This window comes from Uranotaenia lowii, chromosome 2 (assembly GCF_029784155.1).
Source record: "Uranotaenia lowii strain MFRU-FL chromosome 2, ASM2978415v1, whole genome shotgun sequence".
In the NCBI taxonomy this organism is placed as follows: domain Eukaryota; kingdom Metazoa; phylum Arthropoda; class Insecta; order Diptera; family Culicidae; genus Uranotaenia; species Uranotaenia lowii.
The window spans coordinates 429,591,298-429,654,169 of NC_073692.1; the positions used below are offsets into that span (position 1 = coordinate 429,591,298).

The 62,872-nt window shown below is 35.0% G+C and overlaps 1 protein-coding gene and 1 long non-coding RNA gene across 2 annotated transcripts; both read left to right on the forward strand.

The window, feature by feature from the left end:
- The first annotated feature begins 27,099 nt into the window (after positions 1-27,099).
- Positions 27,100-28,020, forward strand: LOC129744039 (uncharacterized). The gene is made up of 4 exons (XR_008736787.1): positions 27,100-27,272; positions 27,366-27,573; positions 27,631-27,797; positions 27,864-28,020. It is a non-coding gene; the product is annotated as an uncharacterized LOC129744039 (long non-coding RNA).
- A 9,957-nt stretch (positions 28,021-37,977) lies between these two features.
- LOC129747139 (uncharacterized) lies at positions 37,978-56,120 on the forward strand. Its single transcript, XM_055741180.1, has 3 exons — positions 37,978-38,984; positions 43,911-44,416; positions 53,813-56,120. The coding sequence occupies exons 1-3, from the start codon at positions 38,830-38,832 to the stop codon at positions 53,947-53,949; spliced, it is 798 nt and encodes a 265-aa protein (XP_055597155.1). The 5' UTR covers positions 37,978-38,829; the 3' UTR covers positions 53,950-56,120.
- The last annotated feature ends 6,752 nt before the right edge of the window (positions 56,121-62,872 follow it).

Sequence of the window (62,872 nt, forward strand, 5' to 3'; positions counted from 1 at the left end):
AAAAAATCTGTAATTTTTTTTTTAAAGTGCTCAGAAAATTTCGATCTGGACGAATAAATAAAAAAAAGTGCAACACAATTGTTTTTTTGTTTGAATTGGCAAATAAAGTGTATAAATCCGGGCTATTTTTAGTAAAATCCGGGCAACCGGGCCGGACCGGACTTTTCCCAAATTTTGTTTTAAATATCCGGGCAAACCCGGATTATACCGAGCCTAATCCGGTCAGGTCCGGCTTTTCTGGAATGATATCTGAAGGATGACGTGGAATACACCTCGAAGCTGGGCCGATCTTAAACAAAAGCAAAGTATTATGACGAGAACCGGCACAACTAAATGATATCTAAGAAAACATTTACCATTCTGTTCCTATTTTCTCATATTGGGTACGAAACAAAACTTCCCTTCTGAACGACAAAACAACTTAACCTCAATAAACGGATTCGGCAAATAGTTCCTTTTTTCGAGATGAATTGTGCCGTTTTGTTTAGCTCAATCCAGGTCAACTTCACCTCGCTACGAGGTAAGTTTTACCTTATTTGGATTTACCTTTTTTGTAGGTGAATTATACTTTTTATTGAGCTCAATTCAGGTGAACTTCACCTCGTTACGAGGTAAGATTTACCTTTTTTGGATTCACCTTTTTTCTCGGTGAATTGTACCTGTTTTTCAACCTCGATTCAGATAAATTTTACCTCGCTGTGAGGTGAGTTTCACCTCGAAGAGGGAGAAGTTATCTTTTTGGCTTTTGTGTCAATTTGACATTCCTTAATAAAACCGCTGTAGCTATCTCGTTTCATAACCGATTTTTACACTGTTTGTAATTTTAAAAATTTCATACCATAACTCAAATATAATTTTTTCAGACAACACTCAGCTAAAATCATTCATTTTTATGTACCAGGTCTAAGAAAAAAGAATCGAAAAAATATGCCTCGAATAAAAGGCAGCTCAAAAAAATCACTTAGTGGCTTAGAAAGCTCAAGTTTTATACTTAAGGGTGATACGGTCAAAATTTGGTCAAGGGAAAAAGCGTGTAAATCGGTGAAATTGTTTATTTAAAAAATCAAATTAAATTTCTTTAATTACATTTGTTACGGTTGATTTGGCAACTTTTAGCGATTTTGCCTGCTTTGCGTGCGAGTAACTTGGATTTTCGCGATACGCTGCTCTTCTTCCTTGGACGGCATTTTGACAACTGAAGAATGAATTCCAAAATCAAAATAGGAGCAACATTCTACACACACACACCTTCAAAATGAGGGGTGCTCAGGAGTTTTAAATGCAAAATTGAAAGAAGTACGTCAAGTTGATATTGACCAAATTTTGACCGTATCACCCTTTATATGGATGTTTTTTTTTTACCTTATTTTAAGATCTCGACCACAATAACATTGAAAAAGATTTGTGAAGTCGTACTTGTCAATCGATCAATCGCCGAAAATATTTCAGTCAAACTTGAAAAATTTTGAACTCTGGATTGGAAAGATGTTGTTTTTGACACATTTTGGCATCATTAGATTCTTAAAGAACGAAAAAAATGTTTTTGACGATTTTTTTGGTATCACATCTTCTTTGAGCAACAAGTTAGGTTTGTGCTTCATTCTTCTTTTTCTTTTATCAACATAGCCAAAACATGTAAGCATTCTGGAAAATGCAATACTTGCGTCCTTCATTTTTTTTTTTAAACTTAACCTCTGTTACATTGAAATATGCATTGCAGAGATTAAAATCTTAAAAAAAGTTGTATCCTACCAAATAGATTATCGTCGCATCGGCTGTATACATTCATCGCTGGTTCGGAACCATTCATCTAAAATTGCTGTTTTGATTTCGGATTCGACTGCAACCGAAGTTTCTACAGTTGATTTGTTTCTTCCCACATCCAGTAGAATTATGTTGCTACAACACCACACTTCAAAATTTAGAACACCTTTGTGGTTATGTTCAACGGAATTTTATACTGATTCTTTCTTATTCAAACGTTTTTCTTCCTCAGTTAGTCTGCAGACCTGTCCGGAGCTCCGAAGCCCGGAAGTAGCACTGGTGGCCCACCGAATCACTAATAGCCGCGGGAACCGCATGCACTACTCGGCTGGCTCGCTTGCTCGCCGACTGACTGACTGATCCGCGTGCACGCTCGTTTCGAATGACGAAGTGTCGGTTTTATCCATTCACACATCCCCCTTCTATCCCAAATAAAATATGATAGAAAATATAAAAAAATACTATTTCATACATTTTACATGGTTTCTTCCAAATTTAATTTAAGACTGCAAACTCAAGAAATTGAAAGTTTATGTAAGCAAGGTATTTGAATGTTGAGCGGCATTTAGAGTGATTATGCACTATAGCTTAACTTAAAAGGTTATCCCAACACTCTCGCAATTTCTATAGAGAACCTTCTCAAACTTTAAACAGATTCACATTCATAAATCTTTATGAGAGGTAAAAAAAAAACAACAAAAGACTTTGACATCATTTGTTTCTATATTGACAGACTTTTAAATGCTATTTAGGTTGCAATACGATAGTTTATGGAAATTTCTTACCAAATTTGAATGATACTCATAGGTGAAATTTCTTACACCATTTGGTTTTTTCTCAAGGCGTATCGTCGATCAATTCAAATATCTGTAAAGGATCAGTGTATCCCCTCTACTGTATTCCACCAAATAGTTAGCTTGACTCCTTTTTTTCAAGAGACCTTCTAACCTCGTCTTTCAACCAGTCCAATAAATATGTTCTCACTTTTTTCTATTCAATTTTATTGCAAATCTTATTCATATTTCAAGCTTTAAGCCGTGACCTTGCTGTTATTTCAGTTAAAGAATGCTTAACGTATTTACTCGATCCGTTATCTTGACTCGCTAAGTATTATATACTCCTATTTCAAGCTGAACTTTAAATCGGCTTTAGCACTAATTTGTTCATTCAAATCAAATGAAATTTTAAAGAAATATTTTAGTATAAAGCCCTATAAACTATTGATACATTTTAAAATTCGTTCTTATCTCAAGCTGTCCTTCCAACTCGCTTAGTTTCCAAAAAGATGCAATACTTAAATTGGCTTTTCAATATGCCTTTCAATTTCAAGCTATCCTCTAGACACGCTTGAATTGGGTTCTATGAATACGTTCTGGCTGGCCTCTCAACTCGCCTTTTAATTTCTAGCTATACTTGTAACCCGCTTGAAATTTCTTTCAATACTTTAAGACTGTCCTCTCAAATCGCGTTTCAAATCCCAAGCTGTTCTCTACATTTCAATCGATTTTTTTCAGGCTGTCCTCTCAACTCACCTTTCAATTTTAAGCTGTCCTCTCAACTCGCTTAAAATTTTTATCGATTTGTTCAGGCTGTCCTCTCAACTCGCTATTCAATTTAAAGCTTTTTCACGGAGCGAAAAAAATTTTCAAGTTAGGTTCATGCCATATGTAGAGCCAAGGAATATTCATCATCCAGAGTTTTATTTATTTAAGTTCTCCTATGATTTTTGAATTAATATTTTTGTTTTACCATAAAAAAATAAAAGTCGTTGCGCTAAATAAGGACTGAATAAATCGCTTTAAAAGTTTAAAAAGAATTTTTGTCTATCAAATATATTATAATAAAAAAAGTAATTTCTTTCTTCGGGGATTCACAAGATGATTTCAAACATTCCTAGTTAACAACATATTCTGTAAGTTATAATTTCCACTTCAAAATTTTCAAGAGTTTTTCTCTATTTTTTCACTTTAAATGTGTTAGAAATCGTTAGTTTATATATAGTTGATTTATTGCTCCATTTTTAGGTTGTTGGGGATGTATAATGTGAATCAAAGTTTTAGGGATGTATAATGTTAATCAAAGCAATCGAAAGATTCTTTTAATTCAACCACAGTATACGAAAAGTTCAGGTACCGGTATTTCGATAGCAACTAACTATCTTCTTCAAGGAGCGTTTATAGGATAATATAAGGGACGGAAACTACTCACATTCATCAATCGAAGACGCTCACTGAAGAAAATAGTAAGTTGTTCGAAACAAGGATGCGGATCTTCGTTCAGAATGATTTTTTCTCCCCATCCTAGTCACCAATGATTTTACTCCTCAACATAGAAACGCTGTATTCTTTACAAACGACACTTTTCAGCATCGAAAGACGCATACCTAGTTTGTTTTTCTTCCGCACTCTAGTGATCAGTTATTTTCTGAGTTACTATCGGTAACCATCAAACAATCATTATTCGCTCTTGATGAAAACTTTGCGCGAAGACGGCGTCGTATCATTCGGCACCTTCTCGACTCATTGACGATCATGCTTCGCAACGAATGCTTCATGAAGCAAAATGATTCAATCCTAGGAACACAAGAGGTGCCCAAAAACTAAATCTAGGCCAATATTGGCCTATTTTCCTCTCAAGTTGTGTCAATTGTATGGGTCTTAGTCGTTATCCCGGGAATTGTCCTCCAAGTAGCATTCTTCCTTAAGGGTCTGAGTCTGGGCATGAATCAACAATATCGTCATCAACTCGCGCCGAATTAAATCGCTAACGAATTGATTCTGTTGCGAAGTGAATGATTGCTGGAGTAAGCAATGACTGAAAAACTGGAGGAGAAAATCAACAAGGAACCCTAGGCAACAGAAACAGAACGAAAAATCATTGTACATAGTTCACTAAGACGGCGTTCTTCTGTTGCATGTTTTAATACGTTCGCGAGTAAATCCTTAACAGCAGCGTTACTGTGGTTGCATCGGTAACGATTTGAAATTTTGAAGTAAACGAAGCGATTATTAGTAACCCTGGTTCGAAATACGGTATCTGTATTTTTTTATATCGTTGTTGAATTAAAGGGAAGTCTTCGATTGCTTTGATTCAGTAGAATTATTCAACCAAGTAGGCTCACAACCCATAATAGAGGGATGTTTAATCCAAACTTAGGATAATAACGATGCTCTGCATAAGGTGGAGCTCGGAAAGGGACAATCTTCCCGATAATCATCCCTTTTTCTTACCAAACCAAGAAATTACACCATCAGGCCACACCCATCTGATGCTGACTAATAACGACGTGAGTAATGTGTCCTTTTGGTCGCTCGGAGCCGTTGATTGTGGAATGGAACAAGAATGGACCCGTAAGGGTGAAAGAAGGCAATAAAATTTCTCCCATGGACATCATCTTGAGCACGTTGCGTCCTACCTATGACTAATATGTAGGCACTTATCTCAGTCTGGGGTAGGTATGTATGTCCGTTGGAACTTTTTTTTCTGGGCCTATCTCTAAGAAGATGAACCGGACGAGTGTGGCCACTCGTATTTCGGTTGGGCTTTTAATGCTACTACATATCAACCGGCATCGTTGAGAAGACAAATGTCCTAGAGAAAATTGAATCCATTTACTGTTTTCTCATCAGCTTTCGAGATTTGGTTTTAGTTATGCTGAAATTTGTCCCTTGCTGCGTATTCGGATATGAGGGTTAACCCTTTTTCCTTAGATGCAGTTTCGGAAAGTGAACGTTATTAAAATTGATGTAATGATTCGATACGCTTATCAGTTGTTTCGTGACACCATTCATGTTGAGCAGTTTTTGGGTATCGTTTTGTAGCACTTGATAGACAACCATGACTAGTTCGATGCATAATCTAATCATTAATAACACATAAAAGTACTCGTACAGGACCGACCGAAAATGCAAAAGAGAAAGTTCTAACCCGATCGTTTCTGGATTTCGGACACAATAGGCACCGAATAGGAACGTTTCCAATCTGTTGTATTATTTTTTTTGGTTTTGGAACAGAGCGAAACACTCGATAGGAATCTTTCAGGGGCACTTCCAGCTGGCGTTCGACCGACCCGATTGTAGCAGCGTGTGACAGTTATCCCTCATAACAACGGATATTCGCCCTTTAACTAAATAGGGAAGCACTTTATTCCGCTTGGCACTTTTCCGCCATCCTTCCTTCGGGTTGTACCGACCGACTGAGCACCTTTCCATCATCAATCTCTGATCGAGCGCCAGCTCGGAATAGGTAAGACGGACGAATTCATCATCAAAAAGACATCAACACAATGCCCAAAACTGTCCCGTTTGCGCAGCGAAGAAAGTAGTTCAACAAAATGACGTGATTGAAATACGGTTTTGATTTATCTCTTCTAAACGCCTTGCAGAACATGTCACTATTAGAACAGTTAAAGCAAAGGAAAAAAACTGATTGTGATGTTAGATTATTCTCAATAAAACGAAAGAAGTTAACAAAAAGGTGTGCGATATGTGCCATTCGAAATCACCGTAAATTGTGTAAATCTAGTTTTTATGAAGTGACTTTAGGGCGTCCGTTGATGGTACGGGGTTCCCGTTTTGCCGGAATCGGACAATGTTGCTTGTTGGGGAAACAAATGCTCATCCGACAGGGCGGGCTATAATCAATCTTTAAACTGCAATCGATCATTCCGGCGCTGTGGTGGAAATGAGGATGTCATAAAATCCTTCCTACTAGAATCGCAAGAAGTCTGAAGGAAAAAAATTATAAAGAAATGATCTTCATGCTGAACCTGAAATAATCTGGAATGTCCCCTAAGGCAAGTACAGTAATCTAATAACTGTCGTACGAAAATTGTTAGATTTGTAGCTTAGGGAAAAACCTTGATAATCAAAATTATCATTGATTATGAGCGCTGGATCTGAATTCTAAAATTGAATTTTTGATCTGAATTCTGAGATCTGTCTCAACCTGAATTTTGAATCTGAATCTGAATACTGAATCTGGTTTCCGGATTATGAATCTGAATTCTGGTAATTTTTTGCCTTTCTTACAGAAAAGTATAGTTATCGGTTGATTGGGGAGATCATTATTTATGGGTCTTAGGCATACCTTTATAGGTACCGATCGAGTTCTGGCGATGTCTGTGTATTAGTGTGATTTTCTGTAACCTTTGTTCTCGACGTTTTTTTTTCCGAAACTGGGCTGCTCAATCAAAATGATTTTTATCTTAAAAAATGCATTTATTCCTCTACTTATAGATTGAAGAACGAAAAAAAAAACAAAATAGTTTGTTTTTCAAAGTACATATCATGAAATTGATCTCTCCAAAAAAAAAAATCCATTTCGCTTGCTACCAATATTCTGCAATCACTAATCACGATGATCAAAACTATGACGTCATAGACACGATAGGCGCACCTATCATGGTATACAATTTCCCAAGAGTAAAAGTGGATCACCTTCGACAAAATGACAAACAAAAATGACAAAAATGACAAAAAATACAAAAATGAAAAAAAAATGACAACAATGACAAATATGACAAAAATGATAAAAATGACAAAAATGACAAAAATGAAAAAAAAGACAAAAATGACAAAAATGACAAAAATGACAAAAATGACAAAAATGACAAAAATGACAAAAATGACAAAAATGACAAAAATGACAAAAATGACAAAAATGACAAAAATGACAAAAATGACAAAAATGACAAAAATGACAAAAATGACAAAAATGACAAAAATGACAAAAATGACAAAAATGACAAAAATGACAAAAATGACAAAAATGACAAAAATGACAAAAATGACAAAAATGACAAAAATGACAAAAATAACAAAAATGACAAAAATGACAAAAATGACAAAAATGACAAAAATGACAAAAATGACAAAAATGACAAAAATAACAAAAATGACAAAAATGACAAAAATGACAAAATTGACAAAAAATGACAAAAAAAGACAAAAAATACAAAAATGGCATAAAAGACAAAAAAGACAAAAATGTCAAAAAATGACAAAAATGACAAAAATGACAAAAATGACAAAAATGACAAAAATGAAAAAAATGACAAAAGGGACAAAAATGACAAAAATGTCATTTGGTCACTTTTGTCACTTCTGTCATTTTTGTCATTTTTGACATTTTTTGTTATTTTTGTCATTTTTGTCATTTTTGTCATTTTTGTCTTTTTTTTCATTTTTGTATTTTCTGTCATTTTTTGTCAAATTTGTCATTTTTGTTATGATTGTCATTTTTGTCATTTTTATTATTTTTGTCATTTTTGTTATTTTGGTCACTTTTATCATTTTTGTTATTTTTGACATTTTTTGTTATTATCTTTTTTATAATTTTTGTCATTTTTGACATTTCTGTCATGCTTGTAATTTTTGTCTTTTTTGTCATTTTTGTTGTTTTTGTCATTAATGTCATTATTGTCATTTTGCCATTTTTGTCATTTTTGTCATATTTGTCATTTTTGGCATTTTTGTCATCTTTGACAATTTCGTTTACTTGGTCAATTTGGACAAAAATTAAAAAAATTCAAGAATGACAAATATGTTATAAAAGACAATCCACAAAATTGACCTTATCAACGAAATTGCCAAAGTTGACAAAGTCTTATATGGCAAAAAAGACAAAAAATATATAAATGACAATACAGTAGTTTCTCGATTTTATCACTATTCGATTTTATCAATACTCGCTATATACACGCTCGATTTTATCACGGTTATTGTTTCGATTTTATCACGATTTTTAAGAAATCATTCAGAAACCATTACCAGGTCCTTAATTTTCATTCAAAAGCATAGAGCGTCTTTGTTTATGATATTTTTATGGTTTATGTTATAGTATATAGGTATCCAATAATATGAAAATGCCATTGAACTGCTTATTTTATCTCATCGTCATTTGGATTTTAAAAACGCTTGTAATAATCGACACAAGTATTTTAACGTCACGCTGATGCTAGTGTTGTTACTTGGGTTGGTTAGTCGCTTTAAAAAATTTAACTTTTTTGGTTATGCGAATCATCTAAAAATGTGGGTGAATTTAAGCGTTTTGAAAAGAGAAAGTGTCACTGATTTCTTTGTTGAACTTGTTTATTTTAAAGGGTGGCGTGCGTAATCCTTATTTTGGATAGCCTTTAGTATTGTCTGAATGGATAATTTTGGAAGAATAAAATGAAATTCTGCTAGCTTTGTCTGAAAATATGACTAAGATTTCTGTTTGTCTACAAATAAAGACAAAAGATTATCTGCCCATAAAGCAAATTTCGAGAAACACACTGAAAAAGTCAAAGTTGAGCAAATTTTAAAACATTTTTCGAATAAATATTCTTTTTAGTTCATCAAAGGTGTTAAGTTTAAAATATTGAAATTTGAAATAAGCAGAAACAAATTTTTTGATGCTAATTTTTTTGAACTTTTTTTCAAAATCGAAATAAGAGATAACGTCTGTTAAATTTCCATCAAAACAAAATAATTCACTTTAATTAGATGTAGACTATCAAATGGATATACAACATGGTTTTATTTAAAAAAAAGGCCTAAAAATTTGCTTTAGAGAAGAATAATTTGAACTGAAAACGATCCTTTTTGTTTGGTAATCTTTGATAATTACGCCTTATGATCGAAATTTATTGATACAAAACGTTTCCACTACTGAAAATATTATAAATTATTGATTAAAGACAGTAAAAATACTTTTTTCTTTTACTTACTTTTACTTCAATTTTTAGTTTCGCCAAATTCACGGTTTCGCCATATTCACGGTGAAATTTTTTTTGACCGTGATAAAATCGAAAAACTACTGTATCGGCAAAACTATTTTTTGTCATTTATGTTTATTTTGTCAGTTTTATCATTTTTATTAATATGTATATTTATTTCCGGCAAATCAGTCCTATTATGTTTGACAAACGAAATTTATTTTTAAACCGACGTTTCGATGTCGTATGACATCATCTTCAGGGGTTCTACAATTAATAATGTGTAATTATAAAATTTGTGTGTGATGTTAGCTTATTTTTAACTCTACTTACAAAAATTGTCGTTGTTATTGCTTTTGGAAAAAGCGTACTGTTTGAATCTGTCAGTCACTAGTTTCACTAAGTAAACTAAGTAAAGGCGTCTAGAATTTGAATTTGAATTTGAAATCTCACCGGTTATTTATATAAAAAAGTTGGGTGAATTTATTGTCATTTTTGTCCCTTTTGTCATTTTTGTCATTTTTGTCATTTTTTTCTTTTTTGTCATTTTTGTCATTTTTACCATTTTTGTCATTTTTGTCATTTTTGTCATTTTTGACATTTTTGTCTTTTTTGTCTTTTTTGCCATTCTTGTATTTTTTGTCAATTTTGTCTTTTGTGTTATTATTGTCATTTTTGTCATTTTGTCATTTTGTCATTTTTGTCATTTTTGTCATTTTTGTCATTTTTTTCATTTTTGTCATTTTTGTCATTTTTGTCATTTTTTTTTCATTTTTGTCATCTTTGTCATTTTTTTCATTTTGTCATTTTGTCATTTTTGTCTTTTTTTCGTTTTTGTTATTTTTGTCATTTTTGTCATTTTTGTCATTTTTGTCATTTTTGTCATTTTTGTCATCTTTGTCATCTTTGTCATTTTTGTCATTTTTGTCATTTCTGTCATTTTTGTCATTTTTGTCATTTTTGTCATTTTTTCATTTTTGTCATTTTTGTCATTTTTGTCATTTTTGTCATTTTTGTCATTTTTGTCATTTTTGTCATTTTTGTCATTTTTGTCTGTTTGTCATTTTCGTCATTTTTGTCATTTATGTTAATTTTGTCATTTTCATGATTTTTGTCATTGTTGTCATTTTTGCTATTTTTTATTATTTTTAGTCTTTTTTTGTCATTTCTGTCACTTATATGATTATTGACATTTTTGTCATTTTTGTCATTTTTGTCATTTTTGTAATTTTGTCATCTTTGTCATTTTTATCATTTTTGTCATTTTGTTATTTTTGTCATTTTCGTCATTTTCGTCATTTTTGTCATTTTTGGCATTTTTGTCATTTTTGTCATTTTTGTCATTTTTGTCATTTTTGTCATTTTTGTCATTTTTGTCATTTTTGTCATTTTTGTCATTTTTGTCATTTTTGTCATCTTTGTCATTTTTGTCATTTTTTCATTTTTGTCATTTTTTCATTTTTGTCATTTTTGTCACTTTTGTTATTTTTTGTCATTGTTTTCATTTTTTCATTTTTGTCATTTTTGTCATCTTTGTCATTTTTGTCATCTTTGTCATTTTTGTCATCTTTGTCATTTTTGTCATTATTTTCATTTTGTCATTTTTGTCTTTTTTTCATTTTTGTTATTTTTGTCATTTTTGTCATTTTTGTCATTTTTGTCATTTTTGTCATTTTTGTCATTTTTGTCATTTTTGTCATTTTTGTCATTTTTGTCATTTTTGTCATTTTTGTCATTTTTGTCATTTTTGTCATTTTTGTCATTTTTGTCATTTTTGTCATTTTTGTCATTTTTGTCATTTTTGTCATTTTTGTCATTTTTGTCATTTTTGTCATTTTTGTCATTTTTGTCATTTTTGTCATTTTTGTCATTTTTGTCATTTTTGTCATTTTTGTCATTTTTGTCATTTTTGTCATTTTTGTCAGTTTTGTCATTTTTGTCATTTTTGTCATTTTTATCATTTTTATCATTTTTATCATTTTTATCATTTTTGTCATTTTTGTCATTTTTGTCATTTTTGTCATTTTTGTCATTTTTGTCATTTTTGTCATTTTTGTCATTTTTGTCATTTTTGTCATTTTTGTCATTTTTGTCATTTTTGTCATTTTTGTCATTTTTGTCATTTTTGTCATTTTTGTCATTTTTGTCATTTTTGTCATTTTTGTCATTTTTGTCATTTTTGTCATTTTTGTCATTTTTGTCATTTTTGTCATTTTTGTCATTTTTGTCATTTTTGTCATTTTTGTCATTTTTGTCATTTTGGTCATTTTTGTCATTTTGGTCATTTTTGTCATTTTTGTCATTTTTGTCATTTTTGTCATTTTTGTCATTTTTGTCATTTTTGTCATTTTTGTCATTTTTGCCATTTTTGCCATTTTTGTCATTTTTGTCATTTTTGTCATTTTTGTCATTTTTGTCATTTTTGTCATTTTTGTGATTTTTGTCATTTTTGTCATTTTTGTCATTTTTGTTATTTTTGTCATTTTTGTCATTTTTGTCATTTTTGTCATTTTTGTCATTTTTGTCATTTTTGTCATTTTTGTCATTTTTGTCATTTTTGTCATTTTTGTCATTTTTGTCATTTTTGCCATTTTTGTCATTTTTGTCATTTTTGTCATTTTTGTCATTTTTGTCATTTTTGTCATTTTTGTCATTTTTGTCATTTTTGTCATTTTTGTCATTTTTGTCATTTTTGTCATTTTTGTCATTTTTGTCATTTTTGTCATTTTTGTCATTTTTGTCATTTTTGTCATTTTTGTCATTTTTGTCATTTTTGTCATTTTTGTCATTTTTGTCATTTTTGTCATTTTTGTCATTTTTGTCATTTTTGTCATTCTTGTCAGTTTTATCATTTTTGTCATTTTTATCTATTTTGTGATTTTTGTCATTTTTGTCATTTTGTCATTTTTGTCATTTTTGTCATTTTTGTCATTTTTGTCATTTTTGTCATTTGTGTCATTCTTGTCATTTTTGTCATTTTTGTCATTTTTGTCATTTTTGTCATTTTTGTCATTTTTGTCATTTTTGTCATTTTTGTCATTTTTGTCATTTTTGTCATTTTTGTCATTTTTGTCATTTTTGTCATTTTTGTCATTTTTGTCATTTTTGTCATTTTTGTCATTTATATTATTTTTTTCATTTCTGTCATTTCTGTCAACTTTGACGATTTCTTTAATTCATTCAATTATGTGAATTGTTTCATTTTTGTCATTTTTGTCACTTTCATCATTTTTGTCTTTCTGTCATTTGTGCCATTTTTATCAACTTTGACGATTTCTTTTATTTACTCAATTATGTTACTTGTTTCATTTTTGTCATTTTAGATTTTTGTCGTTTTTACCATTTCAATCAATTTTTTAAAAATATTTGTCATTTTTGTCTTTATTGTAAGTTTTGTCAATTTTTTAAATTTTTGACAAATTTTTTTATTAATTTTGTTTTTTTTTCAAATTTACCCACTTGACCCAATTGACAAAAATGACAAAAAAAGACAAAAATTTGGAAAATGACAAAACTTACAAAAATTTCAAAAATGTCAAAAAAGACAAAAAAAAGTAAAAATGAGCAAAAGACCAAGGCAAAAATGAAAAAAAAGTGCTCAAATGACAAAAAAGACAAAAATTACAAACATCACATAAATGACAATATCGACAAAACTCATTTTTGTCATTTAAGTTTATTTCGTTAGTTCTATCTTATTTATAAATTTTGGCAATTTTTTTAGTTTTGTCAATTTTGTAGTTATTTTTTTCAATTTTGTCAAATCTGTCAATTTTGATAATTTCGTTTATTTGGTGAATTTGGATAATTTTTCAATTATGTTGATTGTCTCAAATTAGTTAATTTTATCTACTTTATTACTTTTGTCTGTTTTATCGCTTTTGTCAATTTTTTTCTTTAATCAATTTGGTAATTTTCAACAAAATTTTACACTTTGTTCATTTTTTCACTTTTGTCATTCTTTTCAATTTTATCAAGTTTTTTAGCTTTGGCCAACTCGGTAAATGTCGTCTTATTTGGTCGGGATTCGACCAGAACGAACTGAACGCCATCCATCAGCATTTTTTCGAGGTACTCAAATTTTATGTGCAAATATTTTTGTTGCCGCGGTGGAATGAAACGCCACTTCTGGATAGCTGAACAATTTTATTGTTGCTTTTAAGCTGTAGATTTTAGGGAATTCAATTAGAATTTGGTAACTTTAAGAAAGTGAAATATTGTTAACTTACAATTTTAGTGGCGTTATCCTATTTTTAGCGCACAACGTAGAATTTAAGATTGGTTACCACACTTCTAACCTATAAGTTTAGGTTATAAAATTTTATCAATAAATGTTTCGCAAATTAAGTTTGAAATACTCACGATATATTCCTGCTTCCTAAGCAAATATCGTAGAACAACCGAGGAAAATACTTTACGGTATTGCGTAGGAAACTATCCCGACTTAATCGGTATCAAGTTTAGCTAACCTATACATTTTAATATAGTAAGTTTTAACAAAGTGTTTTTCAAAAAACAGTTCAAAGTACTTACGACTTATTCAGAAAGTCCGGAAATGGTCACTTGAACACTAGCGTTTACAAAGGGATATTACCACAACTTTGACTTTTTAGCAAATTATGATTTAATGCTTCCTACTATCAAACTCACGTTTTCCTCAATTTCAATCCTCTTCCTGTCTCTCTTAACCTTAATCAATAGTCCTACAATCAATCGAATTTATTTCAGTCATACATATTTGTTTTTTCGATCTAAAATAGGGATTGACGAGATTCAATTTTGGTTGTTTTTAAATTTCCTCATGCGCCTTGTTCGGTCTGATCGAAGCCCGACCATTTGTCTATTTTGTCATTGATGTAAATTTTGTCAATTTTGTCAATTTCATCATTTATGGTAATTTTGTATTTTTTTTCATTTTTTGTCAATTTTGTGTTTTTTTTCAAATTTTTGTCGGTTTGCTAATTATTTTTGTTTGTTTTATATAAAACTTTCTCAAATGTGTCAATGTTAACAAAAAATCATGCAATTCACAGAAGTGATAAAATTGAAATAAAAATATTAAAAAACAAAATTGTCAATAATAACAAAATTGGCAAAAAATCTTTGCTTCGGAGGTCAGTCCGGTCAAACGTGGAATTATTTAAAACACACTGTTGGTTTTTTTTTAAATTATATTCTCGATTCTTATTTTTAAAGTACCATATGCTGTGACTCCAAAATCAATAGGTAGGTACTACAAATATGAGATTATATTTATCTCAAACAATTTCATTGAAACAGGATCATAGAGGATATTCTACGATCCAGTAATTTAAAAATAATTAATAAGATGCAAAAAAAGTTATTTATATGAAAATTATGATAATTTTCAAATGCTTTTACCCTATACATAATTTTGAATATTTATTTTTTCCAAATAATTTTTGATTTACTGTGTTAGATTTTTTTTTAGTCATAATTTGATGATTCAAAATTAATAAAACTATTTGTTTATGATTTTAAATAATATGTATCCATATAATCAACAGACCGTAAGAAAGTCTAAAATCTACTGTCAAGCGTATTAAATCGGTTTTTTTTTATGATTAGATCGTCTTAGAACTGAGCTCAAGTTTATGTAAGCCTTTCTCAATTTTACTTTCCTCTTTTAGAAGGAAGTTACTCGTCTCGATTGAGCTTAAATAATTCCCGTTTTCTATCTTTTCCTCCATTTCATTATTGATCCCCCCTTTGACTTGAAAAGCTAATCCACCATGAGATTACACACAGGGAGTTCCCATGATGCAAGATCAAAGCGCACAGGAAAAGAGCTTCACAGGCTTTTTTTGGTTTCACGCAACTCTTTTCCGGTTTCGAGGTCGAAGCCTACTGAAAGTCCCGGCTCGATTCAGGTGATTTTATCGGCAAGCATAGAAGGTGGAATGCATGGATACATAAACCCGCATCCAGGCGAGTCTTCGTGCGGTTGCTAATGAATATTCCCAACGGCTACTATGTTGGCGGCGGCAGGATGCATTATTTCGATCTTACCCATTCTTCTTGTATAAGTACCTACCTACAAATGTTTTGGTTTGCTTATTCGGTTTATGTTGAGGGATGTGTAGCGAGGTAGCAGTGTTAATTTTTTATGCATTTTATTCTTTCAAGTTCGTTTTCGTCGATGCTCGAGCGAGCATATCATGGAGGTTCTAATTCAGCAATTGTTTTCGAAGGTGAATATTATAGCTATCTTTCAGGATGTGATCGTAATATCCGGGGATACAAATGTGGGTGGTGCTGGTACTTATTCGAAAGTTAGGCATTGTGCTTTGATTCATTTTGCATTTCAAAATGCACGCTTTGAATTCCTGTTTTGGTTTGGTTGAAATATCACCTCCGTCATTGAGCCGGTAACATCGTAAATAAATATTCAAAGGATTAGTTCCCAAACAAATGTTTAGCGGTAGAACTTTTTCGGTTCCCATACGTTGCTCAACTAATTAGCTGCTGTTGAGCATACATTATAGCCCAATACGATCGGTTTTGTATGAATCGTTTAGAAAAAGGAGACCCAGAGAATTAATTTCGATTTCATTCCTTAAATCATGTTCAGAAAAAAAAAACAGAAAAACGAACTAGGAACACACAGCGGGCTACCACCAACCGGGGAATCCTTTGCTCGCTGGCCAACAAGAGATTTTTTCCTCACGGTTGTTTAATCGAAAATCCTGTCAGGATTCGAGTCATGGAATAAACGCAGCAACGACGGTGATGCGCTTCGTCCTTCCACACGCCCTGTATGGCTGACGAGGACAAGCTATAGGGAGCTCGTCTAGGAGTTCGTCATAAAACCCAACATTTTATGGACCGTGGCAAATGGCCAAAAAGCGCTGCGTTGATTGTTCGTTCATCGGTTTCTGATTTGGCTAAATAATTTTTGTTACCCGGAAGGTATCGATGATGGTTTGCTACCGTTTAGCTCAGGCTGCGATAGGCCTTATTTTTTCCATATCGACTCTTTCGTTGTGATGTATGAATCCTTTAACAATTGAATGTATCATATTTTTATAACCGCTATTAATGTTTTATCAAGCCTCCCCAGGGAGGGATATCATTCAACGGTTTAACGGTGTAATTTGTAGCCTTGGAGAATGGGATTGTATAGGCTTCCTTCCGTTGGCCCTCGCTCTCGGTTTCACTTCAATCTTCTTCAATCAGGTAGAGGTAACCCTTTCGTAGTGACTGAAAAACTGCAACTTGCAAATAATAAACTTAATCCAATCAAAGGATTATTTCACGTTCGGAACGAAAATGATTAGCCGGCAACACAATCGAGTATCCCAAGTGTATTTAAAACTTAAAAAAAACTTATGTAGGTATGTATTATGATTTATGCAAGAATGGGAATTTTTATGTTCCATGACATAGTCACGTAGACGTTGTAGGCAAACCGCGAAAAGCTTTAAAATTTGTTTTCTGCACCGGGGAAAACTGTAATGATCTTGAAAATTTTGAATTTTGGAAGTGTATTTTGAAACTTTTGAATAACAATTTTCAGCTTCATTTAAAATGTGCAACATAGGAATAGGAACAGAAAGGTAAATTTAGCATTGAATTCCATTTTGTTGAGCTATTTCTCATATTACAGATTGGCCTACTGAGCTACGAAGTATATTCCTCATCATTCCGGAATAGCTAACATTATACCCCAGCTGGCCGGATGAGTCGAATGGTGAAGGAACGGAATGTGCTAATTGAAGGAGGATTCAGCAGCCATGGTGGTGCGGAAGGACACGGCTGTTTTGTCATTCAGGAACAAGTTTTGCTTCGTGCCCAATATGTATTTTGGAAAATGGAAGAGTAAGCATTGAAGTGGTCTGAAATTCAATTCGGATTAATGCAGAGAAAAGCAGATTCATGAACAAAAAAAACATCTGGGTATGGATCGGGTCCAGTGGACAAAACTTTGTACTCAAAAATCATGCGTGCCAACGCCAGTAATGAGACTGCCTCAACTCGGGATGTGGCCAAAAAAGTGGAATGCCCTCCTAGCACCGTCCATCGTGCCAAGGCAAGTTTGGGTCTAAACACATTTAATAGGCAGAAGAAGTTGAATCAGACTGAAAAAAAGGCTGCTTCCGTCAACCCAATTATATGATCAATTGCTGTAAGGAAAATCGATGCGCGTTATCATCGACGACGGAACATATTGTAAGTTTGATTACGCTTCCGGGTGACCAGTACTACACTGTGGATGGAAGTATTGCCGTGACAAAGACATCAGTTTTTACCGAAAAATTACCGAAAAAGGCAATAATGATTTGGCAAGCCATATGTTAGTGTGGCATGCGCCTTCCTAGCCATTCGTAATTAATGACAAAATAAAAACAGCTGTTTACGTCTCAGAGTGTCTGAACCGTCGCCTGCTCTCCATGATCCGCAAGCATGATATCCAAGCATGATCAGTATTGTCGGATTTGGCATCAGTCCCCTACTCAAACGACACGATATGGCTTGGTACCAATCCAATAAAGTCCAGATCGTCTATCGAAGCAGATGAATCCGTCAAATTGTTCTCAAGCGACATTTTTGGGCTCTTACCAAATCGAATTTGAGAAAACATGTGAAGCCTGTAGATTCAATCGAAAACTTCGCAGAAGACTGGCCAAAATCATCGCAAGTCAGTCTGTGCTGAAGCTAATCAGCAGTCTTCGTTTAAAAACTTGATCACTTAATAGTCTGCGATTGACTGGAACCTATTTTTTTTTCATTGATTCACTGTAAAAGAAGACGATAGAGAACATAAAAGTGAAAAAATTTCCTCCTAAATTGTGTTAATACTGTTCATTTAAATCGTTACACTGTCTTTTTTTTATTTTGTGATTTTGCCATTTTTTTTCTTTTTTGTCTTTCGTCATATTTGTCGTATTTTTCATTTCGTCATTTTTATCATGTTTCTCGTTTTGTATTTTTTTTAAATTTTTTTGTCATTTTGCCATTTTTATCTTTTCTTAAGTTTTATTATTTTTAACAATTTTGTTATATTTTTAACATTGTTAGTATTTTGTTTTTTTTGTGTCATTTTTTCTATTTCTGCCTTTTAGTTTTTGGTCAATTTTGTTGGTTTGGATTTTATTTGATTTTAATCAAAATGGTCATTTTTGTACTGATGTCATTTATGGCTTCTCATTCTGTCTTTTTAACGCTTTACCATTTTTTTATGTTTTCCATTTTATATTTTTTTTCACTTTTGTCAGGGGTGATCGTTTAGCCTAATGGCAAACGTGTCTGGCTTATAAGCCAGCCAGCCATAATTCATGTATAAGCCAGAGATGCAGGGATCGATTCCCGCCATCCTAAAATCTAGGTTAAGGGAATTTTGTAAGTCTCCGGACGTAAAACGAAATCAAATATCACGAAATAAAACAATGCAACAAAGAAAACAGAAATTTAAACTCTACGGAGTATAAACGGATAACCCTGGCCATATAGTCTCTGTAACTGGGGCTCTAATGAGCTTTTTGGTGGGGGGGAGTGTGGTTGGCCGCTACATTTACTATTAAACTTTTAAAAACTGGACCATCACAGGAACTAATCGATAAGGCAGTTCCGAGTAGTGCTAAAAAAAACATCGAAAGAGAAGAAGTTATTTAATCATTTTTGTCTTGTCATAATTATAGTCATGTCGTATTTTAACTTTTTTCTTTTTGCATTCCCTTAAATTTTCTGTCTTTTTTTATACGGTTATGTCGTTTGTTCTCATTTTTTTGTCATTTCTTTTATTTTTGTTGTTACATTTTGTAAAAAATTACAAACATGAGAGAAATGGCAAAAATGACCAGAATGGCAAAAATTAAAAACATTTTTTTTTGTTTTTGTCATTCTGCTATTTTATGCCATTTTCCGCATTTCTGTAATTTTTCAACATATGTATGTTTGTTCATCGCATCAGTTTCCTTTAAGTTATTTTTGTTACTTTTATCACTATTGTTATTTTTAACATTTGTGTTATATTTGGCATTCTTCCGTTTTCGTCATATTTTTTATTTATGCCATTTTTGCCATTCCATGATTTTGTCATTTTTGTCATTTTTGTAATTTTGAACAGATTTTTCCTTTTTGTCATTTTTGTCAAAATTTGTTTTTTTTTAATTTTCTTATGTTATGGTTATTTCTTCGTTGTTATTCTTTAAATTTTTGTTATTTTTTCTCATTTCTGTTATTTTTGTCTGTTAATTTATTCATCATTTCCGTTAAATATTTAGTAACATTGATTATTTTTGTCATTTTTGTAGGTCATATGGTCAAATATTTTAAGATTAATCAAGTTTTGACTGCAATTTTGTAACTTTTGATTTCTATTCGAGGTTTAATTGAGCTTAAAATATTTGAGGATTTTAATTTTTTTTTTTTTTTTGATCGGGTAATGTTGGTTATATTTTAGTCACTTTTGCCCTTCTATTTTTAATTATGTAATTTTCATCATTTTTGCTATTCTCATCACTTTTGTTATTTTAGTCTTTTGTTTTTTCTCCCATTTCAATTGTTTTGGTAGTTTTTGAACCAATTTTTGTTTTTGGCTGCCACCAGATGTCTCCACACACCCCAGAGAAAACTGTCAAAACCAAACTGAAAAATCACTAATCATTAATCACTAATCGTACTTCCACAGCCAGAACTTATGTCTGAGTCCCAAAGAATAATAACAGTATTTATCATTCTTCTTGTCTTTGTTCATGTATTTAATTATTTTAACATATGAACATTAAAATGATCAAAAACATGAATTGGTTGGGCCTACCATGGAGCAGAGAACGCAGAGACATCCGGAACACAGGAACAGGAAGAAACGTGGACCACCAGTACCATACGTTTCAAATGGGGAATATCGTTGGAAGCATGCTAAGAAAAATGCTCCTTGATGAAGAAACCATGCGTAATGTAAAGGAACTTCGCCAATCGCTAAGGTCATTCTGAGGGGTTGGAAATGATTTATTTTGTACACAGAAATCCCAAAATCTCAGCACATATGTTCAAAAATTTGACAAAATAAGTAAAGCAACTTTAAAATTTGAAGCTTAATTTTTTATTACTTGAACTGTTTCGGATTTCAGTGTACAATCATTTCTGATCACCGACCAAGGTTAAAGCGCCTTTACTCGCTCTTGAAAATAAAAAAGAGAAACGAAAAACATTAGTAGTACATAAAACCCTCCGAGTTCTGTTTAGAGCTCGAAAAGTTTTTCCAAAAAATTTAACCGTATTGAAAATAATATATCAAATTACCTTTCAAAGTTCTCATAAAATCAAAAATTAACCTAAAAAGTAGATCGAAAACATTCAAAGATGAATCTAGTTATCGAATAAAATACTAATAATTTATTAATACAAAATTGGACATTTGTAAATAAGCAATGTTATGCGATTCATATCATTGAATCAATTTCCAAGTGATTATTACTGTTAATAAAAATTGTAAAAGTTTAAACAATGTTCCAAAGAATTCAAAAATGTTTGTAGAAGTTCCATTATAAATATGCTTTCAGATCTGTTGTGCTAATCTTACATATTGATTTATTGAAAATGTTATGTAAAAGTTTTTAACAAACTCTTTAAAAATATTAACACAGCATTACCCAAATATTAGAAAAATTAATATAGGGGAGAATGAGGATACTTGATCCCTGGGGATACTTGATTCCTTAGCTATATCTCGAAACTGGAATGTCTTACAAAGATCAAATGTTCTAGAAAAATGTGCCAAAATTAGCAAAATAACAATGCTTGTAATTTAAAAAAATTTAACAAAACAATTGTTTGAGTAATTGAACTTTGTTTGAAAAATTTCACGCAATGTAACTTGAAGATCTTTTTGCATCACTTTAAAATGTTCCTTACATGGGAAAATTAAGAAAAAAAATATTTGATTCAATGCATCAATCGTGCGAGCATAAAATGAACTTCTTAATGCCATATTTTCAAAGCAATGGAAAATTCTCAACTTTTTTCAGAAAAAGTTTTCTAAAATGTTGATTATGGGTACAATTGATCCCCTAGAGTTGGGTACAATTGATCCCCCTTCCAAACGGCATATTCTTCTTCTGAATTGATCGTTATGATTGCTGATTACGAAATTACTAATATTTATCCAAAAACTAATATTTATCAAACAATTGTCTGAAGAAAAGAGCAAAAATAATTAATTTTCTCTTAATTATAAAAAATAGCGCCTTTAAGTATGCAATGATTTAGCGTTGAGACAAAGTTATAGAATTTTCTTCTTATGTCTGCTATAAATTGTGAAATGAGAACAAACATGACCAAAATAGTCAATTAACATTCTATCTTGGGGTTTTGTTTGAATTTTATACAAGGATTAGGGCTTCCTGAATAAAAGATCAAGTCTCCTTCAATAGGGGATCAAGTCTCCCCTAACTTCAGAAAAATCGCTATTTTTTACTCCCACGAAAATGCTTCTAGTTCATCAACGGGTTCAAGTATCGTTCTAATTTTATGAGCATAGAAACTTGAAGTTACAAGCTGTCAGAAAATGTCAAAGACGCCGAGTTGCTAAATTTTTTCAAAAAGATATGGTGAAAATAAGAAAAGGGGATCAAGTATCCCCACTCTCCCCTACATATTCTATTATGTAAAGTAAAAACAATTCAATTCGTACAGTAAGATTCGCAAGTGATAAAATTAAGAAACCACCTACCCCTAGCAAATGAATCCACCCACAAACAGCTCGAACTAAGTGTTAAATCAAGCCAGCCGTTGGCTAATTTTGAAAAGTCAGTGAGTGCTGCGATTAAACGCAAACTGTAGGTACGTTTGTAATCGAAAATATATAAATTAAATCTTTCATTCGAGATAAAAGTCGATACTTCTTTACGTTTTTATTCTCAACTTTATACATGCCAGTTCATTTAGAAATCCAACAAAAGATAGCTGAAACGAAAGAAAAAATAATAAGGAACGTCCTCACCCGTTTTCTGCTAGTTTCCGCACTTGCTGCTGACTTTATTCGGTATCAAAAATTTTGTCACTTTTATGCGCACATTTCTCAATAGCTTTATTAACTTAATCATTCCCAATGTAGCACAAAAAAGACCACTTCCACACGTTTTGAAAAAAAAAGCTATCCCACCAAACTGTTTTTCCATTTTCAACATTTCTGCACCATCAAAATTAAACTTTCCTCGCCAATCAAACTGCGCGAAAAAAAAAACTTCCCGGAGGAACCGCACTGAGCACTATTAAAACAACAACAACGATATCAAGTGAAAAAGGATTTCTGATTTGGCACTTGGTTTTTTTCTGTTATCAACAGTGATTTCAGTGTTGTATCCTTTGAAACATTTATAAATTGATGATTTGGTTTGTAAAATCGAAACTTTCCCTCGAAAAGGACAGAAAAACGAAAAATTGAACGCAAAGAAAATAAACGCGACCGCCATGAAAAATAGAATAAGTGACATTCCTGTCCAAACCAAACTAAAAAAAAAACAAAATTTTAATCAGATTTGAACATGTCGTATGAACTGTTTGGCAAGTTTTAAGAAAATTGCTGTTGAAATTTCGTTACACTTTCGCTATTTTTTCAAGCTAGAAGTGCTAAATTTTGGACAATAGGATGCAATAGTGGTACTTGAATATAACCTGCTTTGAGACGTCTATAGCATCAGTTCTGATGGGTAAAATTGATCGACAAGAATGTTCCTATTTGACTGGATATCCATTAACGATAACCGTTCAAGAAGTGCAAAAACTTATTTTAAAACTGTTGGTTATTTCGACTGCCTCAGTAGTGAAAAAAATGGAATGAATAAATCGCCGGTATTTTTTATACGGTTTTTACTTATTGACCTTTTTTGGTGAGTGAAACCTTTTTTTTTATTTTTAAATTTACGTAACATTTCGGGTTACTCTGGGAGACTAAAAACCGTATAGAATTAGGGAAGTGAAATTCTGCCCAGTCAAAAGTAACTCTTATTGCATTTATCCAGCAATAAATTGAACCCGTATTTTTAAGGCCGCATTTGTTTAATTATTAATGAGTTCATATACGATTACGCCTCTTCGAATACTTGGCAGTTTAAAATTCGGTTAGTAACTTTCGAACGGCGCAATAGATGGCACTAATTCAAGTCAGTTTTCAACGTATTTTTTGGATGTCAGCATTTGAAATTTGACACACTTTTTTGAATTTTTTTGTTCGACTTTGTACGTCTGTTCTCTGTGCTTTTACGTACACTTTTATCTGATTCTATTTGATAAGAAAAGGTAAGATCTAGCTAAAGACTTCATCTATAGAACCACGTCAAATATTTCGTGCCCTATCCACTTGTTCCGATATCAAGCTGAGTGTGACAAGATTAAACGACTGATTGTAAAGAAAAATTTAAAAAACCAAAACAGGGGAATGACTTTCAACTTTCTTTCAACAAACTGTGACAAACAAGAGAATTTGAGCTGTCATACGGCAGCAGTGACGTTAGCATTTTCGGTCGTTGATTGTTATGTAAAATTCTAAAGAACCTAGCTAAGGGTTTGATCTCCAGCTCGATGAAGTCCAAACCTGGGAATATTAAACTCACCTCGCAAATAATCATTATTAATAAAAAAAAATCGATATTGTTTTAAATGTATTAAACACGCACCAAATTATAATAACGTCTATAAAACTATTGCTAAATACACCTCTATTATTTCGCAGCTCTAATTCGATTGAAACCTTCCTCCTATCCAATAAAATCGGCGGGATATCTGACAAAGCGCATGGAAGGTTGAGCATTGCTCACTTCACAACACCACTTAAGTTCTAAACCCTCATTGTCTCAACCCGGAGAAGATTGACGAAAAACACCTTGCGGTTTAGGAGGGGAAGTGTTGATTCGTTGTAATGAGTCTTCCGTCCGTCCTCGAAGTACAAAAAGCAAAACACAGAAAATATCTCCATTGAAGGATTTTTCCCATTCACACAGAGTCCAGCTGAGCGTGACTGCCCTGGGGAAGAAACTCTGCTGCCAAACACTCACTCACTTGATTGCTGCTGGTTCTATTCCCTGCTTCGGTCTTGATCTTCGGTTCGGAGAAGGAAGGAGATTTTGTATGTTTGGGAACATTCTCAGCGCCGATCCGAGTCAGTGCACCCAAAATAGTTACACACATCATATTTATTTAATGAGATCAAGATACGAAATCTTGATTTTGCGATTCCCCGATGAACACAGGATGAAAAAAGCGGCCGTTGGAAAAAGTTCGTTACAAATTGAATGCACCGGCGAATCCGGTTGACATCATCACATCACATCACAAAATAACACAACCACCATGATGACGGTGTGAGAATTATGTGGGTCCATTGTTAGTGGGACCACTTACTTGGCAGAAGCGCACTGACCCTGACCGACCCATTGCCGGGGACCTTCGGTGATTTGCAACTATCTACCTGGTCGACAAATGCACTTCCGGTGTGTTTCGATTCTCCCGCACACTTGCGCCAGAGCAGAACCAACGCACGGATCTTCCCACAGGTGACCGTTAAAGAAATTCCCACACAATTTCCGCGAAACCTGGACTACATAAGTAGGGGTCCCATTCCGATTTCCCACAAGCCACCGTCCACGATGGACGTTTAGGTACCGCATGGATGGAAATTTCATGCTTCAAAGGATTTTCGAGACAGTTGGAAATGTGGAGTGAGACCAGAAAAAAAAATCCAATTGGCCGGGGCACGAATCGATAATTCACACAATTATCGAACCGACTTTCGGCTGTTAGTTGTTCTGTAGCAGTTGGATTTTTTTTTCAGTCTGTTTCTGCACAAACCGTAATATGTATGGGAACACTTCATTGAACCTTGGTAGCGGAAGTTGTTCTCAAGCGGAAAATATTGTTTGATTTTGCCCTTCCCAACTATCTGTTCAGTACGGGTGAAATTGGATAAAAATTAAGTTGTTTTTCCGTTGGTGAACTTCACACCATTTGGTGTCATTCGGAATATCGATTAAACGGGTTAAATTAATAAAAAGCGCTTTGAGACATATTTAAAAAAAAATGCAATAGCATGTGGAGGAATACGTTTAATACCGCATGACCTTCTTCAATAGCTCAGAAAAAGGTGGAAAAGCCAGAACTTAGGTACCGCTTAACCGAATTTTACAAACGTTTTTTCACTTTTTTATATATTACGAAACAACTCAGAATCACTGAATGAAATTGAAGAACTATGAAAACCAATTATATCCCAATTTGACGCAAAAATATCTTTATCTAAGTTCGCAAAGTTGTAAAGCAAATTTTTGCCTCTATTGGTCTCAAAAACTGACCAGCTCTTGTGCGATAGTCTTAGAAGACTGAAAAATTGTCGGTGCCAACAAGCGAACAGCTGAGTTTCGACCGATCAGTAATGTGTAAACTGTTCAAAACAGTTTGTTTTGAAGATTTTTAAGTTTTTTTGGATCCCAAAAGTATGAAGGGAAAATTAATATATCTCAATATTCCTGCTACTAATTTTTAAAAACCACATTGGCATTTATCCCCCCAATTTTTGCATTTATTTGTCGTTTAGCCCCTGCATTATTTTAAAACCTTTTTTTATGATCATAATGATTAATTTTCTCAAGAATCGATAAAAGCAGAACAGAAGCGCAAACGAGACTTAAAGCTTTCTATGGAGGAAATGAAGGTGTTAATATGATATATTTAATGTAAAAATTAAAAAAAAAAATTATGGTGATTAAACCTTTGAAAAATTATGATATTTTACACAAATTCACCTGGAAAAACCAATTGGAATCTGGTTCGAACCTTTTCATGAGTTGGTATCTCGAAGAATTTGACCTCTTAGATTCGGTTTTAACATAAATTTCTTTGTCCATCAGAACACGTTTGTCACATTGCGTAAAAATTGGTTACACAGATTACGATCCAAGAAACTGCTCATTTTTAGTTGTTTGCTGGATGTCTACTAGACATCCTAGTTGAGGGGTCTGCATTCAGTTATCCCCAATAACCATAGACTTTTTATCATAGTTGAGATCAAGGGTTCCACTCCGATGCTTGATTTGAACTTCGTGAGCATCCTAGAGTGGCTTCTTATACTTCTTAACCACTTGGACCAACAAAAAAGTTCAGAAATAATCAACGGGTCACGAGTTTTCAAATCGACAATGAAGAATTTCCAAGGCGATTGTGCAACATTATTTTTATCATGTTTTTTTTTTGCATCTTAAATATCTCTAACACACTTAAATTTAAAAATCTGAAAAAAAAAAAAGGCAAGATAGTCCTTTTTATAACCAACACAACGCTGCTATTTTTTGCATATCTGAGCTCTATTAAATAACGTAGCTATCACCGAAATAAAGTGTCCGGATACAAAATGATCATAGCCTTAGTAGGCTGTGGGCGAAGAAAGCGGACGAGTTTTGTTTTTGAATATTCGTGTGGAATATTCGAAGATGGAACACGCAGAAAAAGGATGGGGGGTCGATTCAACAAAACCGTTTTTTATTTTATTTAGTCTTTTCTATGCATATTTTGCAATTGTTTTTATGAAAAAATCGATTGAAAATAATTACAAAATTTTATTATTTTTGCACTCTCATTTTTTATCACTGGAAATCAAAATTTGGTTTTTTTTCAAACAGAAAATGAGCTTATTCCAACAATCGTGTATCTTGTTTAGACATGAAAAACAAACAAAAAAAAAAAACATTAAAAAATTGACTATTGAAAAAAAGAACATGTTTGATCCGCGAGCGCGAAAATATCCTGGGATGGACAGAGTGGAGCCGGATTGTCCTTCGATCAGCATACCTTTATGGTAAGTTACATATGTTTACCCAAGCGTATTGCTTAGGTATTTTATTTTGGTTTCAACAGTTCCAACATCTTTTTTCTCTCCCCTCTATTACAGCTGCCGCTTCCCAACAGACGGCCCAGTCAAATTCTGGTTCCAATCATTTGGGGGTGTCAGGAATATCAGAACAACGCACGCACAAATTCCAGAGCGATTGTCCTGGTGCACATGATGACGGACAACACCGAAAGCAGCCAGGGATCGATGAGGGACGATAACTTTGCCATCAACAAGCGGGTGAAAAGCAGATCAATTGTCACGGAAGGTAACATATAATAGCTATTTGAGGGTATTTGATTTTTATGAAATATTTTGTTTTCAGGAAGATGAACATCCGGTGGACCCCAAAAATTTGGTTCTGCCTTTTCCACCGATACTGGAAGTGCCTACAAAGTCCCACAGGTTTTTACGGTTACTGTAAACCGTTGTGACTGCAAAGATGACTTTTCTCAGCAGGAAAAACCTAACTAAATGGAATCCAAATTCCAGGTAAATGATTTGTAGTTTTTAGTAGTTCGTGTTCTTATTTTAAAAAACGATTTTCTTTTGCCCCAGGTTTGTCATTGCCGCCGAACCTCACTGGCAGAAAAAAAAAGTGCGGAAGCGTACCGTTCCTGGCCGCAGGAGTTCCTGCTTCCGGAGGAGATGCTCTGGACAACACAGACTAGCCATTTACGACGCAGAACGGTTTGTATGCAGTAACCAGCAGTGCCAGAAGGAATTAGTGAAAAATAAATGAATAAATTAAGTTACAAAGTGTTCTATTTAATGTATTTTATAAATTCTGAAAATCCTTAGAACAATTTAAAATGCATTTGAAACCAAAATAATCTGCTTTGAATTAAAATTTAAAAAATAAGCTATTTCAAACCTTAAAACTGTTATTTCTTTGAATCGGGGTTTCATTCTCTTGATCCCAGGAATTTTTATTCGTTTTACCCAAACAAAATTTTGTTTCGATAGAAATTTTGATTCATATTTAAAAAGGGTGTATTTTATTTTCAATCAAACGATAAGTTTAAACCAAATCGATATTTTTAATCAGAGTGACCAGAAATATATTTGTGCTTTTTCCCAACCAAAATTTTTATCATTTTTGACCGAAATCTTATTATTTTTAAAATATATTTTTCTGCGTGAAGCTTTTATGGTGGTCAAAGTTCGAGAGATGGAACTGACCAGACTACTAGTTAGCCTCGGTTGCTGCGAAGAAGTAAAATTTACAGTTTCCCCAACATCACTTGATTAAAGGAATCTACCGTTATCATAATTTCCCTTTGAACTGGTAAGCCCGTTATGTATTATTTTGAGTGTTTTTTTTTTCTTTACATTATATTTTAAGTTTTTAACCAAAATTCTATATAAACATATGAAGCAGATGGCAGGGAACTCTACACAGTCAATTTTTTTATTGCTGGAAACCAAATTTGGCTGGTTTGTGTCCCGCTGGTTTTCCAGCAAAATGAATTGCTGGAAACGATCAGCAAACTTAATTGCTGGAAAACCAACAATCTGAAAAATGTGCTTTTCTGGAAACCTACAAATGTTGATTTGTTTTTATTGCTTTATTTTCCCCCAAAATAAGGAATATCTGCATTGTTTTGTTTCATTTATTCATTTTATTTATTCCAAACTATAGTTAACGCACACATTTTTTTTCTAATTTACATGTTTTTCAGAGGCTGCAAATTCTATCTCTGATTTTGCCCTAGCTCACCAGCACACTATGGGGTTTGAGGCGGCTAAAAGTCAATAACTGAACTTTATCGGATCGCTTTTTTATTTTTACTAGTTAATAACTTAATATTTGACTAAGATATTTCCAGTTTTTCAACTCATTATCTTGAATACTGAACGCACCACAGACATCAGACTTTAAAAAATTGAAAAATTTATATGATGAAGAAAAATATTTAAATCACATATAATTCTATGGAAAACATTTTTTTCTTAAATTTAAAGTTCATCATATGAAAGCTTATATTAAAAGCTATCATTTGAACCATTCAAAGTTTTTACACACTAAACTGATCTGTGATGCAAATGAGTAAATAATTATTTTTTCAAAAGTCAAAAACTTTAAAGCCTTGCCAAAAAAAATCCCCGCATTTCCCCATACTCTTTTCACTAGCAAGATCTATTATAAAGTCCTAAAAATACAATGAAAGAGATTCCAGGCACCTTAAAGCACCGTTTTTTGAGTTATAGTCAAATAAAGCTGAAAATATCATGAAAATGGGTAATTTTTACCCATTAATGAGTATAAATTCAACAAAATTGATGTTGGTTTGTCAAAAAAATGTTTCTCATGATTGATCAATCATTTCACATATTTTTCTCTTGGGTTTCAAGAAATGTCTTAACGATATTTATCATTTAATGATCAATTAGTCCAAAGCCCGGTTTTCAAAAGATATCAAAAGTGGGGTAAAAAATAACACCAAGCATCCTACTTTCAAAGTTGTTTGTAGAAAATTTTTGTATGAATTTATTTTAAGTTAGTTATAATAGTAATTTTCTTGAAAAAATTTTAAAAATTACAAAATAGTCCAAAACACCTAATCATACTTTTTGCCGCCTCATTGTATGGAACTGCCCCATAGTGCAGCAGCTGCATTTATTTGGTCGTTCTGGGGTTATTATTACGAATTGATTATTCTGAAAAACATGAAAATTTTGTCAGTTGTATTGTGAATTTGAAGCAAAAGTATCTACTTACAGATTAGTTCGCCTCAACATGTAGACTTTTTCATAAGAAATCACCGAACTGACCGATACTACATTTTTACGACCATACGAAAATAACAAGTCCCCGATTTGACAGATCGATCGCTAATTTTCCAGCAATTCGGATCGTTTGCTGGAAAAACTAGCAAAATAAATAATGTTAGTTGGTTTTCAGCAAAATTTCGGATTGCTGAACATTTCCAGCAACAATTTTTGCTGGAAATTGAGGTTAAAATTTACTGTGTACGCTTCATTCTTTACTTGTTCCTGTATCTTTTGCGTTTATTATTACATGGTTGGCCTGGCCGTAGTCAGTCCGCTAACTTTTTATAAGCGGTTTAATTTTGCCGCTAAATTTTGAATGAACTAGCGAAGTTCCGTTATTTTTTAGTTCCGATAATTAAAGACCGCTAAATCCCAGAAAAAAATTGCATGGATTGTTTCTGATAGATAATATCAGGCTTAGTAGACATTAGATGTCGTTCTGACTTCAATATATGTACGCTCTATACGAAAATCGTCGCTTCAAATGGTCCCAGTGGAGGAGTACGTACTAGAATAAGACGATAGGAATATTTTGAGTCATTTTTTAATTTTTCTTGGCACTTATTTAAAAAAAAGCCATAGAAGAAACCAATAAAAGTTGCTGAACAATAATAAATTTTTTTAACGAATTTTAATTAGCCTTTTGTTTTTAAGTGGTGAAATATTCACTTTTCAAAAAAACTGTTCATTCTACTGATTTCCCAGATTAATTCATCTTAAAATCAGAAAAAATCACCAGAAAACAAACTAGTATGTAAAGCAAAATAAACATTTATTGTCGGTACTTTTAATAAGGTTTTAACTTAATGAGTTTTTTCGGTGAGTGAAACAACTTTTTTTTTTTAATCTAACGTAACGTATCGGGTTCCTTTTCTCCATCAATCTTCAGACGTCTTAAAATATTTACTTTTATTAGAAACTTTAAACTTTTTAAATTGAATTTCATTTTTCAAAATTACAATACCTCACATCACTTACAAAAAATAAAGCAGCATTTGTGTCTCTCCTCTCAGTTTCGATATGTAATTTGAAAACGTTTTTATCAAAAGAATTTTGCATTTCTTTAATACAAATTTGAAATACTGAAAAATGGTAAAAATTTTGGCATCGGGACTGGACAAGAAAAACAAATCTGGACTATGTTTACAAAGTATTTGAATAAAAGAATGATTTTTTTTGTTTTTGTAAATTGCATTGTTGATAGTTCCAAAGTCAAGATGTCATTCAACGATCATATGAAAAATATCTTTATGAAAGGCTGCTGCAAATTAGCACTCTGACTAGAAGTTATCCTAACACCATTAATCACCGCTTACCAACGAAAGTCCAAAATCCTCCGAAGATTTCAACGCAATTGCAAAAATACAGTAGTGGCAACTCCATTTATCAAACATCAATCTACAGCACATTGCTTTCTTCACTGATCTTTAAACGAGAGGAGGGACTCCTTATTGCAATCTCCCAATATCGTCGTCTTTATAGTAGGGCCACAAGAAACGACACGAAGTAGGCCATTTAGCAAATTTGTTTTTATTCCGAAATCAGATATCAGTTTTCCGACACCACCACCAGGTTCGATGTGTTTTTCAGACAAAAGAAAAAGGGGCTGCTTCGTTGTTGATGTTGTAAAATCGCCCAACGATCGCAGAAGGCATGGGTTGGGATGATGGTACTTCATTAATCAGCTGACAACAAATTAATATTTTTAAAACCCTTCGAGGAGTGTTGTTTTAATCATCTTTTTCTTTTTTGGCTATCGATGACACGACTCAGGCGTGCAATACGGCCAATGGGCCATCTTCAAGCTGTTTACCGGTTCAGTTGAAGGGCTTCATCGATCTTGGGGGTCCAATGCTTCAAAAAAAAGGATGATCTCTCAGATCGATATCAGCTGGTTGATTGATCATTTAACCCCTGTTAATTTGGATGAGTTGTGCACATGTTAAATGTTGCAATTGAAAATCCCGTGGAAAAATTTAATCTGGCTATGATTATAATGATATCAATTGAACATTTTCTTTCATTGAAGTTACACACTCCAACACGTGTGTTGATTGTGACGTAAGGTTAAATCAAACAAAAAATAAAGTAGAACGTAAATTCTGTCTGATGCAATCAGTGCATGAATCATGTTTGCTTTTCAGTCTTCACTTAAATCGGGGAACACGCTCCAACTTGTTCTGGCAGGTTGGTTTGTGCCCATACAAATCAAAAACGGACAGGCAATTACTAAATATTGGACAGGCAGATAAGAAAAAAAACAGTCCCAAAACGATCGGAGCACAATATTTTAAACCGCTCCGAAGATCACCTCTTGTTCGCTCGTAGGTAATCCTGGAAACTATGGCGATAGACAAATGGAACAAGAAAAAAACTTTAAAAGGAACCTGACGCGTAAATAAGATTGATAAAAAAAAACAACGAATAGAAAATCCAATGTGAACTGCGATAGGAGCTAAACAGATTTCAGTCGTTTCAAATCATCAACAATTCAAAGCTTGCTGTATCAGGCCACAACTCACGAGAAAACATGGAAAGAAAATTAAGAAGCTTTGGAGATAGAACCCATGCATGGTTGAAGTTTCCAATGCGTCCTAAATGATGATTGTCAATTTTGAATTACAATAGTCACCTTCTGTTGAAATTTTTAAAAGACATTTGATTAATGAAATTCGGACGTTTTCCATCATTACGACCCTTTGATTCAAACATCTAGAAACATTTTTTTTAATACTATATACATATTCTGTGGACAGGTTTCTTGTGCACAAAGGAAAACACCCAAAGAAAGACTCGAAAGTTTGACCAAAAGGGGGATAAAAAAATCAAAAGCCTTTCGGGAATAGGATTTCGTATTTGAATTCGCCTCGATGCCTCGTGGAAGAAAGAGTTGAACAACGAAAAACCACGCGGTTGCACAAGACCCAGCCATAGTTCCTATTTCATATTTTGGGTACAGTTCTTCGATTCTACGCTGTTCTCCCTAACCGAGTCCCGATGATGACGACGCATCATCGCCACAACGTGCTGGCCGTGGTTGGACGGGTTGAAACGTGAACATGACTTTGTTCGTTGTTTTAAACATTTGTTAGCTTTCTCATTTCGATATTATCTTCGTTAATGGTATTATCCTTTTTTTTGTCTTTTTCTATCTTTGTGATTTTCGTTAATTTTGGCATTTTTTCTTACTGTTATCTTTGTGAATTTAGTCAATGTTGTCATGTTCAACATTTTTGCCACTTTTCTAACTTTATAAATTTATTTTAAAATTTTGTCTATGTCATTTCTTTTTGTTTTTTTTTTTTATTTTCATTATTTTTTCGTTTTCGCCTATTTTGTCATTGCCTCAATTTTTACTATTTTTATCAGTTTTGTTATTTTTGATCAATTTTGTTATCCTGGTGATTTTGATCATTTCCGTATTCCTGCCCATTTTTTATTTTTCCCAATTTTTTTAATTTTTGAGTCATGATAATTCTGTTTTGTTGGAATTTCCGTCGATTTTTCTATTATTGTATTTTTTTTTGATTTTTGTTTTCATTTTTGTCATTTCCGACATTTTCGTAAATTTTCATAATTTTTTTTTTTTCATTTTTGTCGTTTGAATTATGTGAATATGTTATAAATCTTTATCATTTTTGTCATTTATTATTTATTTGGCATTTTTGTCATTTTTATTAGGCCTTTTTTTATTATTAAATGATTCTGGTCACTTTTGGAAATTGTATCATTTTGTTTTTTTTTTTTTTTTTGGTTATTTCCATCATTTTTAGTTTTTGGCATTTTAACAAATTGTTGACCAAATATCTCAATCAGATATCTCATGTTTCGCTTGCCGCGAGAGTGCTACACTTAGAAGTATAATTCGAATGTGATGAATGTAAGAATGAAACTATATTCTACAAAATTTTACATATACACTTTACTGCCGTTCCATGGAAGTAAAATTGTCCCATGTGAAAAAACGTGCAACCGAGAAAAACGCGATTGAAATTTCCAATATATTTCCCGTTTTCCTCTTAAGGGGGGGGGGGGGGTTGGGTAGGGTCTAACACTTAAAAAAATCGATTTTTTTATTTTTTTTTCTTATTATAAAACATTTCAAGAATGTTGTGTCAAATTTTCATGTCAATTGAAGCAAAACTGTAGGCCTTTATCTCCTCCTATCTAATACTGCAAGAAAGCAAGAGCAGAAACTTCAAACGCGTTTTTCTCGAAAGCACATTTTTAAAAGTCAGTGGACATCGTCATTTGAAAACTACTTCACCGATTCTTTTCAAATTTTGAACATATTTTCTACATATAAAATACCAAACCCCAACGATTTTTTTTTGTTTTTTTTACTTTGGAGAGATTTTACAGATAAAAAATGGCGGATTTTTTCGTAAAAAATCGTAGTTTTTACTGAAGTACAGCTACAAAAATTTCCTAAACAAATTTTTTTAAGTTAAATAAAATCGTTGGGGTCCAGAAAAACATCTATTAAAAATATATTGCTCTGATTTTTTGACTTCAGATGATTCTGTGCTGAGATACAGTGTCCACCGCAAATCCTGTTTTCTAAAAGGCATCCTCGAAAGTGCTCCGTCACCGGCTCATTTTTCAATATTTTTCTACGAAAAAATTACTAAATGTTCTTTTAACAATGCTTTGTACAATGCAAAAAATTTGAATACATTTGTTTGAACGATAGCTCTAGAAAAAAATCGTGAAAATGGTGTTTTTTTTATACCCGTTAGACCCATTCATCATGTACCATTCATCAAAATGGATCCTGATCTATTACCTTACCACTAACACTAACTCTTCTATTTTTTCGTTTTAAAATTTTTGAGGTTTGTCAAAAATTGTCAATATTTTCATATTTTTTTTTTCATTTTTTCTAGTTTCGTCATTAATGTTTCTTTTGAATTTCTTGATAATTGTAATTTTTGTTTCATATAATTCCTGTTAAAATTTTGTAATTTTTGTTTATTTTTCTCTGTCGTACTTTTGTTGTACCCAGAAATAAAGTTATTTTTATATATTTTTACAATTAACGTGTTTTTTGAAGATCGTTATTTTTTTTTTGTTATATTTTTGTTCTGCGATTTTTTATATGTTTTAAAATTATTTTAACTTTTTACATTTTTATAGTTGTGTCAGTATTATTTTTTTAATTATTGTCATTTCCTTTTTTTAAGTTAACAGAACCATTTCTACTTTGTTTTTAGTAATTTTTGTCAGCTGTCAGTATGTTTTGTTTTCATTTCAGTCTGTTTTTAATGTTTGTCATTTTTGTATTTTTCTCATTCTTGTTAATCTTGTTCATTCAAAAGTTTGAATTTTTGTTAGTTATGCTAATTTGTCATTTTTAAATTTTCGTTTGTTTTGTCACTTTCGTTAATTTTTATATTAATTTTTGTTGTTTTTAATATCTAGAAATTTTATTCCTTAGTTTTTCATTCGGAATTTAGTTTGAATTAAATTCATAACTCAGAATGCAGAATTCTATATGATAAATTCAGCATCTCAAATTGTAAGATCTAACATTCAGAATAAAAATTGAAAAAACTTTCCCATTCTGAATTTAACAATTCATGATTTATTAAATTATGAATTCTTAGTTTTGATTTTCTTAAATTTGTTAAAAATAATACATAATAAGAGTTCTAAATTTTATATTCAAATTTCATGAACATTTCAAAGCTCATGATTCATAATTTTGATTGTTTTAAGTGTTCAGAAATTGCCTAATTTTCAGTTTATAATTTAAGGTTTTAGAGCCCCTTTTTATATTTGAAATTTATTAATTTCTAATTTTAATTTTAATTTCATTTAAAAATTAGTTTACTAATTTTTAAAAAACAATAAAAAAAAATCTTAGTATTTATCTATGTACATAATATTTATGTATTGCTGATCCACTCTTTTTTTCTATTTCTGCGATAGCTGATTTGGGCTCCCGTAGGGTACCACTGTAAAAAAAATTACAGTATTCAAGGAAAAAATGAGCAGTGTTCTACATTAGTGAACCTGTATAAAAGAGAAGTGACATCTGAAACACAAAATTCCAATCGAGCAAAAGAACTGTCAAAATCGATTCCAATCGATCCAAGCATTTTGTCCCAGAGCTTTTACCTTTCTTATTGAAAACTCAATCAAGGAAGGTATTGTGATTGTTGTTATAGTTCAAACAGATAATTTTTTTAGCTGGTCATATGAATTTATGATTAGGTGCAATTTATTTCAATGCTTTGGTGAATCGTGTTTCTAGTTAGAAAACTAACTAATTATTAACGAAATTCAAGTCATTCATACCGTTTATCGCGATCCTTCGGGCATCGAGTTCAATGTTGTTTTGTTGGATTGAAGGAGCGTTCACTTTAGAGCTTGAACATTGAGCCAGAAAACAGTGCTGGGGATTTTTTTTGTGCAAGATTTAAGGATTATTTATCGACTGAAATTAAATCGGATGAACAAGCGGAAAACATTGAAAGATGATTTAATAAAAAGTTGTCAAACAAACATGTATACCAAATATTATCATCGGATTATCTATTGTTTATAAATCAAAAAATTGTGTTTGCCTTGAGCTTGGTCAATCAGCGGTCAAAATAACGAAAAAATGAATAATAAAAAAAAACCTGTTTGCGATGCGGGCAATCAGCGGACAAATTCACGAAAAAAAAAAGAAAACCTGTAGTTGTTTAAATAAGTTTAGAATTCGACGACACGGTAGCGATCATTCATTGAATGTTGGATTTTGTACATGTTTTGTAGTCGGAGTTATCCGTATAAAGTTTAACTGAAAAGCGGTTAGCGTGTAGAAAACCGTCAGATTTTATACTGATTTGACAGATCGCACAAATTTCGCAGTTATGAGTGCGCAGTTCTTTTTATTGCGATGCGCATGGTATTTTTTCCTATAATAGGTTATTCACCGTACACAATTCCTTTTTTTAACTTCTCATATACGATTTGTTACGTTTTAACGACAACATAATTTAATTCGACCAGCATATAAAGTATCAAAGACGCATTTTTCCCATCAAAAATCTTCGTCATGCCAAATTCGTTAATTCTCAGGCTATGGAAAATGTGTTTTCAATAATGTAGATTGTTTTTTGTTTTGTCTGGGATGTTAACGCTCGTAATTAATTCAATCTCAATGAATACTAAGAATAATAATATTTCATTCCGATGACTTCATGTTTTGTCCTCTCTTGCAAAATTATGATTTGATGATTGATTCAAGAATTTACTTCTTCACTTTTCAATGAAATTAGTGAGTAAGAGTGAATTTTTTAACTGTGTTTACTGCTCCGGCTAGCCTACCGCACGGAAGGCTACCGTCGCGCGATTAGAAATTTTCCCAGTAACCGCAATACCTTCAAATCACAATACTGCAACCCCGCGTTTGACTGGACATTTAAATCGGATCCTCGACTTTTCCACCCTTCTTCCCTCCCCCATCCCTGAAAACAGAGTGATTTAAATCCTTTGCTTTTCCTCCTGCGCGACGCCGTCGTTTTACGTTGCGTCCTGCGGGTTGGGCTGCCTATATTTTGATCGTAGTTGGCTTGTTGCTGCTTTGCTGCACCTTCAATCAAACACGACTTGGATAAGGATGAAAAACATGAGACGACGACGAACTTCCTTTACAACTACAACCGTACATTCGATCGGAGGGTACTTCGATTTTCCACCCAACTCCAAGCGCTGCAGCATAATTTTGACATCGTGCCACCCCTTGAAAACCGTTGAATTTATGCTGCCTGTCCGATTTTGTCAGTTTTTATGCTCTGTTTGTTGGTGTTTGTGAATTTTCGGGCGACGGACGGACAACGAAGTTGATTCGTTCGCTTCGCTTTGCCTTGTTGGAAAAAGGGCCTTTCGGTTAGTCTCGTTTCGAGCGTTGATTGAATCGAATGTGTTTGCCCACTCGGTCGTGAGTGGAGAAAAAGTGATACCAAGCTGAGAGAGAGAAGTGATCTTGCCTTGCTGTTTCTCTTGGCAGTTTTTCGAAAGTTCCAAATTTGGGGAAACTGTGCGCTAGTGGTATTAATTTTATGGTTCTAAACTATTCGGAAAAATCCAGTGAAGGTGCTGTGCGAAAAGTTGTTGCTGAGCAATGCCCGTGGAAAGTTAATTTTGATTGCGTAAAAACAAACTGAAATCTCAGTGACGTCACACGCTCGGGTGGAGTTGGCTTTTCAAATCGAAAAAACTCCACGGAAACTATTGAAAAAGCTTTTGACAAGCATCATATTCTGTTTAAGGTAAAGAATACTGTTATCTGTGATAAAATTTTCCGGTGAAACCTAGCGATTTCGAGTGAAAAACTGCGATTTTCCAAACCCAAGTTCCCAGATAAACCTAACCTCAAATCATAAATATAAATACACAGTGGGGTTTCTTGTATTCGTCAGCTAAATAAAAAAGCAAACGAGGAGAATCGGAAAAACAACTCGTATGTGAAAATAAAAACGGGAGTGGAAACTGGCTACAGTTTACTGGTGTGTGCATCCATATCAGTTTTTATTTTCGTTCTTGGTCCCAGCAAAGGAAACAAATAAAGTTTGTACGAAGCAAGGGACAGAAAAAAACAAGACTAACAACGTCGAACTAGAAAATCCAATTTGACTTTCGCCTTTCAAAAGGGGCACAGAACTGTACCACACCTTCTTCTCATTCCATTTTGTCCGTGACTGGTGGAAGAAGTTTCTCGGCAGTGAACAACAACACAGCTTAACTAGTGCTAGCAACGATGAGTGCCCGTGTCTGTAATCCGATGATACTTTCGGAGATATCGAAGCTCCGGTCGCCGGCCATCGTCCGGAGGCCACCGACGAGCAAGGGCATCTCGGCCGCTCGGGTCAAGCGCGACCTTTTCGGCCCGGTGGACAAGGAGGACTCGAAGAAGTAAGTTTGCGTTGATAATTGTTCGATAATAATAATAGTAGGTAATAGATATGGGATGAATAAACCCGAGGACCTTAAAATCCCAAATAAAACAAACTAATAGGTTGAAATTTTCCACGGGTTTTCACATAAGTGTTAGATAATTATTTGATCTGGTTTTTAAATTTTTAATCCATAATTATTGCCTGCAAACTGCCTTTGATTATAGTGAAATTATCTTTGTTGGATTTTTCGTTTTTGAACTATAAATAATTGATTCTTTAATATGTTTGACGAACTCAGACTTTTGAATTCGCTTAATTGTAATTGTTTATTTCCAGAATCAGAACCAGTAGTTTGAATTATCTATTCAAAATTGATAATATTAGAAATCATATTTTCAGAACCCTAATTTCTGTTTAATGGAATCCTGAATTGTGAAATCCCAAACATAAATTCTTAAATTTGAATTCGAAGAACTTGGGATTTGACAATATTGGAATCAGTATCCGAATTTAGAAATCTCAAAATCTTACACACAATTTTGATTCTCGGTTTCGATTTATGATAGTAAAAAATTATCAGTTTCGAAAACCATATTCAGTATTTAGAACTTACAAATCTCGGAATTTAGATATTATTTCTGTAGTTTGATGCTTCATTTTTAAATATAAATCTCTTATTTTGTGGTATCTGAAATACGATTTCAATTCTCAGTTTTGATTTCAGATTACTATTATTGAATCTCTAATTTCTATCTTCTGATTGATGATTTTTGATTCTTTTCAAATCCCTGATTTTGAATTTCCAATTTTTCTTCAAAATCTATGATTCTTGATTTCTGAATTTCCATTTTTGTTTTTTAACTTTAATTTCTGATCATTGATTTTTTTTCTTGATATTAGCAGGGCTGGTAGCGAGTCACTATTTAGTGACTTGGTCACTTTTTTTGGGTCAGTCACTAAAAAGTCACTTTTTTCATCATTTGGTCACTAAAGTCACTATTTTCCGAAAAATGGTCACTTTTATCACCAAAAGTCACTTTTTTCACCGAAAATAAACCAATGAAAGAGTAATTTGAATTGCGTGTGTTAATATTGACGGTAGTAGCGGTAAATTACTTGATCAGTCAGTCAGAAATTTTTTTCGCCTCCGGCGGAATTTCGGTATGAATCTGGCTTGAGATATTTCGATCTACGACATTATTTGACGTTTATGAATTGAAACTAACTTTGATTGTAGATTTTAATTTTTAGTTCAATCAATCTTTTGTATTGGAACTCAAAACTTGAAATACCAAAACCCTATCTCGTCTTTAGAATGGGTTTTGTATTAAGAAGTGTAACTAAGATTGAGATTGAAACGAACCATTTTTTTATTGAAAACATCTTTTATGTCATAATAAATGTTATGTTGATATGAAATATTCTTTAAAAAAAATTTCATACTCAATTTTATTTCGTGTTTTTTGTTCTTCTAAATACTTAAAAAAAGGGTTGTAAAAATTTACACAAGGCCACAAAATTCACATTTTTTTTAGGTGCAATGAATTTAAACGGTAATTTCAACTAATTTGGGTTCCCCGAATCTAAATATATTTGTTATATGATTTTAATCGCCGTAACTTTTTATGATTATAATTTTAATGGCATGTGCGGCGGAATGAAAACTAAAGATAATTTATTTTATAGAAATTTGAAAGAAAGGTGGATAGACATGCATTAATGCGCCAATAGAAGAAAGCTTGAAAGGTGTTGAAATTTTAGGCTAGAGGGCATGTTGATGAAAAGCTCCCATGAATTGCTCCCGCCTTTGCTCTACACTAGCTAACGATTCGCAGCGAATCTGAAAAAATGGAAAAGTCCCAAGAACTGTTATCGCCTAAAATTTCAACACCTATAAAGCTTTCTCCTATTGGCGCACTAATGCCTGTCTATCCACCTTTCTTTCAAATTTCTATAAAATAAATTTTCTCTAGTTTTCATTCCACCGCACATGCCATTAAAATTATAATTATGAATCTAAATATGTAGGTATGCAATATTTCTATCAGCTTTTGTTATTGAAATGACGTTTGAAAATAATTAAAAATCTTTAGAGAAGTTTCTGCACTATTTTTTTTACAAAAACTGAAATCAAAAACATATTATTTAAAAATAGAAGTTTTATATGAATTGATGAGCTTTTAATAGAATCAAGTTTTTTTTACACTTTCTGCTGTGATGTCAAAAATACTTGTAATTGCATTTTTCCATAATCAGTTTTCTATCAATGTTTGATTTTACTAGTAATAAACTCTTTATCACCAAAACTAAATGTGTTCGGCCGAATTTGACAAAAATTCTAGTTTAGAACACTATTTACCAAATCAATAATTTAAAAAATAAGCACCAAAATGGTTATAGTGAAACATGTTTATTGAAAAAACTCTTCCTGAAATGTTTTCAAAAACTAATCTTTTTTATTTCCATATTGTTTTTTTCAATTTTCAAATAAATTTACCGAATTTTATTGTACAGTTTTTTTTTCAATTTTCTAATCAACTTGCCGGATTTTTTTTAATCAAACTTTTTAAATTTTTAAGACATATTTTTAACAATTCGGTATCGATTTTTGAAAACGGCGAATGCGCCAAGACCTTTGTTTTGAGAAAAACGCATTCCAAGTTTCAGAAAATAAAATCAATTTCCTATTTAGCGGCGTACAATCATTTTCCTCAATAAGTCGCTAAAACGCTTTCAAATTGATTTAATTTCATTACCCTTTCGATCAATATAGCTTTTCCGTACTAATTACTTCAAAAAATTAATAAATACAACTGTGGGCCCTTTTACCACAGACTAATACTCTCATTTTGTTCGTTCGCCAAATTGGGGCGCCCTTTTGAATTGCAGAATGACTATTCGCCTTTTGGATCACTTATTAAAGAAGCAATATTCAAGCAAATTTCGGCTTAAAAGCGGGTCCAAATGATCACATTAACACATTAGATCATTCAACGATCTTATAAATGCTGATTTGTGCTTCTCCTCGTCCTGGGAAATTAAATTTCAAAAACTTCAATGCCCTTTTTCCATCTCAAAATAACTATTGGCCCTTTAGTTCGCGACGAAATTTTGAGGGGAAATGGGCGAATGAACTGTGGGATTACACACTCATAAAAAAAGCTATTCGCCTTATTTAAAAAATTAAATTTAACTTCACTAAAATAAGAAAAATTAAAAGGAGATCATATTTTCGGATGTAAAATAAAGAGTTTAACGCATTTATGTGATTATCTGGATTTGTTTACAGTTGGCGCATTCGCCGTATTCAAAATTCGATACCGAATTGTTTCCTTGTTTTTAAATTCTGATAATAAAACATAATTTCAACCTTCTGTTCTTTCAGGACCCAATATTTTAATCAAAAGAGACAAAATACTCAGAGCTTGTAATTTAAAGCTTAAAACCTGTGATTGAAAATTTAAAAACTTTTTATCAATATTTTTTATATGAAATCTTTTTTTTTTGGATCGATCATGATTTTTAAATTAATCTAAAAAGTTCGAAAAATTGTTCTAAGTAGCAACTTTAAAAATAAATTTTAATACGCAGTGTTAACTAACTTTGTATTTGATTTGTGCTTTCAATATTAATAACTATAGTTTTGAACTAATTATTTTTAATTTTTCATCAGTTTTTATCATTCACGTAATTACTCATTTTCTAACATTTCTTTGTCAGTGTAGTTGAACATGAAGTTATTATTTAAGCTTCAAAAATGAAATTTTGATATCTGGAGGATTTTACTTTATTAAAAGTTTTATGTCTGGCTTATATAATAATTATAATTATTTTTATCAAATTAAATTAAACCATCGAACATTGAATAAATTCTGTTCAAAATTCATTTCTTATTCAGTAATCGGTAATTTACATTTTGAATCGTGATTAAATATTTTTTGTTCAAATTAAAAAATTACAGCGGAATTTCTCACTAAACTTCCAGTTAAAAATGAGGAAAAGAATTCCAAATTTAGATGAATAAAAATTAACAATTATTATCATTTGCCTAACATCTATTCATGCTAAGTTTTGTACAAGATTGGACATTTATTTTAGAATTCAGATATTTTTTTATTTTAAATTTGCTAAGAAATTCTTTTGAAACTAATTTATTTCTTACTTTCTTGACTTATCGAAAATTTGAAACATTAATTGTAATATGTTTCCAAAATTTTGATTATCAGACATTTTTTTAGTTTTTGTGTTGAACATGAGTGACAATTGGTGAAAGAAAACCCTTTCCTTTTCAATTGTTTATTTTTGGTATTGTTATTAATTTTATCTAAATTTGAATTTTGAAAACCCCCCCCCGGAAGGGTCCATCGCACGGGCCTGACTGGTCACATTTTTTGTACTTCAAAGTTATTTTTTTCGTTCTACATAGTCACTATTTGGTCACTTTTTTCGGTCCTCAAAGTCACTATTTGGTCACTTTTTTTCAAATTTTGGTCACTAAAGTCCCTACTATTTCATTGTCAAACCGCTACCAGCCCTGTATTAGATTAGGTTTCACGATTCTAAAATATGTAAATTTGTACGACCGATTTCAAATTTCAGCATTCAGAATGATCATATAATCGTATCAAATTTAAAAGTATAAACTGAAGTCTGAAATTAAAACGCTCAAGTTTGCAATCGAACTCAAAAGTTCTAGTCTGAAGGCGAGTCTTAAGTCTGCTGTCTAATGCAAAATATTCCACGTCTAAAGCCTAATATTCTGAGTTTGCCATTTGAGCTCTGAAATTTGAAGTCTAGAACCTCAAATTTGTTCTCTGATATTTCTCAAGTTATTCTAATAAACTCAAGGAAACAAACAAAAGTTATATGTATTGTATTCTTAACACTCACAACTTAACGGAACAAAACTGATCCCTGATTCCATTTTTCAACTTTCCAACAGATTCATTGAACGCGAATTTGCAGCTCAGAATGAGGTTCTCAGCAAGAAGTGGGGCTTCGATTTCCGGGCCGGCCAACCGCTGCAGAACCATGAGCAGTACCAGTGGGAACGCGTTCCTCCTACCTCGGCTCCGGCCAACTACATCGACGGCATGGTAACCCTAACTAGGGCAGCCCACGCCGTTGGCAGCTCCTATCAATCGACAGCTTCCGAAGATCTGATGGATCAGCGAGCGGAACGGGAAAATAGACTTTCCTTCGACAGTGGTGCCGCCGATCGGCTGCGATCGCCCTCGGTTTGTTCCTTTGGCTCGTCCGAATCGGAACCCGAGCTGGATGCTTGCAGTAGTTCATCGAGCTCGATTCAAACCTACCCGGTGATGCCGGTTTCGCTAACCGCAGCCCTCCCAGCAGACAAGTCGAACCTCCCGAGCTGCAGCAGTGCAACCTCGTCGTCTTCGTTCCCTGCCTCGGCCACTCGAGCGAAACGCCAGCAACGAATTACAGGTGAGTTTCATAATTAACCAGAAAATGACTCCTAAGCCCCTAACTCTTCCCTGATGCGTGAAATATCGGTTTTTGTGCGTCGGCTTACTTACGGCACAATAACTGCTCAAGCTCAAGGGTTTTTTGAAGGCCAAAGAAGAAAAATGTGCTCGATAAATTAAAGCTTGAAGACGTAAAAACGGACGTCTCTCACTATCTGATCAATATGGGTACTGCATTTTCAAAGATACGAACATGAAACGCAAAGGAAAAAGTGGGGGAGTAAGAACTAGAACAAACTAAGTCGTTTGTTGGTTTCGGTTCCGGCTGCACGAGTTTTTCAACGGTTTTGTGTTCCGCCAGCCAGAGACAGTGGTAGCAGCAAGCGCGCACGTTCGCTCGACGATCATCTGTTCGCTGCTGTCATTTCCCCACTTCAGTCAGGCAGGAGAACTTACTGCTTCACCTCACAAATTTCCATATTCCACCCTCTGGAATACTTTGTGTTTTTTCTTCTTCTCCAATTCATTCCAATTCCATACATCCATCCACGTATTAGAATCGACGGGAAACCGTTGAAATTAATACCTTTCCGCTTTCACTGGAACTCAGTACCAACGAATCGGAGGACCACCTTTTGTTCTTCCTTTCCTACGGTGGGGTTCACGCACGGATTTTTATTGATGAATGGGAGGTCTCGCTGCGCGGAGCAAAGCGAAGGTTCAGTTTCTAAGGAAGAAAGATACCTTTTTGTTGTTTCGCTATCGAGCGAGGGTTCCTACCAATAGAAAATCGGGGAACAATTGGGAGAATTTGCGCGCACGAGTTACCGAATGGAGAAAAATGTACTGATATTAATTAATGGTTTTGTGGCTTTTGTTGTTGGTCTGGGTTGGGTTCTTTCGTTGTTTTCAATCGGACGGTGCAATAAAGGCCCTTTGCTCTGGAATGAATGAAAGCGCGTGTTCCGGACCCGGAGTTTTATTGGTTTATTGACTGACGTTTGAGAAATTTAATGAATTCGCAAAACCTGGTTAGTCATAGGACAAAAGGGCAAGTTTTAATCACGTAACGAAAGACCGGTTGCTTACCTAACTTGTGTATTTCATTCATTTGGGCGCCCGGTTTTTTTTTGTCGTGAGGTCTTCTATAGCTGCTTCTATTTCGCAACCTATCGGCGACCTTGTAGTAGTGTGGTGCCCTTTGTGGCCCAACTGCTGGGTTAATTGAGACAGATGGCTTTATGGTTGATTCAAATTTCTTCGTTTTGTTTACGGTTTGCTGCAAATATTTTTTACAAAATAAACGATTGACTAATGGTTAATTTATCCTGAGGATTCAGAAAAGAATAACATTGTTAAAACTATTTTTATAATTCCAAAAGTTATTTGTTGTAAAGGTGCTAATACTTGGTTGAATAATTCTACTGAATCATAGCATCAAAGCAATCGAGAAATTCCCTTTAATTCCATTTTTTAAATACGAATTCAAGGGAATCTTTCGATTGCTTGGATTCAGCCACATTTCCACTTTTCCACTTCAGCAATAGTACCTAATTAAGTTCCTTACTACCTATTTTTCATCACATTCGCAAAAATCAGGCAAAATCAAGCATATTTCCAAAAATCAGGCAAATTCAATGGCTTTTCAGGTTGTCAGGCAGAGCCTCAAAAAATCAGGTAATACCTGAAAAATCAGGCACATTGGCATCTCTGCTGGTGGCACTAACAATTGCTAACAGCAAACATGTAAGGACCTTATTGATAGTTATGGAAAATAACGGAGAGTAAGTGAAAACGCGAGTGGTTTCAACGAGATACTAAACAAGAGTGATTTATTTGCAATTATTAAACATCGGATTACTATGACCAATTATTAATTCTCCGATTACTACGATCAACATCCCCCCTTAATCGAGAATTCTTGAATTCCAAGGAAGGACCTGACTTCCTGTAGTTTCTGTACCGGAACCGCCTTGGTGAGAGTTTCCGACATTCGATTAGTTGACTCAACTTGGAATAGTTCAATGGTTTTCTCCTTGAGCCAATAATATCGTCAAACTCGGGCTTTACACATAACACACGACGTATTACAGGACACGACACATAACGTTCTTACTTAACGAAAAAAGGATATAAAGTTACCTTTTTGTCGACCGGTTTCGGGCTCGATGTTGCCCATCTACAGGACGATGTCCGACTGATTACACAAAGGATAATTACAGCTCCAGTTTCATACTTGATGTAGTATTCGTCGAACGCAATTGGCATTATGCGGATTTTTGTTTGATCAGGTTGAAGAGAGGTGAAATGATCGGCGGCTCGTCTTCGTTCATCAACGGTTTTTCGGCGGTGCTGATGAACATCGACTCCCAAGCATTCAGGTGTGATGTTTTCCGTACAAACTTCCTAAATTTGACCTTTTTCCAATCGACGGAATGGTCAAACTCTTTTGTGTGGGCGGCAACACTCGATTCATTAATCCTCCCATTCTCAACGGCATTTTTGTGTTCTTTGAGACGGACTTTGAATTTACGGCGAGTTTGACCAATATAAATAGCCGGGCAGCTGCTGCATGGAATTTCGTAGATTCCGGATCTATCCTCCTCAGGAATCTTGTCTTTAAGCGAGACTAGACGATCCTTGAGGGTGTTTCCACTCTTGTATGCGGTTTTTAGACCATGCTGCAGAAGAATCTGGCTGATTCCGTTAGTCAATTTTGGATAAAACGGTAGACTAACTCTTTGCGATTCTTCTTTTTCCGGTGTTAGTGTTGTTGCATCACTTCGGTGCTTTTTTCGGGCGTGCTTGCGAAGAATTTTACGAACGAAGTCATTGTCGTATCCATTCACAATTCCTGCATCAACAATTCTCGTCTTCAAACTCTGGCTTTTCTGGCTCCAATGGACGACGAATACTACATCAAGTATGAAACTGGAGCTGTAATTATCCTTTGTGTAATCAGTCGGACATCGTCCTGTAGATGGGCAACATCGAGCCCGAAACCGGTCGACAAAAAGGTAACTTTATATCCTTTTTCCGTTAAGTAAGAACGTTATGAGTCGTGTCCTGTAATACGTCGTGTGTTATGTGTATAGTTAAAGTTCTTACGTAAGCACAAATCATATAAAAATGAGTGAAACTCGGACTTGTTGCCGAAAACTGCTCTGTTGATCTCTCCGGATAACGGACCACCCGGAATAACGACCCTTGAATCTGGCTGTACCATTTTGTCTGTCCTCCTCTTTTCGGACCCTTTTTCAATATTCGAATCTGCTTCGGGGAAAACTTCCTCGTCGCCTCGCGTGCGAATTGGAAATCCTTTGAAAACAACGTTGCAACTGTTTGGCACCTTCTTGGTCCGGGGATTGTGGATGCGACAGCCTTTCGTCCCAGTTGAATGACCGTCGAAAATTCCAGCTTCTGATTTAGCTTCCCGCGTCCGACGCTTCACTGTGGGTCTATTCAAATGCCCCATCTTTCTGTGCCAACACGCCAAATCTTCTTTAGGCGTTGTCGCAAATGCAACGTCTTTGCCATACCGACGAAGTTTGTAGAGACCATCTTGCTGATCGCCCATCGCAATCACTTCGTCTTTGGAGTTGTAAACCGTGCACGAATCTCTCGTAAACACAACTCGATGTCCGAAACTACAAATCTGGCTTACGGACAATAAATTCGTCGGCAAATCTGGAATGCACATAACTTCTTTTATTTTTAAAGTGCTACACTCACCTAAAACGTCTGCTGTGAGAGTTGCGTTTCCTTTGGCCACAACCGAACTTTTCATATTGTTAGCCACGACGATAGATTCCTTCACTGGAAGTGCATAATCCAGTACCTCTCGATTGTTACACATGTGCGATGAAGAACCGGAATCAAAAATCCAGGGATCTTTCGATTTCGCACAACGTTTCCGCACCATGAATGAAGAGTGCCTGTCCGGTTTCTGTGGACACTCGACAGCGTAATGCCCCTTCTGGTTGCACCTATAGCACATGATAGCTGACTTGTCTGGCTTACTGCTCGTAATCTTTTTCGGTTGACTTCGATGATTACCATAAAACGCCCTCTCGCAACTCGTCGCATCATCATCCGGCCACTTGACGTCCTGCAAAATCTTTGCTCGTATAGTGTCCGCCGTCATGTTGATTCCTGACGCCTCGAGACCCATCACATACATTCATACTGCTTCGGAAGTCCCATCAGAAGAATGTTCGACATCCACCGGTCGTTGACTTCGAACCCGATCTCAGCTAGCTTGTGCCTCGTGGTCATCAGCGAATTTATGTACACCTCGACCGATTCACAATCCACTAGCCGTATTCCGGGCATCTGCCGAAGAAGGCCAGATTCCCGAAGATATCCGGTTTCTTGAAACGCTGCTTTCAGGCCATTCCACGCTTCTTTAGCTGTTTGCGCGTTCTGTTGCTGTAAGCTGTAATTGATTGGCTCGATACTCAGACAGATGGTTGCCAGAGCCCGTTCCGACAATTGCTGGGATGGTTCTTCCGCCGTAATCGCTGCCCATGTTCCTTCACGAATGAGCACCATTTTCATTGCAAATGACCAAGAGCTGTAATTTTCTTGGCCACGCAATCGCTCCGACAAAGGTAGGGAAATGCTGCCACCTGCAATCTGCGCCCTCGCAATCGTTTCGCTTCCCGCTTGACTGCTTCCTGAGAAATTCGCTTGCTGGCCGTTCCCGCTGGACATCGGTGTCCTCGAAAGTGCCCCGGTTCGCGCTTGTTGGCCATTCGATCCGCCTTGTCCAGTCATCCTCTTGCCGAAATAGAAAATTTTCACCACGTGTGAAAAATTTTCAACTTTGTTATCTCGTCGCTATGACACCCGCTTCTGGGCTCATAACCTTATGGAAAATAACGGAGAGTAAGTGAAAACGCGAGTGGTTTCAACGAGATACTAAACAAGAGTGATTTATTTGCAATTCTTAAACATCGGACTACTATGACCAATTATTAATTCTCTGATTACTACGATCAACAGATAGAGTGTATATACGATAACTTTATTCAGTCTACAAACTATTGCTAAATCATTGAATTCAACAGGTTATGGGCTCGTGATGTCAACCTTCCAGATTTTGTCTGGATCTTCCAGACTTTTTGGACTTTTGTCTGACAATTTTTTAAGTTTCCAGACTTCCAGACTTCTGACATTTCTTTCAGACATTTCCAGACTTTTGAGTTTGGATATGATTTTTTTACAGAACAGTCAAAATCCTAAATTTTTGTGGTAAAATGTCAGGAAATTATTCGAATAAGTAATTGAAAAGAGTGGAATGCTACGAATATGGATGAAAAACAGAAAATTAAGCATAGAACTTAGTACTGCCGTACTACCACAATGGTCTCAGGCATTGATAGAGTATAAAATGTGTGATAATATTATCAAGCAATGAGCATCTTTAGAATGTATTGTGATCTGGCGACCAAAAAAAGGTCATTACATCGAAACTTCGCAATTCAGACTTCTCCAGCCATTTTTTCGAAGTCTTCCAGACTTCTCCCAAAAACAGTTGGCATCTCGACTGGAAGTGGTATGATGGGTTAGATTGAGAGAAATATTCTTACTTGTAACTTGCAGTCAACAAATGTCTGGAAGAAATGATAAAAGTCTGGAAGTCTAGAAACCTTAAAAAATGTCTGAGAATAGTCCAAAAAGTCTGGAAGATCCAGACAAAATATGGAAGATTGACATCATTGATTAGTTCAGTGAACCCGAAAAAGCTACAAATAGTGAAATACTTTCGATAAATAAAGCGCTGATGTGGTCTAGTGGATAGGCTGGCGCGAGTCTGGTAACCCAGGCGTACTGGGTCCGATTCCCGGTATCGGCAAGAAAAACTTTTGGGTTCGAATCCCATAAGTTGCCGACGAGATGCTTGGGGAGTAAGTAGAGTCCAGTCTCGAACCCACCCTTGTCCTTCCTCCAACTGGTATCACGAGGGGTTGGTTTATTATCTTGAACTGCATTCTGTCCATATTCAGCCGGAATGAATATAATGAAGTGCATGATGGTCTAACCAACGTCTCATGATCGCTTACTATTCTACGGTGCCTACTCTATACTTTCAAATTTACTTCTCCAAACTATCTCTAATTTTCATTTCCAGCGTCAGCTCCCCGAGCTATTTAAACGCAAAAAAAATACTGAAATACTTTCGATAAATCGTTGAATTCAACAGTGTTTTTAACACAAAAAGGGCTTAGTTTGAGTTGATCTTTAAAAAATTCTTTTAATGGAAATTCGAACCGACCAATTTTCGAAAAGGTCAAGTAAGTTAACATCATGTTGGTCGCATCCAATCAGCTGTAACTACCAAAGTTATAATGACTCATACGGACAACAGACTGACAGAAAAAAAATCGACTTGAATGAGGTCACCAGCTTGTGAGATGCATCAGGCAGGAGCCAACACAATTTTTCGAATATTGAAGCTCCAAGGAGAAAAAAAACATGCTGCTCGTAACGAAAGCAAAGCATCGAACTTTCAAAAGTGAATGAAAAAATTGACTTGACGAATGGAGAAAAGGAAAGAAACAAACCAGCTCAAGAGCCTGCCAGCAAGCTGGGCCAGGTAGCGCCAGGTGGCTTTCCTGTTTGGACAGGATTGATCGTGGGGAAACGTACAAGTGCACAACCAAGTCAACCACTGACTGTCTTCTCCCCATTTCTTTAAAACTGCTACCCACTGTTGTATCAAGGAAGATATCAGCTCGCAGGACCGGACAGGATTGCTCCAGCTGGTGGAGAAAGCATACAATCATTATGACATCTGCTTCCGAATTTTCTCCCCTAATGTTGGTGGAATCATGTTTGATCAAGCAGCAGGAGTTCAGTTTAGATTGATAAAATCAATATTTGAGTCTGGTAGCCGTAGGCAAACATCTAACAGCTTCAGGTGGCACGTGATTTTGTTTGTTGATTGTGTGTGGGTTGGATCAGCTTAAGCTCCTGCAACCGAACGAACGGATGACTTGTTTCGCGCCAAAAGTTACCGGAGATTTTAAAATTCCATTCGGTGGAGCAAAACAAACAACCGGCTTGAAAAAGGAATTCGAAAACAACACCAACCATAATCCTTTCCAGCGCAGGCAGGCAGGTAAAAAACAACCTTGAGCTGTTATGTGGGTCTTGAGTAAAAACCGTCAAAAACATCAACGAAAACAAACTAAACGGAGCCGCGTGCTCGATCGGATAGACCGACAAAAACAACAATTCCCATTAACTAAAAATGCGCATGGCATTTAAAACACGAATAGAAAAAATTCGCGCCAAATCCTAGCCCGACACTTGTTGATCGCCGAAAATCACACTTCTCATGGTAAAAAACTACGGGCTCAAAGTGGTTAACCTTGAATGGCAAATTTTACTACTGCGCGCGCGATTTTTTTTTTCTACGATAGTGTAGAAGTTCCGAAAACAACATCGAACGCATGTACGCAACAGTCACGAAAAACTGGCGCAGATGGCCTACAAATGATCGTGATCCATCCGCTAGCTAGTGGTAGGTTGAACGTATACGATTGGGGACTTCCCATTATCTAATTTATGACTGTTGCTGGGCGCCCGGACAAAACTCGACCTGGATATCCTAAAAATAGCACCTCATTTTGTGGTATGCTCTTGCGATTATGATATGATCAGTGATCCTACCGACCTAAAACAAAAGAGAAGGGCACGCGGCGTTGTAAATTCGTTTGTTGTCAGCAGGAATGCAGTTTTATTGGCCTCGGTTTGCCGCGAGGACCGGCGTCAGCTGTTCTATCGGGGTCCCCGTGCCAGTGCCAGAGTAGACCCTTATGGTCATTTGGTTACAACATATCGGGAAAATCTCATGCATAATGGATGAGCCAACGCGGATTGAAGCGTAACGCGGCCACCCGACCGTCCATAAGGTTCCAGTGCCGAAAAAAGGGTGCATACTATTTTCGGGAAATGCAACCATCTGTTTATTCAGAGAAAAATGGAGCAGCCAGCCTGCAAATGGCGCATGCTATCTGTTAGCAAGATCATCACGGCAGAGTTTGGCTTGTGCTTTCCGAAATACAGAAGCAGCCGCACTGTTCCGATCATTTTCATCATCAACAAGCATCGGGAGGCGGACGAAAGTCAGCGCAAAGCGAGAAAGCCCGACAAAAGGTGCCAAAACTCCATAAATAGCTATAGAGGCTTATTTTCTCCGGAACATATGTCACATTCAGAGAACAGAGTATCCTCTGCGGGCTGCTACTTGAGGACAAATTTATCTCTGACTGTACATCTGTTGTTGTTATTTTCGTCATGCGACAAAACGACACTGCTTTGGCAATAACTCAATTGAAGCTCGTCAAACCGTAGGTCTTAGTTTTAGGGTCTGAATAGATTTCTTTTTCAAAATATGAAACAATGAAGATCCCCGAATTTCTATCTGGTATTGAAGTTCAACTTTAAAGTAGTTCCATTAAGAAGACTACCGTCCGGAGTTAATTATCGTTAAGCCGAAATTAGCTGACCCATAACTTCACACCACCAAGTCAAACACAATGACTCAAAAAGCATACGGCTCTGCAAAAAAGAAAGAATTCCTTCAAAGGATCTTTAGAAAAAAAAGAAAGACACAACAACTCAAGCCGGCGGGTCAGTTTGCCATAAATTCTCTCTGCCCTGTTTGATCCTCTTTTCTTGATCCTTACCTTTTCAAAGGACTAACAAAAAAAAAAAATTCTTCAGTCAAACAGGGTCAAGATAAGATCTAACAAACCAAACACAGAAAAAAAACAACCTATGACGCCAGACCCCGGGTGAAAGCAGCGACAGAAGGGAACCTTTTTCTAATGAGTCACACTTTCGATGGTTTTTTTTGTTCTTGTCCTCCTAAGGGATAGAGATCCGTTTCCATTAGTCAGAGTTGAAAGACGATATGCGAAACGGACTGACCAGACCACATCGACCGAAAATAATCGCATTTTTGTAAACAAAGCGTAGCGAAATGCTTTTTAAAGCGCTGTGTATGGCCTCTGTCAGCTTTTCTAAATGAAAAAAATGCGGTAGCATTTATCATTTCGATTCCGTTTCTTCCGAGTGTGCATCGAAACAAAAACAATAATAACCTCATAGGGTAGTTTTTCAGCTAGCTTTTAATGAGTGATTTGTGGAATCCATCCACTGAATGCATTTTGTGGTTTCACCGTTGCAGATAATGACCACAAAGGAAAAATATTGACCATATATATAACGCTACGGTCTTCAAGAAGTTGATTAGCGGATTGGTTTCGGAAAATCTGTAGAAGATTATTTTCTATCCAATCCGTACACGTTTTTGTCATGCTGTTTTCAAGTTCATAGCTGTTAATAATGTCAAACTTACTCTTGAAAAACATACTAATATTTGCTATCTTCCATTCTTTTTCAGATTACCTAAAGGAACGCAAACGTCTGGCCCCGAATTCCTCCGCCTCGAAGGTTGCCCTGGCTAAGAAGGCTCGCCATATGTTGAATTTATCGGCTCCAGCTAGCAGCGGAAGCAGCACTCCGAGCAACACGATTTAAGCTCTGAATCGGCAACCGGCAGAGCAAACCCCGCAGGAAGGAGCGATCTCATCCGATAAGATCACCCCCGATATCATCAATCCGCTTCGATTTTACTTCACCATCGTTCTTAATTTTTACATAAATCCAATTAACCAACGTTTAGTTTGCGGAAGGAGAAAGAATGCATATATATTTTATTTTAAGTCCCATATGTAGATATAGAACTATCTATTAACCATTCAAGACAAATCTCTTAACATAATTGGAAACATGAAAAAACCAACAAAAAGATTACTAAGAAAACAAATTCACTACAAGAAACGCAGCGAAAAATTCCACCCAATTGGGTGAGTGTTTGAACAAACGGCCATTTCAAGAATATTTTTTAAAAATTTTAGTCACTAAGATTAGCGATTAATCCACCCAAGTATAGCTGGAAATCTAAAACAAATAAAAATCCCTAGGATGTAGAATTGTATTTAAACGACACTTGAGGTAGTGAGGCTCTCAATTTTTCCCTAAGGGAGTTTCGAAGTTTAGGACCAAATTAGAAAGTTTGAATTGAATTTAACTTTCGTTCGACCAACCATAGCCTGTGGTTCGGTGGTCATTTTTTTTGATGATTGTAAATATACTTTTCAAATGAACAAACTCTGAACGGACAGATTTATGTTGGACACTATTTGCGGATCTCAACAATGTAGATGATAATAAGATGTCTCCTTTCAGAAGAGCTTGCTGTCCACGATTGTTGGCAGATTTAGCTTATCTGAGACAAGTCATCCCTATCCATCTACCGTTGGTTGCTAGTAGTGAAACCACTTTTTTGTTCGACCTTATTTTGTAAATAGAAGACCTGCTTGATGGTGCGATTATGAGCAATCGATTGGTTGATGTTCTCCATTTCTCGGAAGCAACGTTTCTGAGAGATCCACCACATTCCATACTTTCGCTTCGCTAATCTTGATTATCGCATCATCGATCAAGTCTCGCTTAACTCTTAAAATACAACAATAATTGATGAAACCTCTAGCAAGTGTTTTTCCAAGTCGATACATTCTCCTCTAACAGTAAAGGAAAGATCTCAAAAGAAGAATCCAAGTTGCAATAAACGTACCGTACACCGGATGGAAGGGGCACGCTGCAATAAAACACCCCACATTACTTTGAGTGCAATAAGGCGCATTTCCTTTCGTAGAGCGAGTTATAACTAACGCTCAGCAGAGAACCATGACTTGAGAAATCGTTTAGAAAAAAAAACCTTTAACAAGGACTAGCACTTGATAGACGTTTCTTACCATCTAATCAATCCGATTTAACAAACATAAATAAATAAAAATTGATAGATTGAACGATTGGCGACTGCTCCCGGGGCGGCTACTAAGAAGTTGTACTGTGCCAAAATTGAACCGTTGTCAATGTCACGGAGCGATCGATCGCTCCATTTTATATACCTACCTTTAATAATAAAAAACAATAAATTCTAAGATAAAAACAACAACATGCCCTTCAAAGCAAAAAGCCAAGCTGTGTAATTTTCGGCATCTCGTTCGTAGCGGGATGATCGATACTCTCCCTCTATTTTTTCACTTTCGTTGAAATTTTTTACGCTACCTTTTAGCCCAAAATCACACCTTCCCACCCCATTTCGATTGCTTGAACTGTGTTAAGCAACGGTCCCGTACTAACGACAAACTAGAAAGGAATTGCATTTTTTCGTTCTCTAATATACAAACCAAGTCTTGCAATTATTATTTATTCTTTGAAAAAAAAACCTATTTTCAAGTCCACTTTATCCGTGCTATCTACACTCAGTTTTAAGTTTTTTTTTTAAACATTTTTTTGTTCTCCCTAATTGTTAAGAAAAATTGCAACAAAACAATCCGCAATCGGTGCGTGGTTGTAACGCTTTTTTGCTAGTTAGTTTGTAAGCAGTCGATCATGTCGTGGATATGATTGACTAGTTTTGTGTGTTTTAAGACACACAGATATTTTGTTTGTGACAACATTCGAGGGACAATAAATGAATCGAAATGAATTAGTCATATCCACTTGCTGTATTTGCCGCAAGTGAAGCAAAACGATTTTGCACATATCTATCTATCTATCTATCTATCTATAACTGCATGTAATAGAAGAAATCTATTTTGTATCCAAAATGAAAATAATAAAGGAATCCTAAGCAACAAGTGGTCAACTAATTTCTGTTTAACAGAACAAAAAGAAAGGTCATTACCGTGATCGGCCCTAACTCTGTGCAGTCTCAAACTCTGCGCACTTCCATTTTCAAATAAAATATTTCAAGATTTGATGAATGAAATATCCATGAAACAAACAGTTACTGTGTGGACGTCTATTTACAAATATCTTCAAATATCCCATATTAATGTTCGCTTCGTCTACTTGATAGAGCAACCTCCATTCGACGGGTTCGACTAACTCCACCAGAAGGCCGGCTAGGAAGACGACAACCTGGAGTAACACCAAAACCATAGCTACAGGAAGCCAACACTAAACCCTGACGGAAAATCGAACTGGGAAGTGATCCCTTAGTTGTCCTCTTTCTTTTCCTCAAAGTAGTTTGAATGCTAACAGTTGAGTCGCCGCGAATATTACGGCTCCACCCTCTTACTAACATAGCAACAGAGAAATAGATACACTCGGCAAAATAAAATTCCTTAAAAAATATACATTAGACTGCCCCAAATTAGAGAAATTTAAAACCTGTGAAATGTTATGCGCTGTAGGCAAAAATTGATCCTAGGCCTAGTACAAGATCTCATGCCAAATTTAGGAGAGACCGGATCACGGGAAGGGGTCGCTCAACGAGCCTAAAGTTTGTATGGGATTTTGAGCCATTTGGTTTGGGAGAAACATCAAAAATGCTTTAACCCATTCAAGATGCAGGCCTTTTCGCGACATTCGAACTCATAGTACTTAACTCTTAGATAACTTTTATGACGTTTGATTTACATTAAAACCATTTTTGAATAAATTTTGCCAAATATTTGCGGATTCCATTGGTATAAGAATATTATTTTTCCGAGCAATAGTAAACTCACAATGAATGATTGTTCAGACAAAGGCACAAAACTTCCATTGCACACACGGTGTGCAATCGGTCTCGAACGGGTTAATAACTTTTGTTCTCTTCGGCCGATTTCTTTTGAATACGGATTTTCGTTCACCGATTCTTGTAGTGAGAGATCATCAGGATGGATAAGCAGGTGGTTCCTCAACCATCTTTGAAGAAGACGATTCCTCCTTTCAAGAAGACGGCAAACCCGGAATCCTCAACGGAGGATCCCGACAATGTACATTCAAGATCAACTCTTGAATTGTTGGTAGCAGTGAAAACTGCTGAACCAAACAAGACTAATTCCTGATCCATTTGTTGCCTTCTTCTTGGAGAATGGAGGGACCGTCATCTTGGAGGAACCATCTTCTTGGTGAATATTTTAGGAACCGATACCAACCGTAAATCCCAAACTATGACAAATACTTCATCCTAACGTTGCATTTCGATAAGAGTTAAGATAAAAAAGTTATTAGACTTCAAATATGGGCTACCAGCGCATAACTTTTTCAAATGTCGGGTCATTTGGGGCATTCTAATATACAAATATTAAAAAAAAGTTAATGTTATCTTTAATTTGGTTCCAATTTTTCTGAAATTGGATGTATTGTTCGCGAGAAATTAAAAAAAAATCAAAAGAAATATTGGAAGCAAACATTGAAAAATGGCCGCCATTAGGAGTAAGTAGCACAGCAGTGTTTACAGAGTGAAGTCTCAATTTTGAATTATGTACTTACTTAACATTTTTTTTACACCAATTAACAAACCATGTTCACTATCTATCACGTGAAAATATGAAGCTTTGTTAAAAACATCAAAACTTTATCTCTTTCCAGAGCAGAGTTATAGATGTTTTGTTGTGAAAGTTATTTAAAAGCTTCTTAAAAGTAATTTTTTAACCTTAACTATAGCACAGAGAACAGATGTACAAGCTATCCCAAGAAACTTGTGTAAAATTTCCAACGATCGTTTTGAACCAATTTTGGGTTTGTACGCAGACACCAGATACAACAGTATATACATACATCAAGTATGTATAAAGCCGTTCCCACTTACCCCAGGGGTAGGGTTTGGAGACGAAATTTTAGATTTTTCAAAATAAACTCTTTTTCCTTAATTTTTAATCGTCGTTTCTTTTCCTAACTGGTTGTTTCTAATGTAAGGATTGTTTAAATGTAGAGTTTTTCGTCAAGAGCCAGCTAGTTGATGAGAAATTTGCAATTGAAAAAGATGCACATCAACTCCACATCGTAGTTAAAAATAGAAAATTACCGGAAAGTCACCGTAAGCATCCGTTTTTGTCGGAACCGTATCTCTTTTACAGTTATTGGATAGATTACAAGTAAATTTAACATTCTGCATTAAAAGTTTAAAAAAATAGTTGACAGTATTGTTTTTGTTGTAATCCGTATAAGAAAGAACAACGCAATGGATTTACAACTGAAGCTTTTATTTGGGTACTGAACTGAACAGTTTGGAGGTTTGATAAGAACTAACTTAGTAGAGGGAAGCTTGAAAAAATTACAGCTCGATTGCCCGATTGCTTAGATTCAACACCCCCTCTCAAGAGGTCAATCCCAAGGATTTGAGGGAACCGGCCGATATCTTAAGTCTTCGAAAATACACTCTTTTGATTTTCTCCTTCCAGCACCGGAAGAACAGCTTTCCTTCAAAAATGGATTTCCGGGGGTCTTCGGGTATTGACATAAAAAAACTGTTGATTGAAGATCCTGAACAGAAACGCCGATCCATCATCGAATAGATGGAAACTGGAACCATCATGTCCAACCAGAACAACAAGAGTGTGACCAGTTTGTTGATCAGCTGCCTGCGGGAAACCAACATGGGATGAAATTGTTTCACCTTCCTTGGACACGACATCAGCTGCCATACGTTGATTCCCATCGATGTGATTCGATCCTTTACCATTTGAAACGACATCTGGGAGTGGACTTCGGTTCCACCATTCCTCGTCGGTTCATCTGAGAGAAAAGTACTACCGGTAGTTGCCTGGTTACTAACATAATAATCGGTAAACTTACCGGGGAGCGAGCGCTCCCTTTCGCTGTGCCTCGCCGATCGTTGTCCCAGGAACTCGTGGCGTTCTAGGTGCGAGGGGAGCGCAGGAGATTCATCGATGATTTCCACTTGAACTTGTTCAAAGTTCTCGCCAACATTAATTTCGTCATCTTCTACAGGTATCCATTCGGAACAAGCTTCAATTTCTTCGTGCCAATCAACTATGGGCGAGTCGATTTTACCAGTTTCCCCCTCTGGCTCGTACGTAGTTGGAACAATCATTCGGTATTCAACCAACTGTTGGATGTTTCCGAGGTGGGGATCCGCTTGACACAAATTTGCCACTGCTACATCCGCATCGATTTCCATCTCGTAAAGATTTTCCTTCAAAAATGCCGTTGCCACGACTACGTTGTGCTTCTGCAACACTGCTTTATTATCGCAGAAAGTAACGGTAATCCCTGCTCTGGCCAACTTCTTAACGGACAAAAGATTTTCACGGAGCTCCGGAACGTAGAGCACATCACGAATTTCAACTTCGACACCTTTGTTGCTTTGGCCTTCGATGGTTCCTTTTAATTTCGATATCAGAGACTGTCCATCTTTGGCGACGTTGATTTGGACAGGATCCACGAGGCTGCTTGTCGACTTGAACCATCTGCAATCGTTGATGAGATGGTCACTCGATCCTGAATCGAGTTTGAATATTAACCGTTTTCCATTCGATCTGCTCCTCCGAGCCATAAAACTAATGGCTTTGGAGCATTCAGCTACTGTAATTGCTTCCTTGGCCTGGCAATCTTTATACAGGTGGCCCTTCTTTCCGCATTTGTAGCAGGTCCTGTTGAAAATCGATTTCGGCTTGGTTTTAAAATTCAACCGGTTTCCGGAAAACGCAGTTAAATTTTCCTCGATGGTTGTTTGGAGACGTGTTTTTTCCTTCACTTCCTGTCCTAGCAACCGTTGCTTAGCTACCTCCAGCGTTAGTTGGTCGTCATCGAGATTTTCCAACGCTGTCACCAACGGATCATATGTCTCCGGAAGGGTACCAAAGAGCATGATTACCTTATCTGCTTCGGTCAACGTTCCTCCGGCCACTTGCAATTGCCGGACCAGATCCTCATACGCCACCAGATGTGAGCGCATGGAATCACCTTCTCGCAACTTGAGGCTTCCGATCTGCTTCCTGACAAGGTTCTGTGTGGCCAGGGACTTTTTCACGAAAGTGTTTTCCAGTCCCTGCCACATTGTTCTCGCCGTCCGTTTCTCCCGAACGATTTCTAGACAGTCGTCCCCCAGAAATCCAATGATGAAGCTTCTTGCCTTCCGGTCCTCCTGTGCAAATCTCCTTGCCTCTACCAGTTCCGCTGGTGCTTCTAGTTTCAACACGTGGTCGACGCCCATCGCTTCAAGAAAGGCTCGAACACGAAAACTCCAGTTATGAAATCCGGGACCTCCGGTATATTGGGGAATACCGTGAGCCGGATTGTTCTGGGTGCCCATAACCTGTTGTAATCCGTATAAGAAAGAACAACGCAATGGATTTACAACTGAAGCTTTTATTTGGGTACTGAACTGAACAGTTTGGAGGTTTGATAAGAACTAACTTAGTAGAGGGAAGCTTGAAAAAATTACAGCTCGATTGCCCGATTGCTTAGATTCAACAGTTTTAATAGCCACCGTCCCCACTTACCCCGGTGTACCTTATCTCAGATTTGGTCCTCAATATGTTGAAATTCTATGATTTGATACTAAAATTGGTCACCTCTTCATTGTTAATTCATCACTATCGTTTTTAATTGAATGTAATTGAACAGGACGGCATTTTTTTTCATCAAAATGTATTTATCCTCATGAAAATATCGACAAAATCATAGAATTTTTTTATGCACTTTTCAAATTGTAAACTGTTACAGACACATGATAGAGGGAGCTCTTGCCCTCTATTACCCCAGAATAGTTGCTATGGCAACTGTTACTGATTTTGACTAAAGTAAGTATCGAAGCAGGCAGAGAGAAAAAATCTCAGTTTAAGGAATAACCGGAAGAAAAAACACGTGTTCTTGAAAGCAGAAAAAAAGGTTCCCCAATCGGCGGGAGGTAAAGAACCCAGACGGCCACTAGCGACCGTATTAAATATAAACCATACACTTGTATTATTCCAATATGAGTTCACAATCTATCTTAATTCATATCAATTAAAAGTTTTTCAGTACGACTTCAAGAGAATGAGTTTTCATTGATGCAAAACACCCATTTTATTAAGACTTTTTAGCTTTAAGGTCGTTTTCTAAAGGCCTTAACCTTCCAAAGTCGTTCGGGTCAATATGACCCGAAGCGCACATTCAAATCATCATAACTCTTCGAGAAAAAATCGCAAAAATTTGATTTTAAAAACCTCCCTGGGGAATCACGAAATACACAATCTGTAGTACCAGGCAACTTCCTGTGACGACCGGAAGTGCTCCCTCAAAAAAATCCGTAATTAGGCTGTTCGGGTCTATATGACCCGAGAGTTTGCGTAAGTTCTCCTGGCCGCAAATATTGACCGATTTCGATGAATTTTAATTCATTGTATAGATAATTTATTCTAGTTTCTCAATATTGAAAAATAAAGTCGAAATATTTTACGAAATCACCAGCAGCTGATTCCGAATGAAAAAAGTCCCGAAAAAGAGCTCTTTTTAGAATGCCTATAACTTGAGACAGGTTCCAAATATTGCGCTGATTTTATAATATTTGGAATTGTCAAGCATAAACCTATCCATGGATGTATAAAGTTTTGGTGATCCAAAGGAAGTTTTGGCCGCTATTCCGGAACTTCCGGTAGAAAAAAAACTTACTTCAAAAAAGTCACCCAATTTTGGCTTTGCATTGCTGTATCTCGCTTACCAATGGATCGATTCTCTAAATTCAAATTTTAGTTTTTTTTCGTTAACTTCATTATTATTTTCGTAGAACATAGTTGGTTCCTCAAAAATCTCAGTTTTTCAGTATATGGTAATGAAACTCACATCTTTTTTGTCATTTTTCAAACTCCCCATCGTGTCGGTGGGTTTACGCGATTTTGTTAGCGTGATTTCTCTAAAATTTGAACTCAAATTGGCCACTTTTTTTATACCTAGAGATTCATTAGAATCTCCTCTTTCGATTGACATACATTTTGTGTGGTGTTTTGAAAATTTGTAGCAACGTTTTTCGAATTTACTGAAAGCTGCCAGATTTCAACCAGTTTGGTCCACGTTTTCAACAGGTTGGTGTACAAATCTCGCTCCCCTCACGTAGCTGCGGGAGAAACAAATCCTTTAGCTCTCTTTTTGTCGCTCACCAAATCTACCACCCAACCCAGCAGCAGGAGGAACTGCCGTCTCGCCGCGTGGTTTGTTGATTGATTAAATTTCAGAATATTTGTTACTTGAATCATAGATTTTGTGACTCCTGCAGTAGACACTGCTTGAAATAAAAGAAAAGAATCATGATAACATTCAAAACAAATGTATCACTGAAGAATTCTAATGATAAAATATCTAAAAAGATTCAAGAAGCTTATTTCAATTTGGTAAAATAATCTTTCTCTATTTTAAAATCAAAAGATTTACTACGCAAAGAGGCATCAGTATCAGCACAATCAATCAACAAACCACGCGGCGAGACGGCAGTTCCTCCTGCTGCTGGGTTGGGTGGTAGATTTGGCGAGCGACAAAAAGAGAGCTAAAGGATTTGTTTCTCCCGCAGCTACGTGAGGGGTGCGAGATTTGTACACCAACCTGTTGAAAACGTGGACCAAACTGGTTGAAATCTGGCAGCTTTCAGTAAATTCGAAAAACGTTGCTACAAATTTTCAAA

Coding starts and splice junctions, on each gene's coding strand:
- LOC129747139 (XM_055741180.1), top strand. CDS start 38,830: ATGAGTGCCCGTGTCTGTAATCCGATGATACTTTCGGAGATATCGAAG. Junction 38,985..43,910: donor GACAAGGAGGACTCGAAGAA/GTAAGTTTGCGT, acceptor ACTTTCCAACAG/ATTCATTGAACGCGAATTTG. Junction 44,417..53,812: donor ACGCCAGCAACGAATTACAG/GTGAGTTTCATA, acceptor ATTCTTTTTCAG/ATTACCTAAAGGAACGCAAA.